Below are 52,932 nucleotides of genomic sequence, written 5' to 3'. Positions count from 1 at the left end.
GTTCTTTTTCGTCGTTAGGTGTTGCTCATATCTTCGTGTACCTAGCTTGTGAATTAGACTGTATCGCAGGTTTGTCCAGACATCCACGCACTAAGTCGCTAGTCAAAAACATGAAGTGTGGCTGCTGTTCGATACCCTCTGTGGTTGCAGGCATCCGGTCGGGGTCTTGGAACCGTCCCCCTCGTGGATAAGGGGGACGAGTGTGCCCATCATTGTACACACACTGTGTGACGGTCCACTTTAAACTAGTTCACAGCTTGGGCAACACGGGATCAGGATATGTTTGGAGGGCAATGGTGATTCCCCCGTCATTCCAGATTTGCGTCTGGAGGATGGAACTATCGGGAGTCTGTGTTGTCTTGGAGGTCACTGTGTGTGCATTTGGGTTGGACAACAAGAGTTAGCTGTGCAGGGAAAGTTTAGATAAGAACTTAAAAAAAAAATGTTTTCTATTTATTTATCTTCAAGTAATCTCTGCACCCAACGTGGAGGCTGAGCTCACAATCCTGAGGTCGAGAGTCACACGCTTTTCCTGAAAGTGTTCGACATGTATTCATCTTTGAGAGAAACAGAACGTGAGTGGGGAGGGGCAGAGAGCGAGGGAGACGCAGAATCCGAAGCGGGCTCCCCGCTCTGAGCTGTCAGCACCGAGCCCGACGTGGGGCTCGAACTTGCGAACCGTGAGATCATGATCTGGGCTGAGACCAAGGGTTGGATGCTCAACTGACGGAGCCACCCAGCTGCCCCCGTCCTGCTATGCTTTGAATCAGGAACTAATAATGCCAAAACGCGGGGACTGGTTTCTCTGGGACACGTTCTATTTTCCTAAGATGCCTGCGACGGTATCTCTCGTTCCATATCTCGTTCCAGCCCCATCTTGACGCTCCACTGAGAGGGGGGGGTCTAGGTCCCTTCCTCTTACATCTGTGCCCTTTGGGGACTCACGTGTAAGGATGAGAACGGGGCAGGGGTGATGCTGCAGGACTCCCAAGATTAGGTAGCCTCTGCCTGGGTCACTAGAAACCTCTCCATCAAGCCTTCAGCCACCACGTAAGCAGCCAGACTGCCTCAGGGGACCACCTAAACTAGAAGCTAGGCCACCACCCAGAGAGGTGTGATTGCACCCTGCCCAGAACCACAGGGCCGAGCCCTTCCCCAAATCCTGGCCCAGGAGAGATTGTGTTCCCTTTCACGGCTCACTTTCCCATCCTGGTTCTCTAAAATCATTCCCCTCTGCACGGGGATACCTTCCCCACATCTTTTCAGTCCCAGCTCGGACGTCTCCTCCTGGAGGCCCTCCCTGACCTCCCAGGCGGGGTCAGCTGCCCGCTCTGAGCCCCTGTAGCGTCCCGGTTTCCCCCATCCCAGCCCTGCCCACTCTGGGTCGTCACTGTCTGTCCCCCACTGGACTGTGAGCCACCGGAGATGGGGGGGGGGAGGATAGTGATTACTGCTCCGTGCCAGCCTCATCCAGCCTGGGCTGGGCACAGGGCAGGGCAGGGCTCACGGTTTAAACCGAAGCGGAGGGAGGCTTGAACCTCCGAGATGAGTGAGGAGGTAGGGAGACACTTCTTCAGTTTGATTTGGACTGGAAATCACTGTTACTCTGGGAGAAGATCCCAGGGAGGGATGGAAGAAAGAGAAGGTTAGGAACGCTGGGCAAGACCAGGTGTGTAACTCTTAAAGAAACGAGAGATCTTTTGGAGTAGGGGCTCGGGACTTGGATATCTGGGCCTGGGTTCAGGAATTAGTATTATTTTTTCATTAATGGGGTGAGGGGGTTGGTTGCCTGATTCTGTGAAAACTTGGGACTCCGGGCTCCTGGGTCTGAGGGAGGAGGCTGGCGGCCTGGACTGTTGGGTCTGAGGGAGGAGGCTGGAGGACTGGACTCCTGAATCCAGAAGAGCTGGGCTCCCCACCATTGCCCCTCCAGACCCCTGGATTCAGCAGGTGGCGATCAGGCCTCAAGGACCACCTGTTCCCAATGTCAAGCTGCCCCCTGGTGGCTGCTATAGTTTTCTCCACACATCAGGCGACAGACCAGGCTTGGCAGTTTATTATTCACAAACCCCCTGCAGCCCCTGGGGCTCCCTTTAGCAGCACGTGTGGTGCCCTGCAAGGCAGAAAGAGAGGTGGGTCAGATAGTATCCCAGTCAGGTTGGGGGACAGGGCAGGGCCAGGCCGAGGGAACCTGGCCAGCGCTGGGGTGGGGTCGACTCACCAGCCCCCATGCCTGGGCAGCGATCACGGGCCCCACGGGGGCAGCCGGAGGGGTGACTTTTCCTTTAGGAGTTTCTGCAGTGGAGAGAGTTTGAAGAGGGGCTATTGATTTTCTGGAACCAGTGTTTTTCCCTTCTGCCCCCCATCCCATCTTCCTTCAGACCTGGGAGCCCTGGACCCCAGCTGCCTCTCCACTCACCCTGTGGCTCCCTCCCTGGCCTGAGGGTTGGAGGTGATTTCCCATGGGGCTAAGGCCACAGTCTTAATTCTTGGCAAGGGTAGAGGGCCCTGAAGTCTGGGGAGGGCCAGAGGTACCTGGAGGGGAGGAGATTAAGAAGTGTCACAGCTGAGCTGCAGTGAACTGTCATTTCATAGGCCCAGATGGTGGTAACACATGGGTGGCTGGGGCCAGGAGGAGGGAGGGACAGCCCAACAGTCTCGTCCTTGTCCATGCTGCTTTTTTCCCTAGCACCTCTGGCTCGAGTAGGAAGTTCTGTCCGTCCGTCCATTCATCCATCCTTCCATCCATCCATCCTCCCTCCCTCCCTCCATCCTTTCCACCCACCCGTCCATCCATTCATCTTTCCATCCATCCATCCATCCATCCATCCGTCCGTCCATCCATCCAACTCACAAGCATTCCCGGAGCATCTACAGTGTGGGGCCAGGCACCCTTCTAGGCTCTGAAGAGACAGCCATGAACCAGGCAGACAAAATCTCTGTCCTCATGCCGCTGATAAATTTACCGAGCAAAAGACCCACCATGAGTAATCAATGCGTGAACAAGGAACTATCCACAGAGTATTAAGTGACCTTCAGGGAACTGGAATAGGCCCGGGGAGAGTGGGGGGTGGCTGGGGAAAACCTCTTAGAAGGAGGGCGATGGAACACAAGGCTGACTGTGACAAGAATGTAGGCAGAGGTCCTGTGGTGGGTGGTGGGCTTATGGCCTGTTAGGACAGCAGTAGTCCCCTGTTGCTGAAAAGGAATTGGGGGGGATGGTAGGAGGTCAGAGAGGTGGAGACGGGTCAGGTCTCCAGGCCCTGTGAGCTGTGGAGGGTATGTTGGCTTTTTCTTGGAGCCCTGGCGGACTTAGTGGGGGCTTCTGAGAGGTCAGGGAGGGGTATGATCCAGGTTACGTAACCCAGGCTTGCTGACTTCATCGGGACCTGTGGGGCCCACGCCGGGCTGATTGCCACTCTCCACGTGGAGACAGCGAGGACGGGAGAGGTCCCCAGTGGCCAGCAAGGGGCCAGGGTCCCGCCGAATGACGATCTTGCTGCCTAGGGCTGGGTTTCTCAGACGGAGAACAGCACACGCAAACCGTACCCACATTGCCACTGGCCTCTGCCATGATGCCCATTTCACAGACAAGGGAAGAGAGGCCCACAGGAGTGGAGGACAGAGTCTGGAGTCTCGAGCCGCGGGCCTGGGATCCATTCCTGACCCTGTCATTTTGAGCCGATGGCCTCCACATCTCTGAGGCTCGGTGTCCCGTGCTTTACGGCAGGGATCACAACAGTACCCACCTCACGGGGCTGTCATGACCATCAAAATTAATACACGAAACACAGGGCCGGGTGCCCAGCAACTCAGACACACGTTAACACGTTAACTATGCTCATTACGGCCGTCACTTTGCTGGGAGGCAGGACCCCCGGGGGCCATCCCTCTTACAGCATGTTTTGAAGAACCAAGGGGGTAGGAGTTGACTGGAATTTGAATCGGGCAGGGTTGGGGGAGAAGAGGAGAGGGCACGCCAGGCGGAGGGCACAGCCCGGGCCAAGGTGTGCCCACGTGGCCGGAGGCGCCCCCCCTCCCCCACCCCCCAGCCTGCCATCCTGGCCGCGTTCCCCCTCATTGTCCTCTGGGAGCCAGCTGAGTGCCTCCTAATGTTTCCATTTGCCTTGGGCTGCAGGTCTGGATCTGTTTTTAGCTTCCCTGGCTGGTGTCACCGCCACCCCCCTTCCTGCTGGCTCACTTGTTTGCTGCGGTCGAAATAATGTTCCCGGACTTCCTGAGCTGTTTGTTTGAAGACGCCTCTGTATTGATTGAATCTTATGTGTACTCAGCCTAACACAGATGGGCCCCTCCCCAGCAGGCCAGGGTCTCGGAAAATCCTGGGGTAGGAAGTAGGGGGTGGGGAGGAGCAAGAAGGCTGGGGCTTGCTTCGAAGATCAGCAGATAATGGTAGGGTTTTCTAAGCACCACGCCCCCTCCCCCCCCACCCCCCCCACCCCCAACACCAGGTTCTCTTGTATCAGCCTGTGAAATTTTGACGGGTACAGTCACCTCTCTGAGCTTTTTCTCCTCTGGAAAATGAGGAGGGGAGCATTTCTTTCATTTTTTGTTTACTTCACAGGGCTGTTGGGAAGGCTCTGTTCCCTGGATTCCTTGAAAGCCTATTTACTGAGCACCTACTATGTGCCAGGCACTGTTCTAGACTCTGGAGATCCAATGGAGAAGACGAAGTCCTAACCTTCGGGAGGGTGGCAACCGGCTGACGGTGACAGAAAATTATACGCTTCTGCCAGGTGGTGGAAAGAACTACGAAAATCAGCAGGGGGTGGGGGTGCTTTTTTTCAATAAAATGGGGGTGATCGGGGAAGGCCGCCCTGGGGAGGAGATGAGAGAGAGCAAGCCTGGGGGACAGGAGGCCCGGGCAGAGGGGACAGCTGGTGCAAAGGCCCTGGGATGAGACATGCCTGGGATGCTGGAAGGAGAGCCAGAAAGCTGGCGAGGGGTGGCGTAAGGAAGTGAACGAGAGGGCACAGAGGTGGTGGGTGCCAGATCGCCCAGCACCTGGTCAGTGGGTGCCGAGGGGGAGCGCAGGACCTGGTGCCCCTGAGGGACCCCGGAGCTGAACCAGACCAGCACCTGACTCACCATTTTCAGCCGGCCTGTAGCTGGGGACACATTCAGCTGAGGGGGGGCTGAGGAAACCACCTGGGGGTGATGGAGGGTGGGGAGGGGACTGTAAGTTGCCGTTTGCTTCCTACCTACGTGTCCTTCTGCTTAGAGTCCCAGCATTCGGGCACTCTTCCAGGCTTTGGAGATACAACAGAGAATAAGGCAAGGGCCTAACGCTCAGGGGAGTTTCATCTGAAGAAAGCCAGAGCCCCAGACCCTTGGGAAAGCAAAAGTCCAGGCCCCTAGGACCCGACTCCTGTCGCTAGCCCCCTCCTCCCTCAGATCCAGAGGTTCCAGCTCCAGCTCCTGCCTGGCCCTGCTTACCTGCCCCAGCTCCTCCTCCCCATCTTCCTGGTCACTGCCGGACCTCAGGTACTCGGCAGCGGCCGTGGCATCCTCCGGCTTCTCTTGAAATTGATGGATACTCACGGCCTCTTGGCCCTTGATCTCGCCGCGGCAGAAGGGGCACGTCTGGCTTTCAAAGTTCTGGGGGTGGGATGGGAAGGGATATAGGGTCAGGGTCTCCCTGTCCCTAGGACCACAAGGGCCATCTTGTCCCTTAGGACCACAAGGGCCTTCCTCCCCACCAGAGGGTGTGCTGAGGACAGATGGAGGGAAACAGAGGGAGAGGAGTCAGGCAGAGAGGGGCCGGGACGTGCAGGACTGACGGGAAGGGGGGCGGGAGCCAAATGGGGTCCGGAGGGGCACAGAAGCAGATAGCCCAGGGGAGCCGGGTGTTGTTGGGGTCTCAGCTGTCCACGGTGATGATGCTGTTGCCTAGGAATGCCTGAGCACTGGCCTGGGCCCATGTTAATCGTGGGGAGCCCCACAGACATCCGCCCCACCACCACCGCTGGGGCCAAACTTGTTGTGGCTCCACCGGCCCCTGTGGGTCTTAGGATCATAGGACCCACCTCATCAACAACCACCAGTGAGCTCTGAAGACCAAGGTCGATTACCCATAGGTCCTGGGGGGTACGCAGCCTGCCTGGGGCCACACGGTGAGGTCCCAGGTAGAGACGGAGGGAAGACACACGCACCAGGGGGGCTCTGCCTTTATTAGGGGCTGAGTGGGGGGGGGTGCCTTGGAATTCATGGGTTCATTCTCTATTGGTGAATTTAAGGCATTGGGCTGTGGGAAGGGAAAAGCGGGGTCACTTAAGGGGTCAGCTGGCTAGGTTTTCCCGGGTTGTCTTTCTTTCTTTCTTTCAAAAAAAATTTTTCCCCAATGTTTATTTATTTATTTTGAGAGAGAGAGACAGACACCCAGAGCATGAGCCGGGGAGGGGCAGAGGGAGCGGGAGACACAGAATCCGAAGCAGGCTCCAGGCTCTGAGCTGTCAGCACGGAGCCCAACGCGGGGCTCCAACTCACGAACCGCGAGATCATGACCTGAGCCGAAGTCGGAGGCTTAACCAACTGAGCTACCCAGGCGCCCTTTCCCCCCACCCCCACTCCGGGTTTTCTTAAAGGGGAACTTCATGTGGGGTGGCCTGTTTCCTTATTCGGGTCATTTTGCTAGGACCTGCATCCTACAGCCCTACAGTGAGTGGGGCAATGTGTATTCAAGAATGTCCTTGAGACGCATGCCTCAGCCATCACAAGCTTGCAAACACTTCCATTACAATCACAAAGCTTCGCGTCAGGCACCTACCATACACAGGGGCCACTGCCCTCTTTCCCCAAGGGCTTGGATCCTCACCATGGCTCTTGGGAGGTGACTACTATCAGCCCGGTTCTCCCGAGGAAGAGGCTGAGGCTCAGAGAGGTGAAGCCACTGGCCCCAGGTCACCCAGCCAGGGAACAAGGAGCCCTTTCCGCTAATAAGGAAGCCAGAGAACGAAAAGCGGAGGCGAGAGATGTAGGGCAAGACAGAGACAGAGACACAGAGGCGGACAGATGGGCTCCTGTTCATTGTTCCCAAGTGACCCTGAGCCAATCTCTGCCTCTCCCCGGGCCTCAGTTTCTCCATCTGATCCCTGAGGCGTGATCCCTCATGCTAGGGACCTCTAGCATGAAGGTGGAGGCTGGGGGTGAGGGGTGGGGGGAGACTGGGCGGGAAGGCAGGGCGGTCGGACCCACCTGCCAGGTAGCCAGGCAGCTGCCACAGAGCAGGTGTCCACATGGCTTGATTTTCACGTCCTTGTCCCTCTCGGTACAGATCTTGCAGAGCTCAAACGTGGAGTCCATGGCCCAGTACAGCTTCAGCTGCTCCTAGGAGGCCAGAAGATGGGGAGGATGGAGAGGGGTGGTGTTAGCCATGGGGATCCAAGTCAGGCCACAGGACGAAAGTCCCGAACGTCTGTGCCAGCCCCGAACCCTCCTAAGTCCAAGGCCGTGTATCCGGCGGCCTCCTACCTGTACCTGCCTATGACACTTGTTCCCTGGGGTGGTCTCTATGCAGGGTTGCCAGACTGAGCAGCTAAAAATATAGGATGCCCTGTTATGTTTGATTTTTAGGTAAACAATGAACCTATTTTGGGGTTTAAGTATATCCCAAGGGTTCTGTGGGATATACTTATACCAAAAGATTTCCTTTGTCGTTTCTCCCTCGCCCGTGGGGTGGCTGTGAAGACTACACTGATACAGGGGCTATCGTCAGTGAAGGGTCAAGTGCATTAGCCGTTCTGACAACCTCAGCAGTATCATTTCCTGGTTGAATCCCCACAAAACCCCCCGGGGAGGGGGCAGGACGAGGTGTCTTTTCCAGAGAAGGAACAGAGGCCCAGAGAGGCCAAGTGATTTACCCCCAGGTCATGTGGCCACCGCACCAGCACGGAAACCCACGGCCTCTGGGATTCTAGGCCTGAGTCTCTAGGGAGAGAACTCCTGAGTTAAGGCCTTCGGGGGGCACAGTACGCAGGGACAGGGACAGGGCCGGTGGCAGGCCTGGGCCTCACCTCCGACACATGGATGCGCTGATGGGGCTCCATCTGGCAGAGTTCAGTCAGGTCTGGGTTGTGGTTCTTCCCATCTGGGTAGAGGAAGCTGGGCGAAGGAAAGACGGGGGTACCGAGGGCCATCTGATACTCCTCACCCCAGACATGGGCCCAGAGCCCCCCGGATGAGCATCGCTCCCAAACCCATCGTTGGCCTGGGGATCTTTTCCCTCCCCTCTCCTCAAATTGGGACTTTCCAGGGCAAGCTGTGACTCCTCAGGCCCCGGGGCAGGGCCGTGTCCCCTCAGACTCCCCAAAAAGGGCACACGAGACCTCAGTGGCTGAAGCTCTGGAAACACAAACTCAGATCAGCAAGAACCAGGAAACTGATTACATCCTAGGCTTTGACCTCCCAGAGTACCCCCCCCCCCCCGCCACGTCCCTGTCCTCGAGTGTTCGGGCTCAAGCAGAAGACATCTTTGGGGCGCCTGGGTGGCTCAGTTGGTTAAGCATCCGACTCTTGATTTCAGCTCAGGTCATGATCCCAGGGTCGTGGGTGCCTAAGTACAAGCCTGGGATGTGCCGTATAGAGAAAATATGGGTGTCAGATGAGCTTCGTTGAGACGTGAGCTCACTGTGAAAGTATCAGTTATATATATATATATATTAAAACATGTTTTTTAACGTTCATTTATTTTTGAGAGAGAGAAAGGGGGGGGGCGAGCAGGGGAGGGGGAGAGAGAGAAGGAGACACAGAATCCGAAGCAGGCTCGGGGCACGGAGGTGTGAGCACAGAGCCCGACACGGGGCTGAAACTCATGAACTGTGAGATCATGACCCGAGCCGAAGTCGGACGCTTAACCGACTGAGCCACCCAGGCGCCCCTCAACTGTATATTTAAAAAGGTGTCTTCAGGGGTGCCTGGGTGGCTCAGTCGGTTAAACGTCCGACTTCAGCTCAGGTCACGATCTCGCGGTCCGTGAGTTCGAGCCCCGCATCGGGCTCTGGGCTGACGGCTCAGAGCCTGGAGCCTGCTTCCGATTCTGTGTCTCCCTCTCTCTCTGCCCCTCCCCCGTTCATGCTCTGTCTCTCTCTGTCCCAAAAATAAATAAACGTTAAAAAAAAAAAAATGTAAAAGGTGTCTTCAGACACAGACACACAAAAAGGTTACTATTGGTTACCAATCAGGTAGCAATTGGTTGACAAAAATGTGACCAGATGGGGCGCCCTGCTGGCTCGGCAGGTACAGCATGTGAAGATCTCTGGGTCGTGAGTTCAAGCCTCACGTTGAGTGTGGAGCCTACTTAAAATTAAAAAAAGAAATGTGACCAGAATCTTGCAGGAAACCGAGCCGGTATTTCCCCTACGAGCAACAGCTCAGTATTCAATAATCTAGTGTTTACAGCGACTTTATAGAACAGAACTACCATAAACAATGAGAACGGACTGCATAGCTATCTCAGATCATATCATATCAACAGGACTAATAAGATAGCTCTGGCCAAAGGCTCAGGATGAGACTGGGGAACCTCACCTGCCTTTTTTCTCCTCCTTTCCTACCCAAGGCAGCTTCTGATCGAGGGGCTGTGGGGCAGCCAAGGTTACAGGTTGAAAACACCGGGTCTAGCTGCTTGCCCAGTGTTCTTTCTGCTTTAACCGTCTAGATTCTAGAATGGGATATGGATGTCTAGAAGCGAAAGCTGTTCAGCAGAATTCCAAGGAATAGGCCAGTGAAGCCAGTTCCCCACACACTTCTCAGAGCTGCCTGGAGCCCACGTAGCAGCTTTCTCTGAACTGGAAAAGGCGCCCCTTCCTCTGGGCCCTCGTCTGCCACCTACTGGAACACCACGGTATTGCAACTTTATAATGTGGGCCGTGTGAACCGCGCGCCCTCAGAGCGATCTGGGGCCGCGTGCAACGGGCACCGCCTTTCGAAGTGCATTCTGCCGCCACCCTCCACCTGCCAGGACGGCGACTCACAAGCCTTCCCTTTGTCCGTCCAGGAGTGTCTGGAACAGGGGCTTGTTGAGAGAAATGGTCTGCAGGATACTGCCGTCTGAGTTCACGAATCCAATGGCCCATTGTCCCAGGTGAGTGCAGCTGGGCCGGAAGATGTAGCTGGCGGGAGAGGTTGGTAAGGGGGTGAGGGTGCGATCACCGCTGCCCCATCCGGGAATTCCCATCCCCTCATTCTGCTGGGGATCCGGGTGTCCAAGTTCTCGTCCTTTATAACCTAGCTTCCTGGCCCTTTTACCTGCCTGGCTTGTCTCTGCAGGCCTGCAGACGCGCTTGAACCTCATCGTACGTGAGGAAGGCCACGTAGCCCGGGTGGTTGACCGCCAGGAGCTGCCAGTTCTTGAGGAGTGTCGGCCAAGGCTGGAGCGGGGCAGCGCTGGGGTCACGGAGGGGCCGAGCAAGGCACACCCAGTGCCTCCCGGGGTCTCGGAACCCAGCCACGTTGCTTACACCCGTCGTGGGCCTCAGGAATTCCGTACACAGAAGACCCCAGACGCTCCCTTCCCCGGGACCCGGGAATCTGAGATCCCAGCCCCCTCTTCCCTCAGACCCATGTTCCCAACCTCTCCTTCCCCCAGCCCTGGCCTTCCCTGACCTGGAAGAGCCTGGTAAAGATGTCAAACTCGAAGATGGACACGTGGCCGCTGCAAGTGAGGTTGATGGTGGAGCGCAAGGCCAGGCCCGTGGAGCCTGATTCCACCGGGTGGCAGGTGCACAAGATGGACTCAAACTCAGCCCAGGTCAGGACACAACTGGAAGGGGGGCGGGGAGCACACAGCTGAGGCCTCCAGGAACCTAGCATGGGAGGGCCTCTAGGGAGGAGGGGGCTGGGGGCTGGACCCCTGGGTCTGAGGGAGGAGGGGCTATGGGCTTGGACCTCTGGGTCTGAGGGAGGAAGGGGCTGGGGGCAGGACTCCTGGGTCCGAGGGAGGAGGGGCTGGGGGGCGGGGCTGCCTGGACTCCTGGGTCCCCAGGCAAAGACAGGATGAGGCTCCAGGAACTACGGGGCCCGGGGAACAGGTGCTCACTCACCGGGCGCCGCAGTGCCCCCTCCAGAAGCTGTGGGCTGGGGCCTTGGCGAGCTGGTACGTGTGTCCACAGTACTTTCCACCGGGGAAGAGTGCGCTCAGTTCCGCATGCATGTAGCGGAAGATGAGGGCCAGCTTGGCCAGCTGTCGCCTGCAAGGATGGGCTCTGAGGGCCTGGGCTGGACCTCGGGGCTCGCGCTGGCACCTGTGCCTGCTGTGGGGGACTCTACCCACAGGGACCAGGCCCCCAGGCTCTGGCAGGGTGGAGTCCATCCCGAGACAGCCTATCACAGTCCTGACGCCTCCCCTCTGCGAACCGCGGTTTCCTCCTCTGGGAAGGAAAGGGAGGCGCTGCCCACCAGCCCAGCCATCCCCCAGCCTCCGGTGGGGCTGCAGGAGAAGCCCGGCCTCATCCGGCCTTGAGCCAGCTCGGCGGGATTCCTGACATCTGTTGTAGCCCACCAGCGCTGAGGGCGTTGACCGTGGTCTTGGAGCAGGTCGTGCTCGGGGGGCCTTCTTGTTTTTAGCAACACGGGGGGGGGGGGGGGGGTGTTTCCTTCTGCCAGCTGCCTCCCCGGGGTACTGGTCAGGACGTGGGGAGCAGCAAAGGGGAGCTCTGACACTAAACTGTGTCATTTTGGGGAGGTTCCTTTTTCCCCCCCTTAAGTCTCAGTTTCCTCAACTGTGAAATGGGCATGAGTGCGGGATAAGTACAGCCCCTGTCTTAGAGGGGAAGCTAAGAGGGATTCTTCCTTATCTCATGAGCACATAAAATGCCCAGCGACACCTGGCATACAGTTGGCACTCAGTACGTGTTAATCATTATTAGTTTGTATTATTTTATTCTTTTTATTTATTTTTTAAATATATGAGATTTAATGTCAAATTGGTTTCCATACAGAGTTTGTATTATTTTAAATGTATATTTAATTTTGAGAAAGGGAGAGCATGAGCAGTGGGGGGGGAGGGGGGGCCGGAGAGAGCCGGGGACAGAGGATCCGAAGCGGGCTCTCAGCTGTCAGCACAGCGATGCGGGGCTTGAACTCAAGAACCATGAGATCATGACCTGGGCTGAAGTTGGCTGTTTAACCGACTGAGCCCCCCAGGCGCCCCCAGGCGTGAATGTCTTAAGAGCCAATTCTGCACGCCAGAATAATTGTAACTGTGCCTTGGCATTTTCATTTGAAACACAGATGATGTTGTTATGAAGGGCATTCTTTTTATCACTTCCTTATAACAGTTTGGGTATTATAGTGACCTTTAAAAAATGATGGGTAGGTAAGTAGCGTGGCCTACACATTTCATTTCAGGATGAATCTAAGGAGACATTACGAAGTTTTTACAGGACATGGTTGAGAGCTTCCTGGTCCACACCTTGTTTTGTTCTGGGCTCTAGACCCCAAGCCTCGGCTACTCCTGACACTCAGGAGCCCCTTCCCCAGAGTTTAGAGGAGGGGGCTACAGACAAGCCCTAAGTCCTGAGCTAGCTGTTCTCAAGAACCAAGACGGGGAGGGGTGGGCAGGAGGCGGGGCTGTGTGTGTCCCCCTAGGCAAGGGCGGTGATGGGAATGTCAGTCCACCCCCTCCTCCTGCAAGAAGCTCCCTGGGGGCCCCGCATTCTCAGGATGTGTGTCTAGGCCTCTGGGAGAGTCGGGCAATTTGAAGAGGGCTGCTGGGTGGCCAAGAAAGAGGGGACATGGGGGGGTGGGGTTAAAGGCATAGGTGCCCAAAGAAAGAAAAACCTGGCTGGCTCAGTTTTCCAGGTTCCCCCAGGGGAGGGGGTTCTGACCTGGACTTCTGGGTCTGAGGGAGGAGGGGCTGGGGCAGGAATCCTGGGACTAAGGGAGGAGGAGCTGGGCGTCTGGACCCCTGGGTCTGAAGGAGGCCGGCGCTGGGGGCCCGGACTCGCGACCCCACCTTTTTCCTGGGGCAGGAGCCGCGGCTCACCTGAGTCCGGAGCCCTCCCGGAAGAGCTCGTCATTGGCACTCCTCCGACCCTGGGGTGCCAGCAGTGCCGCCACCTGCCTGCTCTTGGCCTCCAGGTTGTTAAGGTAGACGACGAGGAAGTCCCGCGCACCGCCGGGACCCTCGGGGCCGCCTCCGTCGGCCGCCCGCCGGGCGTGGGCCACCTCGCGCAGCAGCTGCGCGGTGCGGGGCAGCAGGTCCCGCATCGAGGGGGGACTGGAGGCAAGCCGGGGGTCCCCGAAGTGCTCTTCCAGGCGTTCCAGCAGCCTCACCGCCCGGCCGAGCGCGCGGGCCTCTTCCCGCTGCCGCCCCCAGGGGGCTGCCACCGCGGCCATGGGTCCCACGGCGTCCTGGGAGGTAGGCGTGCGGCTGGGAGACGTGCGGCCGGGCCCAGCCCAGGGTGGGGGCGGGGCCGGGCGCCAAAGGTGAGGGGGCGGGCCCAGCCCAGGGTGGGGGCGGGGTCGGGCGCCAAAGGTGAGGGGGCGGGCCCAGCCCAGGGTGGGGGCGGGGTCGGGCGCCAAAGGTGAGGGGGCGGGCCCTGGAGAACCGGGGAGGGGACCGCAGATACCGGTGTCTCCCAAGGGGGCGGAGCCTGGGGGATCTGGCCCCTGGGTTCCTAGAGATGGGGTTCCAAGTCTGCTCCCCCCGGGGCGCCTGGGTGGCTTGGTCGGTTGGGCCTCCGACTTCCGCTCGGGTCATGATCTCACAGCTCGTGGGTTCGAGCCCCGAGTCGGGCCCTGTGCTGACAGCTCGGAGCCTGGAGCCTGCTTCGGATTCTGTGTCTCCCTGTCTCTCTGCTCCTCCCCTGCTCTCTCTCTCTCTCTCACACACACGCACACACTCTCTCTCTCAAAAATAGATAAACATTAGAAAAAAAAAAAAAAGAAAGAAAGGCTGTTCCCCTAAAGAGACCTGGATGGGGTGGCTTGGGGGGGAGGGCGGAAACGAGAAGAGACTCTTCGATGGGCAGGAAGTGCAGGTACGATGCCTGGCCCAATTCTGGGACCGGTTGGAGGCTGGAGTCTCCAGGTTGCTTTGGAGGAAGGGTTCGGAGAGACCCGAGACTTTTGTGGGGGTGGGGGTAGGGCTGGGGGCTTAGTTATCCAAACTCTGCGGGGAGGTGAGTCCGGGAGGGAGCCCTCCTGAGTCTCTTGGACCCAGGTTTGGATCTTTGGCTGTGGCATAGGATTAGGAGCACTGAACTTTCTGGGAGGAAAGGTCAGGGAGATAGTTCGATGCCTTTGTCCCCGACAGGGAAAGCATACATTACCAGGTCCCTTGGTCCCCTGGGAGCAGGAGCTGGGTGCCTGAGGGAGCAGGAATTGGGCAACATCATTCCTGCGGCCCCACGTGAGGGGCCAGCGGGAAATCAGGCTAGAGTTGAGACACCCAGACTTCCAGAGGAGGTAGGCCCCTGGGTCCTCCAGGGGATCAGGTGGGAGGGTGGAGTTCAAAGGTGCGGGGATCCAGGTGCGTCTGGCAGGCTCGTGGCTGGAGGAGCGTGGTTTTGTCCCCAACCTGCAGCATCAGCTCTCCTCTGACTGTGCGCTGGGACCGCCACCCCGGGGGCGCCCAGGTCCGGGCCATCCCTGAGTCCCAGGCATCCCTTTGAGGTGGGGGAAGGGAAAGGGGGTTTAGGATGAGAACGGACCCTCTCCTTCCAACACCCTTTCCTACTCAGCTCACATCCCCTCCTAGAACCCGAGAATTCTTCGCTTAACGGGATCCTCGATGGTGGTATCTCTCCACCCTGGCAGAGACCCAGTCTTTACAGCAAAGATGGTGGGGTCTGCCTTCCAGCTCCTTGCGTTTCTGCCCTCTGCGCCTGTTTCCTCTTCCAGCAATAGGATGAGAAGCCTCTGGCCTGGCAAGAATTCAGATTTTTGACGATGCTAAGTGTCGATGAGGAGCTGACGGAAGTGTAAGTGGACAAATTAGTTGCACTAATTAGTTGGAGGGAGCATTTGTGTAACACCCATCAGACCTTGGACAGGGCACGTCCATTGCCGTCTACACCTGCTAGGGCTGGGGCTCCTAAACACATTTGCTTATATCGGGACATTACATACACCTGCCAAAGGAAAAAAAAAAAAAAAACAAAACCCAGTTTCACACGGTAATCCTTACCCTGACTATGTGCATGCGTTACAATAGCTTCTGTTCTGTTTAATTCCATTTCATTAAGGGGAAAATTGTGTCTACAACCCACTAAATTGGTTTCGCAACCCACTAATGGATCTTGTTGGGCAGTTTGAAAAATCCTGCCCTGAGAAACTCCAAGAGACGTGTTCAGGGATGTTAATTGCAGCCTTGTCGGAAATGGAGAAAACTGGAAACAAGGTAAGTCCATCACCAGGAGGGATGAATAAATTGTGATGTACTCTCACAAAGGCCTCCCACACAGAAGTTCAAATGAATGAACTGAATGCACATGTCAATAGTGTGAGTCATAAAAACAGACTGATGAGAGTACTGGGTTGAAGAATGCGCCCCACCCCCAAATTCAAGTCCCTTCGAACCTTATTTAGAAATGGAATGTGACCTTATTTAGAAATGGAGTGTTTGTGGATGTCATCAAGTTAAGATGAGGTCACACGATTAGGGTGGGCCGTAAATCCAATGTGATTGGAAATTTGGACACAGACACAGGTACCTACACGGAAGAAAACCGCATGATGTCAGAGGCAGAGATTGGAGCCAAGGAATGTGAGGAATTGTTGGCAAACACCTGAAGGTAGGAAGAGGCAAGGAAAGATCTTCCTCTAGAGCCTTCAAAGAGAGTATAGCCCTGCCAACATCTTGGTTTGGAGTTTCTACTTTCCAGAATTGGGAGAAAATAAATTTCTGGTTTATTTTTAATTTTACGTTTACTTATTTTTGAGAGACACAGCATGAGCAGGGAGGGGCAGAGAGAGAGGGAGACACAGAATCCGAAGCAGGCTCCAGGTTCTGAGGTGTCAGCACAGAGCCCGACGCGGGACTCGAACCCGCGAACCGTGAGATCCTGCCCTGACGTTGGATGCTTAACAGACTGAGCCACCACCCAGGTGCCCTAAATTTCTGTTGCTTTAAGCCACTCCATTTGTGGTCCTTTGTTACAGCACCCCTAGGAAACCAATACAATGAGTAAAAACAAACAAATCCCAGAAAAACAAGCAAGCAAACAAACAAATAAACAAACGAGAAAACACAAGTACAGAAGGATTACAGCACAGTGTCATTTATACCAGGCTTGAAAACATGCAAAACCGGTGCTATATATTATTTGAGGATACATCTGTATCAATGTGATAATAGTACGAAAACATGAAATGCAGGGTGAGGCAAAGGGAAAGCGTGGACTCTGAGAAGGATGTCATGTCATTAACGCTTTAATTTGAAAAATCTGGATCCGCTACGGCAAAGTGGCTAAGAGTGCATCTAGCCACATAGTGGATACAAAAACAGTGAATGATAGGGAAAGATCCGCAAGGTCATTGTCAGTCAGATGAAAATCAAAACTACAGTGAGATACCACTTCACACCTACTAGGGTGGCTGTCCTGGAAAAGACAGGCAGTAAGTGTTGGAAAAGCTGTAGAGGCATTGGAACCCTCATACACTGCTGGTGGGAATGTAAAAACGGGGCAGCTGCTTTGGAAAACAATTCGGCGTGTCCTCAAAATAGAGGACACAAAGAGAGTTTCTCGACGGCAACATAGAGTTACCGTATGACCCAGCAATCCCACTCCTATGCATATATATTCCAGAGAACTGAAAACATGCATCCACGCAGATATTTGTGGAAACAACCTAAATGCCCATCAACTGGCAGGTGGGTCAATTAAAAAGCAGGGTACCTGTGCAGTGGAAGATTGTTTGGCCATTAAAGGAACAAAGTACCGGGGCTCCTGGGTGGCTCAGTTGGTTGAGTGTCTGACTCTTGATTTCTGCTGAGGTCATGATCTCACGGTTCATCAGATGGAGTCACATGTCAGGCTGAGGGCTGACAGAGCAGAGCCTGCTTGGGATTCTCTCTCTCTGTCCCGCCCCCTCTCATGCTTGCTTTTGCGCTCTCTCTGTCTCTCAAAATAAATAAACAACAACAACAAGGAATGAAATACTGATACATGCTACATTATGCCAAGTGAAAGAAGCCAGTCACAAAATGCCATATACTGAAGGATTAAATTTATATAAAATGTTCGGAAGAGGAAAACCTGTAGAGACAGAAAGTATATTAGGGGTTGCCTGGGGCTGAAGGGGGTTGGGAAGAAATAGGGAGTGACTAGTAGTGGGTATGGAGTTTCTTTTGGGGGTGAAGACAGGTTTTTTTTTTTTAAATTTTTTAACGTTTATTTATTTATTTTTTGAGACAGGGAGAGACAGCATGAACGGGGGAGGGTCAGAGAGAGAGGGAGACACAGAATCTGAAACAGGCTCCAGGCTCTGAGCTGTCACCACAGAGCCCGATGCGGGGCTTGAACTCACGGACCGCGAGATCATGACCTGAGCCGAAGTCGGATGCTTAACCGACTGAGCCACCCAGGCGCCCCAAGACAGGTTTTTAAATTGATTGTAATGATGATCGCACAGCTCTTTGAATTTACTAAAACCATTGAATTGTACCCTTTAAATAGCTGAGTTGCATGGTGTATACATTATACCTCAATAAAGCTGTTTTATTTTTTTTAATTAAAAAAAAATTTTTTTAACGTTTATTTATTTTTGAGACAGAGACAGAGCATGAACGGGGGAGGGGCAGAGAGAGAGAGGGAGACACAGAATCGGAAGCAGGCTTCAGGCTCTGAGCCATCAGCCCAGAGCCCGACGCGGGGCTCGAACTCACAGACCGCGAGATCGTGACCTGAGCTGAGGTTGGAGGCTTAACAGACTGAGCCACCCAGGTGCCCCTAAAGCTGTTTAATTTAAAAATTTTATTTATTTTGAGAGAGAGAGAGAGAGAGAGGGAGAGTGAGCAGGAGAGGGGCAAGAGGAGAGGAGAGAGAGATCTCAAGCAGGCTCCATGCTGTCAGAGCAGAGCCCAGCTCAGGGTTCAGTCCCACCAACTGGGAGATCATGACCTGAGCTGAAATCCAGAGTCAGTAGCCGCTAAACCAACAGAGCCACCCAGGTGCCCCTCAATAAAGCTTTTTAAAAAGTGGAGGCCAGGGGCGACTGGGTGGCTCAGTCGGTTAAGCGGCTGACTTCGGCTCAGGTCATGATCTCGCGGTCCGTGAGTTCGAGCCCCGCGTCGGGCTCTGTGCTGACAGCTCAGAGCCTGGAGCCTGTTTCAGATTCTGTGTCTCCCTCTCTCTGCCCCTCCCCCATTCATGCTCTGTCTCTCTCTGTCTCAAAAATAAATAAACGTTAAAAAAAAAAAAAAAAAAAAGTGGAGGCCAGAGGCGCCTGGGTGGCTCACCAGTCTGTTAAGGCGTCTGACTCTTGATCTCAGGTCTTGAGCTCACAGTTGTGAGTTGACACGCCCAGTGGGGGAGCCTACTTAGAAAATATATAATTATATAATAATAATATATAAGAAAAAATAAAAAGCGGAGGCCAGATCCTAGAGTAGCCACAAGAGGGCGCTCCAAGTACAGACGTAACGCCTCCCTAGGGAACAAGTGTCTCAGGCCACGCCCCAGACTCTGGCCACGCCTCCGACTCCCTGGCCACGCCCCAAGGCTCTGACCACACTTCAGGCTGCTGCCTGCCCCTCATCGCAGCCAGGCCTCTGAGGCTGGCCACGCCCCTTAGTCACACCCGAAGGCCCCGGTCACACCCCAAGGCCGCGTCTGAAGCAGCAAATTCACCGTCCCAACTCCCCAAACTCTGACCACAGATGCAGGCACAGACTTAGATACTCTAGAAACGCAGAGCCTGAAAACTTCAACTTTTAAACCATGACTTTTTATTGTGCAATCACTTTTTTTCTCTTTTGAAATCGTTTTAAACTGGCAGGAAAGTCGCAAGAATAGGACAGAGACTTCTTGCGTACCCCTCACCCAGAGTCACCAGTCGTTAACAGTGGCTAGTGGGCTCCATCATGGGCTGTCTCTGCTTTTCTCCCCTCGGAACTGTTGGAGAGTAGGTTTCAGGCGTTATGTCTTTGCCCTAAACGCTTGTGTTTCCACACATGAGGTTATTCCCCGACACAGTCACAGTGCAGTTATCAAAATCAGGACACTTGCCAGTGGAGTGCATCGTCTCAGAAGGCGCAGGATATGGGTCATTCCGTTCCTGATGATGGTGAGTCTCAGAACCCTGGACTCCTAGGCTCACCAAGTCAGCCCCCCCCGCCCCCTCCCGCTCTCTGGGCCTCAGTTTCCCTTTCTGTAAAATGGCAGTTTGGCTTCCACGAGGGTCTGCAAACACATCTAACCAGTAGATGTGTCCGGGTTTGTTTGCATGCTCCTAAAATTGTTTTTTGGGAACGGCACCAACATTTAGGATTTGGCAGATTTCATGCGTGTGTCTGGAAGAGATGTTCCATGACTGAGGGTCTGGATTTACCCAGGGTGGTGATAGCAAGTGAAACTTTGCAGCAGGGGTCGGGGTCTCCGAGAAATGCACTTGAAAATAGGACCTTTGGCTTCAGAATGTTAGGACTGTCACAGACGAGGCGAGCAGCCTTGGTGGTAGTGGTTGAGGGATGTGGGCTTAGTTCTGTGAGGTCTGGGGGGGCTGGAGACCCTATATATGGGCCTCCTCCCCCCTCCTGGGAGTCTGCCCTTCTCCAGGGGAAGGGGGATGGGGGTGTAAGGGGGATGGGGGTGTAAGGGCACGCGCCCAGTCCCAAGGTTAGGAGGCTGAGAGGGGATTTCCACGTGTGGAGAAGCCAGATCCTTTGCTTTAGAGAAGTAACTTACCAAGGTCAATGCCCGGTTCAGCTCTTGAACCTGGGGCGAGTTTCTCACACATGAAGAGGCACATCACCCACAGCCTGGACTCACAAGTTCAAGGAGATTCCCGACACGCACTCTAGGCTGATATTGGGCCAGGCCCTGTACTACACGTCTGGCGCCCACACTCTCATTAAGTCCTGATCAACTCCTCAACCCCGAGAGGCGCATGCTAATCCCATTTGGCCAACGAGGATACTGAGGCTCAGGACGGTAAACTCATTTCACCTACGGTCGCGTTAGCCACTTGGTAGCAGAGCCCTGGCGTGACAGATACACTTGCTGCCCCTTGATGACTGTTCTCCCGTCTTCCTTTTGTAACAGAACCTCAGAATTTTAGCTGGCCAGAAAAAAATGACATTTCCTGGTCTCCCTTGTGGGCCCATGACCAAATTCTAGGCAATAGAATGTGATATGTAAAACTTCTGGGTTGACTTTCTTTTTTTTTTCTTCTCAATGGTTGGAATGAGGATGTGATGGTGGGAGCTGGAGCAGCCATCTTGGGCCACGGGGTGGAAGTGCGAGGGGAAGGCAGCAAGCAGCAAGGTAGGAGTCTGGGTCTCTGACATTTTCAAGCTACTATTCTAGCCCTGGGTGTTCACTGGACCTTTACGTGAGAGAAACACAGACTTCCATCCTAGTTAAGCTGCTATGTATTTTTATTAAAAATATTTTTAAGTTTATTTATTTTGAGAGAGAGAGAGAGAGAGAGAGAGAGAGAAAGTGTGGGAGGGGCAGAGAGAGAGAGAGAGAGGGAGAGAGAGAATCCCAAGCAGGCTCCACATTGTCAGCCAAGCCCCCCACGAGGGGCTCGATGTCACAAACTGTGAGATCAGGACCTGAGCTGCAATCAATAGTCAGAGGCTTAAACGACTGGGCCACCCAGGTGCCCGTAGCCACTATCTATTTTTAGGTTTTGTTAGAAAAGCTGAGTAAAAAGTGTAGCTAATACACGCATCTAGGCTAGGACCTCGTTATCAAGATAAAGAATAGGCCTCTCCTCCTCTGCCTGGCCTCCCTCAAAACCAATTCCCAGATGCTGACCACACCAATTCCCGTTTATCAACTTCTCTCTCAGCACCACACGCAACTCATTCGTGTCTATGACCCTCATGACAAACTGGCAAGGCGGACGCTATTATTACGTCCCCTTTCTGCAGATGAGGAAACTGAGGCGCAGGGCCCTGAAGTCCCCTGATTGAGGTCGCACAGCGAGGAGGCGGGAGGGCACGACTCGAGCTCAGTTCTGACTCCGGGGCCTGTGCTGTCTCACTCGCACCCCTGCTTGTCATCCTTTCCGGCAGCACGCAACGTGTGCAGGGGCGCGCACGGTCCCACGTGCAGTTAAAAACAGACACGGGGCGCCTGGCGGACTCGGTTGAGCGTCTGATTTCAGCGTGGGTCGTGATGTCACGGCTGGGGAGTTCGCGCCCCGCATCGGGCTCTCCGCTGTCAACGCAGAGACCGCTTCGGATTCTCTGTCCCCCCACCCCCCTCTCTGCCCCTCCTCTGCTCTCTCTCTCAAAAGTAAACAAACCTTAAATTAAAAGAAAATAATAGATGCTACCGTGCACGACCTTCCTGCACGGCAAGGGGGCCCAGTGATTAGGAGCATGGGCTTTGGAGGCGGCAGACCGGGGCTTGGGCAGATTTGCTCTCTCTGAGTCTTAGTTTTCCCGTCTGGAGTATGGGTGCTGTCATGGCCAGTAAAGGGCTGCTGATATTTTCGTTTCTATTCATACCTTCCAACCGGTCCCACAGGGTGACACGGGGCCCGACGCAGGCACAAAGAATCGCGGGGAACCATAACGTAGGTGGGGGGGAGTGGGGTGGCAGAGGCTCATTCATTCTGCCCCCTCACTTCTCAAGGGTCTGCCCCCTGCCCCGCAGTGTGCTGGCTGCCCTGGGAAGGGCGGCCGCAGGGAAGGAGCCCCCTGCTGGAGAGACAGTCATTGTACAAGGCCTTACACGTGTGATGGGATTATCACATGAGAAGTTCTCACACACAGCTGCCGGCAGGGCTCAAGGTCACCCTCTGTAGTGGCTTGCATGGTGGCCAACCCCCCCCCCCCCCCCCAAGGCCCTCATAAAAATATGTCCCCATCCTAACCCCTGGAATTCATGAATATGATCTTACTTGGCAAACAGATCTTTGCAGATATAATTAAGGCAAGGTTCTTGAGATGAGACCATCTTGGATTACCTAGGGGGGCCCTAAACCCATCGTCAAGGATCCTTACAAGAGACAGAAGAAGAGGGGCGCCTGGGTGGCGCAGGGGGTTAAGAGACTGACTTCGGCTCAGGTCGTGATCTCATGACCTGTGGGTTCGAGCCCCGCGTCGGGCGCTATGTTGACAGCTTAGAGCCTGGAGCCTGCTTTGGATTCTGTGTCTCCCTCTCTCTGCTCCTCCCCCGTTCTTGTGCTCTGGCTCTCTCTCTCAGAAATAAATAAACATTTTAAAAAATTAATTAAAGAGACAGAAGAAGAGAAGACACAGACACACGGAGGGGAGGCCCCACGAAGATGAGACACAGACACACGGAGGGGAGGCCCCACGAAGATGGAGGCAGAGGGAGGGGAGGCCCCACGAAGACGGAGGCAGAGACCACAGGCTCAGGAGTGCGGGGGGCCTCCGGGAGCTGGGAGGGGCAAGGAGCCCTTGGAGGGGGTGTGGCCCTGCTGCCTACTTTATTCCAGACTTCTGGCCTCTAGAACCGCGAGAGAATACATTTCGGGAATAAATTTCGGTCGTTTTGTGCCACCTGGTTTGTGGCCATTTATCACAGCAACCCTAGGAAGCTAACGGGCCTTCCTCGGGGGTTCCAGCCTGTCTTTGCTGTCCCCACTGTACATCCATCCTTTCCCGATGGTCAAATCCCTGTGCCAGGTCTGTTATCCACATACCTACCTCCTAGTAACGTTGCTTCTCCAGCGGGCGCCTGGGGTCGGCTGAATAAAGGCTCTCAACGGTATCTATGTCCTAATCCCTACAATCTGTAGATGTCACTTTAAATTTTTAAAAATATATTTTATTTTGGGGGGGGGTGGAGAGAGGGAGAGAGAGAGAGAATCTTTTTTTTTTTTTAACGTTTATTTACTTTTGAGACAGAGAGAGACAGAGCATGAACGGGGGAGGGGCAGAGAGAGGGAGACACAGAATCCAAAGCAGGCTCCAGGCTCTGAGCTGCCGGCACAGAGCCCGACGCGGGGCTCGAACTCACCGACCGCGAGATCGTGACCTGAGCTGAAGTCTGATGCTCAACTGACTGAGCCACCAAGGCGCCCCAAGAGAAAGAGAATCTTAAGCAGTCTCCACACTTAGCATGGAACCTGATTTGAGGCTCGATCTCACAACCCTGGGATCATGGCCTGAGCTGAAATCAAGAGTTGGCCACTCAACAGACTGAGTCACCCAGACGCCCCTGTGGATGTTTATTAAAATGGTTTTTTTTTTTTTAATGTTTATTTATTTTGAGAGAGAGAGAGAGAGATACAGAGCTCGAAGGGGAGGAGAGGCAGAGAGAGAGGAAGACAGAATGTGAAGTGGGCTCCAGGCTCCGAGCTGTCAGCACAGAGCCCACCGCAGGGCTCGAACCCACGAACTGTGAGATCATGACCTGAGCCCAAGTTGGATGCTTAACTGACTGAGCCACGAAGGCGCCCCTGATCTTGGACTTCTGACCTGTGAAACTGTGAGTGAATAAATCTGGTGTTTTAAGCCACTAAATTTGTGGTGTTTTGTGACAGTGGTGACAGGAAATGAATGCAACCCCTGAGTGATACGTAAGTGACACATCCACAGAGTCAAAACACAAACACTGCATGGTGGCCGGGGCAGGGGGAGGGCTCTGGGATCACGGAGTAAAAAAAAAAGGGGCACGTGAGGCAAGGCAGCCACACGGAGTCACACGATGACCACAGGTTTCGACGTTACAAACACTCACCAGTGCCACACGCACACAGGCCCGGACACAATCAGTCCCGTGACAGTCAGCCGTGATACCACAGGGACACAGAAGCCTCAGAAGCCCGCCCATCTGCAGACCCCCAGGGTCACTACGGAATCCAAAAAGGTCCCCCGGAAAGACGTCACGCCCTGTGTCATGCCCAGAAAACAGTGGCGCGGTGACACGGCACAACGAACGCACCAGAAATCCCAGAGTCACCGCACCTGTCATCATCGGTCGGAGACGGATGCGGTCACCCATGGAGTCTGCGGCTTTGGCGGCCCCGCGTGCAAGAGGCCCAGCCAAGCCGGGTATGGTACAAAAATAGTTTATTACAAAAGAAATCTAACCAAAATGCCTAATAATTTACATTGTTATCAGTGCCTGGCTACAGCCCATCTGCCCCTCCTCAACCATCTGGGTAGAGGGGGCGAGGGGAGTGGCGATTCCCTGGTTCCACCAGCTCTGGGAGAGGAGAAGGAATTTGGGCGGAACTCAAGACAGGGGCCTGGTGCCAGAGGATAAAAGGTGTAAGAGTCCTGGGTGGGGGGCTCGGGGCGCGAAGATATCTTTGCTCGGAAGAGGGGGCTTATGGGTAGATGCTTGTGCCTCTGTGCAAATCCTGGTCCTGAAGATTGGGGGGGGGGGCAGAGTGAGGTTTTCACAGTTTCCAGGAGGCTTGACCCCAACAGGGCAGGGAGGTCGCTCCGCATGAGTCTGAGATCTGCCCCCCCATCCCTCTCAGCTGCCTCCTGGAGCTGAAGAGGGGGGCACCGGCCGGCCAGGGGCTCGGAGGACCCCAGCGAAGGTCAGGAAGGCAGGTGGAGATGAGGGAGGAAGGAAGAAATTGGGGGGAGCCATGGGGAATCCAGGTGGGTCCTTGGGGGGAGACTGGGAGGGCGAGGAGGAGGGTGATGTAGAAAGGAGACCTGGGGGAAGAAGAAGGGTGGGCGCAGTGAGAGACCAGCTCTAAAGAGAAGGGGTCCGGACCACCCTGGGTGTCTGGGGAGGGAGAGGGGTCTAGAAGGTTCTTCGAGGGTAGAGACAGGAGCCTGAAAGATTCTTAGAGGGCAGAGACAAGGGCCTGGATGGTTCTGGGGGAGGAGAGGCGAAGGGCTTGGGGTCCTGGATGGTTGTGGGGAGTGGGAGGAGGGGTCGGGGGCCTGGAGGTTGGTGGGGGGAGGAACTGGAGGCCTGGATGGCTGGTGGGGGGAGGGGCTGGGAGCCTGGATGGTTGGTGGGGGGAGGGGCTGGGGACCTGGATGGTTGGTGAGGGAGGAGCTGGGAGCCTGGAGGTCTGTGGGAGGAGGAGCTGGGAGCCTGGAGGTCTGTGGGAGGAGGAGCTGGGAGCCTGGATGGTTGGTGGGGGGAGAGGCTGGGGACCTGGATGGCTGGTGGGGGGAGGGGCTGGGAGCCTGGATGGTTGGTGGGGGGAGGGGCTGGGGACCTGGATGGTTGGTGAGGGAGGAGCTGGGAGCCTGGAGGTCTGTGGGAGGAGGGGCTGGGAGCCTGGATGGTTGGTGGGGGGAGAGGCTGGGGACCTGGATGGCTGGTGGGGGGAGGGGCTGGGAGCCTGGATGGTTGGTGGGGGGAGAGGCTGGGGACCTGGATGGCTGGTGGGGGGAGGGGCTGGGAGCCTGGATGGTTGGTGGGGGGAGGGGCTGGGGACCTGGATGGTTGGTGAGGGAGGAGCTGGGAGCCTGGAGGTCTGTGGGAGGAGGGGCTGGGAGCCTGGATGGTTGGTGGGGGGAGAGGCTGGGGACCTGGATGGCTGGTGGGGGGAGGGGCTGGGAGCCTGGATGGTTGGTGGGGGGAGAGGCTGGGGACCTGGATGGCTGGTGGGGGGAGGGGCTGGGAGCCTGGATGGTTGGTGGGGGGAGGGGCTGGGGACCCGGATGGCTGGTGGGGGGAGGGGCTGGGAGCCTGGATGGTTGTGGGTGTAGGGGCCGGGAGCCTGGATGGCTGTGCGAGGAGAGACTGGGAGGTTGGTGCTGCGGAGCTAGGTTCTCACCATTGGAGCTGAGGAGGCTACTGCTCTCAGGGGAGGTGGTGGCACTGCGGTCCGGCGAGGGCTCTGGCTGTGATGCAGGAGCGGGCCTGGTCGCCTTCCCCCTCAGGATGTCGATGACCTGTAGGAGGACAGGGGTCACCACCAGGCTCCTCCAGCCCACGCTGCTCTCCCTCTCTCCAGTCTCGGCGTGCGCGGTCGGCTCCGTGCCTCAGTGTCCCCTGTCCGAGCTCGCTCCCACGGACCCACAGGCTGTCCCGCTCCCCAGCGCGAACGGGCACAGACACGCGCGCGCACTCCAATGTCCCATCCGCGCGGACCGGCGCTCGGGCACAGGCCCTCCCAGCGCGGACACTCACCCGGCGGCTGCGCGCCACCATGAGCGGCGTGTCGTTGTGGCAGTTCTTGAGGCCACTGTCGGCGCCGCTGCGGACCAGCGTGCGCACGAGCGGGAGGAGCCCGCGGCCAGACGCGGAGTGCAGCGCCGAGCTGCCCGAGTACATCTGCGCGTTCACGTTGGCGCCGTGCTGTGGGGCGGGAGCCGAGAGTCAGGCCCGCCGCGGCCCCGCGGGACCGGGGCCCGGGCGGCGGGTGGGGCGGGGCCACAGGAGGGGCGGGGCCGGGATGGGGTCCGAGCGCGGGGCTGGGGACTGAGGCTGGGCTCCCCCCCCCCCCGCCCCGACACCCGGACCGAGGCCAGGACCCGGGCGGGACCAGATCCTGGGTGAGGTGACGGAAGGGTGGAAACCAGAACCCAGGGCGGGTCAGAGCGGGACTGGGCGGACGGGCTGAACCAGCCGGAGCAGGACTCCGCCGCCCGGCCGGAGTAGGGGCGGAGTCCGAGAAACGAAGGGTCCAGAATCCAGGCGGGGCGGAAGGACCGCACGGGGAAAGGGTCAAAACCGGCCAGCGGGGTGAGCAAGGCCGCCGCTGCACCGGGCCCGGCTCGGGTGGGGGCGGGGGAGGAAAGGGAGACGGTCCGGGACCAGAGGGCAGCCTGGAGGGGTGAGGTCATAGACAAATGGAGGCCTAGAAGGGCGAGACAGCGCTGGAAGCGGAGCACGAGAGGGAGCCGGACCTGGAAGGCAGGGTCGATGCCAGGGACGGGGGAGGCGGGTGGGGGCGACTGCTGGGCTGGTGCTGGAGGGTGGGCGAGCGGCCAAGGGCGAGGGCAGTACCCACCTGCAGCAGGAGCTGCACCATGCTCAGGCTGTTGTTTTCCACTGCGTGGATGAGTGGGGAGCGGCCGCTTTTAATGTCCTGCAGAAGGGAGGGAAGGTCTCGGAGTCGCTCCAAGCTCTGCCCAATCAGCCGGCGGCCAGCATCCCAGCCGCCGGGTCTGGCGTCTCCATCCCCTTAGATACTTCAAGCCCCACCCCCACCCCCCGCTCGCGCGGCGTCCCACGCAAGCCCCGCCCCCTCGGGGGTCCCGCCCCGGCTCCTCTTGGCCCCGCCTCCGGTCCGCGCCTGCTCACCACCGCATCGATGTCTGCGCCTCGCTCCAGCAAGAGCAGCACGGCTTCGGGGCACTCCATGTTCACGGCCACGTGTAAGGCGGTGAGCCCTGAGGTACAGGAAGACTCAGTGTAAACCTTGGTTTGGGGGCCCTTGGACTTCAGGTCTTGCCAGACAGTCCCACTCGGCGCCGGGGTAGGTGCTCACCGTCGTAATTGCGGGCCTCTAGGTCCACGGTGCCCGGGGCTGCGCTGTCCAGCAGGGCCCGGAGGCAGGTCGGGCTGCGGTGCTCACACGCCAGGTGGGCTGCTGTCTGGCCATGACGGTCCAGTGCCATGGGGCTGGCACCGGCCATCACGAGGAGCCGGACCACAGATGGCAGTGTGGTGATCACAGCCAGGTGTAGCGGTGTCTGGGGGAACAGAGACTGTGAGGCACCTGTGCCCTGCCCTGCGTCCCAGTCCTGTCTCTCAGAATTTCCGAGTCCTGAGCCCCAGCTCCAGTCTCACTCAGGAACCAGAAATCTGGAGTACATCCTCCCTCAGATTCAAGAGCCACGGCCCCCAGCTCCTCGCGTCCCAGGATTCAGGAGTCCGGACCCTCGGCCCGCTCTTCCATCAGATCCAGGCCCCCGGGCTCACCTGTCGTAGGTTGTTGTAGATATCCAGCTCCCGGCCCCCATGCTGGAAGAGGTTGACAAGCCGATGCACAGCAGGCAGATTGCCCTGCACCACCGCAATGTGGAGTGGCCTGGGGCGGGGGAGGGGATCACAAGCGTTAGGGGCTGGTTACCTCTCACCCCCATAAAATTAGTGGTGCGAACTCCCAACGTGTGCCGGGGACTTTGGAGGAACATCCAGAATCCAATCACTTCTGACCCTCACTCCCTCCATCCTGGTTCAGCCACCATCGCCTCCCTCCTGCACGGTTCCCTCCTCACTGGCCTCCCTGCTTCAACCCCAGCTCTACCATCTGTCCCCCCCCCACAGCATCCAGAGAGCCCTTTTTGCAACTTAAATCAGATCAAGCCCCTTCTCTGCTCAGGACCCTCAGATTAAAGGCCAAACAGGCCTTGTGGGGGCTTGTCTCCCCCTTCTTCAACACTTTTGGCTTCTCCGTCTGCCCTCTTAACTCTGCTTGCCTTTCTTGCTGTTCCTTGAACAAGACAAGCACGCTTGCCTCCCAGGGCCCTGACACTGGCTGTTCCCTGGAACAGTGGTCCCCCAGATACCTGCAAGACTTGCTCCCCTCATTTGGGCCTCTGCTAAAATGGTATGGCTACGACTCCCTCCCCTTCCCCCTGCCCCTGCTTACTTTTCCTCCACACCATCATCTGACATTGTACAGTTTACTTGTTTCCTGTCTGAATCTCCCCCGCTAGAATGTCAACTCCACCAGGGCAGGGCGTTCTGTCTGCTTTGGTCACGGCCCAGCGCCCAGGACAGCTGCCCGGTGCTGAGCCCAGCACACATGTACCCAATAAATGAACCCATCGCAGTGATCTTGCTCATGTGTGAAATGCGCAGGGATGAGGCAGGTGCCATCGAGTTCCCTCCACCAGTGGTGACTTGCACGCCACATGCAGAGCATTTATTTGGAGGAGTGTTTGTCCGAAGGGGAGGTGGGATGTAGGGGGATGGACGCTGGGCCGCACGCATAACCCAGATCCCCCCTTCCAGACTGAAGGACTCATTCCCTTAGCTTATGGGAAGGTCGTGAGCTATCAGCTGTCTCTGGGAATTACCCTCTGCTGAAAAGAAGTGCTTGCCCGGGTCATGAGTGGGGGCAGCCGCCATCCACTGGCATCCCGTGACTGGGCGCTGCTGGCACAGAGGGCCTAGCCTCCGGCGCCATGTCTAAAGGCCATTCCAGCTGCAGCATTCCCTGTGAGACAGCTCAGTCCCCCTGAGGCGACACAGCAGCCCAACTTCTGTCCAGTCCTGCTTCCTTCATCCCCGCAGGTGTTGATTTGGAGAGTATGTCCCAGTAAACTCCATGCGCCTTCCCACAGCCCCCAACCTGGAAGGGTCATTTAGAGTTGAGGGCAATCTGGGATGATGGTGTGTGTGTGTGTGTGTGTGTGCGTGTGTGTGTGTGTGTGTAGGGGGGACCATTAGCACTAAGGGTACAAGGTTAACTGTATATAGACAGGCCACACAGCCTTCTTAAAGTCCATTTACTAGAGCAACGAGTTTCTCACCCATCACTGCCTCTTCCTAACCCAAGCTGCCGGTGAGCATTGGCTCCCCCCATGGAAATGTGTTTCCAGAATCCATACTTTATTGTTTTTTTTTTTTTAATTAAAAAAAATTTTTAATGTTTATTTTTGACCGAGAGCGTGCCCAAGTCGGGGAGGGGCAGAGGGAGACTATGAGGCAGGCTCCAAGCTGTAAGCACCAAAGCCTGACGTGGGGGCTTGAACCCACCAACCCCGGGGAATCATGACCCGAGCCGAAGTCTGACGCTTAGCCCACTGAGCCACCCAGGCGCCCCTAATTTTTAAGTTTTTAAAATCAGAACCCGACGCGGGGCTTGAACTCACGACCTTGAGATCAAGACCTGAGATGAGATCAAGAGTTGGATGCTAAACCGTGGAACCAGGGATGGCGGCTTTGGGGGCTGAGCAGGCCAGGGGCAACCCTCCCTCACTCCAGGTGCTAGAGCCAAGTCACGTGGCCCTCCCATAAAGTATAGCCCCCATAAAGTATAGCCCATAAAGTTTTCTCCCCCATAAAGTATAGCCCACAATAGCGCCCACGTCCCAAGAGCAGCTCTGCAGGTGAAACGCTGAACCTGGATCCTGAACCTGGTGAAACGCCGAATTTAAAAGGAAAATGTTGGGGGAGGGGCCGGGCCTGGGCCGGGGTGAGGGTGGAAGGGCGGAGAAGGGCTCCCTTGGCTCCCTTCATCTCCCAGGAAGCCCTGCCTGCGTCCCCCTCGGGGCGGGCAGGGTTAAGTGAGGGCAGAGGGAGCGAATGATTTCAGAGAAACCGTCCAGGCCCGAGTTCCCATAAACGCGCGGGCTGCAGGGGGTGGGGCGGGGCTGGAGGAAGTGGGGACGGGAGGGGCGGCCCAGCCCTCGGACTTCCAGTAACAGGTCTGCTGGGCGGGGCTCCGCTTCCTGCTCCCGGGGGAGGGAAGCCTCCCGCCGGGGATCTACCCCGGCCACCCCCCCCTCCCCCGGCACCCCCCCTTCCATCCTCGCCTGGGGGGTGGGGCAGGAGGGAGGCCAACCAAAGAGACCGAGCTTCCCTGGAGGGAAGGACCCCAAGTCTTGCACCCTTCAGGGCTCAGACTCCAGCTGCCTCCCTGTCCCCCATATCCCGGCATCCACCCCTCAGCTCTCTTAGGACCCGGTAGGTAATACGGTGCCCTAACTCTTTGCGGATACCAGCTTCCCCAGTGCCTGGGAGTGATCGATCCCCAAGTTGCCCTCTACCCTGTTGCTTAACCCCTCAGAGGAATACAGTACTCCGACCTCCCCTCTCTCTTGGAGACCCAGAGTTCTAGTTCCCCGGCGCCTGACCTCTTGAGGGTCCAGATGCCCTGAGATCGTTGCTCTCTTGAGTCCCTAGAGGTCCAGCCTCCCAACCAAGCTTTGCTGCTCTGGGGAACCAGACTTAGCGTGTCCCCCTCCCCCGCTCCCAGGCTAGCCAGCTGTCCATTCCGGTAATGTCTTGGCCCCAGCGGAAGGGGTTAAGGTTAGCTTGAACGCCAGGAGGGGGAGGCTGCGAGTGAGTGACGGGTGCTGACGTGGGGGAGGCAGAGCAGCTGGGCTGCGGTCAAGTTCTGCGGGAAGGGATTTCCCCCAGCAGGCAGCTGAGGAAGAAGTGTTTGCTTTGGGGGGGGGGGGGAGAGCGGGGGAGGGAGGGAGGGGCGCGGGCCTTGAGACTGGGGTGCCAGGTCTTCTGTGTTCACAGGCTGCAAACAAATCACCCCCGGGGCAGATACAAATTAAATCTATTTCACAGATGACCCCAGAGGTACCCAGAGTGGGAGGGAACTAGTTTTGTTCAGCCTTTTAGGGATCAGGCACTTTCTCCTGCTTGGACTCACAGAGTGGCCCACAACCAGCTGGGAAGCTCTGTTAGAACATCCACTTCCAGGTGCTGAGGACCTACTGTGTGCCTGGCCTTGTTCTATGCTCTAGATGTAGGTACACCATTACGCCCAGTCTTAATCTGGATGGGTACTACAGGAGCCCTCCATTTTCCAGGAGGGGAAACTGAGGCTCGGGGATGTGCAGTCGCCTCCCTGGCCAGCATTGGCGGTCCCCCTTTTTCTGCAGAAGTAAGCCTGTCCGTTCTGTCCCTACCTCTCGTTTCCAGTCCCCAAACCAATGCCCAGATAAGCGCTTTATAAAAGTCATCTCACGCCTGCCTCGCAGACTCTCACACACTTAGAGTTCTTGTTTTTATAGGGGGAACTCAGGCAGAGGGTGGGGGGGGTAGAAAGTGGCCAGCGGAAGTTCCAACCTAGGTAGGTAAATAAGAATCGTGATGTTCAGGTGTGTGGTGAGCACAGAGCTAAACCATCCTGCGCAGGGGTTCTCAGCAGCCTCAAGGGCAAGTTCTCCAAGCTGGAGGCAATCAACTATCGGATTTGTGAAATCAGTTTAAGGAATCGGCAAATTAATTGAATGGCCTATGACCGTGAGATCAGGAAACACACTAGAATAGAAAACACAAAGTAGATCCCATCTAGTAAGGGTGACTTGTTTTGTTCTGCGCAATTTTGATTTCAAGCTTGTCTGTGTGTACATGTGCTGGGCTGAACATAAGGTAATAATATGAATTAATACTTACTGAGCATTTCTAACCGACCAGGCTCCGTGCTAAGAGCTTAACGTGCATAATTCATGCGACAAGTCAATCAATGAAATGTCTTTCTCGCGGTTGGATTTTTTTTAAAAAGAATTTTTGGGTGTATTTTATTTATTTAGGGACGCCTGGGTGGCTCAGTCTGTTAAGTGTCTGACTCTTGATTTTGGCTCTGGTCAGATCTCACGGTTAAGTGGGATAGAACCCCGAGTCAGGCTGCAAGATGACAGCAAGCACCCTGCTTGGGATTCTCTCTCTCCCTCTTTCTCTGCCCCTTCCCTGCTCATACTTGCGTGCTCATACTCTCTCTCTCAAAATAAACGATTAAAAAAAAAAAACCAATTATTTTATTTATTTAAAGTAATCTCAAACGTGGGGCTTGAACTCACAACCCCGAGATCAAGAGTTGCACGCTCTACCAGGCGCCCCTCTCGTGTTTGCATTTTGATAAATATGTTGATGCCCCCTGCTTCAAAAACAGTCCTAGGTTGTAAGTGCTGTCAGACTGCCCATTTTTCAGAAGAGGAGACTGAGGCACGGCGGGGGGGGGCGGGCAGGGGGGAAAGCCTTGCTCAAAGTCACAGCCAGCAGCGGAGACAGGATTCTAACTCAGGTAGAGGTAATTCAGAAGCCCATGTGTTGTGGTGGGTGAGGTGGGGGGTAGGGCTGACTCCCCCCATTAATGGGGGGCTTTACTCACGTGTCTCCGTCCTCATCTGCACGGGTGGCCACGGCGATGTCAGCCGATAGGGGATGTTCCATGGAGCACACCATGGGGTACAGGGGTGTAGGCACGTTCAGGAGAGGAAAGAGGGAGCCCATGGTCGGGGTCGGGTACAGGGGCAGTAGAGGTCCTGGACAGAGGAAAGGACATGGGTGGTGAGGCCAAGTCAGCAGACCCTCAACCCACCCCTACCTCCAGGCCTTCACCCCTCCTGTGTCACCTGTCCTTTTTTCCAGGTCCCTTTTGCATCTCATACTGGGGCTGAGAGGCCCAAGACAACCTGGCCTTGTACATCCATCTTCTGGGCTCTGGCAACTTCCTCCGCCTTCACCATTCCCCCTGAGCCCTGGTCACGGTCATTGTCACTTACCTCTTCGTGCTTCTGACCTCCATCTCTTACTAGGCAGAGTCCCTTAAGGACGGGACTGAACCCCATCATCACCCAGCAGGGGACCCCAGGGCCTGTTTGCTGGGTGAATTTGTGGCTGAGGGAGGTAAGAATGGGTGTAGGGTGTGGGGTGACTGTGTAGAGAGTTGGGGAGAAAGGGGGTCAGAAGGAGAGAGGAATGGCGTCAGAAGCCAAATACGGCAGCAAAGACATATCCACCCACCACACAGATGGGGAAAACTGAGGCCTGGGTTCTCGTCCAGGGAATGGGGAAAGGGGAGGAGGCAGTGGCAGGCCTCCTGGTGCACAAGCTGAGGCTCTCTAAGTGCTGTACTCCGATGGGGTGGAAGGTGCAGGAACGGGGCCAAAATCTGGAGGCCCTAGGCATGGGCTCTCTGCAGCTTTTGGGGTCACTCGGGGATGGTAAGGTGGTAGCAGATGCCCCTTCCTTGAGATCAGGGATGGAGAGAATGATGTTTGGCCTTCTTTATCATCTCCTGATCCTTGGGGGGCCCCATCCCTGCGCCCCCAAGTCCTAGTATCTCCGGGTTCAGCTCTTGGTGCCCTGAAGCCTTTTACCTGGAGACCCCTGAATTCTTCATCCTGGCCCTAAGTCCTCCAGTCCCAGAACTCCCCGGTCCTGGCCCGCATTCCTGGAACCCTAGAACCCTCAGTCCCCAGGCCTTGACTTTGTGGCCCCCTGACCCTGTGACTTCAGATGAGCCCCTGATCCGTCCTGTGTGACTGTACCTAACTGGGTGCCCAGAGCCCGGGATCTCTGTCCCGCTGGCTCCCCAGGACCCCCTTCCCTTCCATCCAGATATTGACTCGGATGCTTCAGACTCCCACTCTGTTCTCCTGATTCCCACTATTGTCTGGTATCTCCTGGGTTCCTGAGGTTCTGATGTCCTGACATCCCTAGTATCTGTCTTCTTAGAACCCCAGTCGCTGTTTCCCTGACTGCCTTTCACACCACGGATCTGGATGCCAGGAACCCCAGTTTCTTGGGCCCAAGTGCTGATTCTGCAAACCCTAGATATCTGGGTTCTAACGAGCTTGTAACTCTGTTCTTGGGACTGTAGGCTCTGTCCGCTTGATTCCCTGAGACCCCCTATCTATGCTGCTGGGCACTGTCCCCTGGGTCCCCATATCTATGGCTTTCGGATGCTGAGCTCTGTCCCCCAGAGCCCCCTGAACAGCCGGTGTTCTGGGACCCCCATATCTGTGTCCCAAGGCACTGCTCCCTGATGCTTCCACAGTGGTGTCCCTGGAACTTCAGGCTCTGCCCCCTCTCAGTTCCCCAGAAACCCCATATCGGTGTCCTTGGGACCTTGGATTCTGTCCCCCCTTCCCCCCCCCCCGTTTCTCAGCTCCCTGGGACCCCCTGTATGTGCGGCCTGAACTCAGTTCCCTGGCTCTGGTGACCGTCTGCCCCGTCAGACCCCGATCTGGCCAGGACCCGTGGGAGCCACTCACCCTGGTAGTAAAGCGCCTCTGGCCGGGCCAGTCCGTGGGGGGCCGCGGGGACCGCCGGGGAGTCGGAGCCGCCGCCTAGGGGATCCGGGGTGACAACGGGGCCCGCGGCGCCGCGGGGGGCGGCGGGTTCCGGGGAGGGCGCGCGCAGCGGGCGCTTGCGGAGTGGCAGCGCGGCGCCGGGGGGCCCGGCGGCCTTGGGCCGGGTGCGCAGGTCCACGGGCCCCTCGTCCATGGCCCCCGCGGGGCATCGGGGCATGGGGCCGCCGGGGACGGCGGCCGAGCGGGCGGCCGGAGCGCGGCTCGGCTCGGCTGCACGGGAGGGTGGCTGCGCCGGGCGCCGGGACTTCCCCTGCCGCCGGCTGAACTGAAGGGACTTTTGTCGGCCGGGGCGGTGCCGGTCGCCCGCCTCCCCGCCCCCGGCCCCCCCCCCCGCCCCCGGGGCCACCCGTCCGCCCCAGGGGTTTCCTGGACCCGCCGCCGCTCCCGCCACCCCGAGGTGCAGCCCGCCGAGCGTCCCGCCCGCGCCGCCGCGCCCCGCGCCCGCCCCTCTCCCGACCCCGCGGCGCCCCCGGCGGCTGGGCCTCGGTGGGGGGCGGGGAGGGGGGAGGGGGCGGGGTCAGGGCCTGGGGGTCCCCACCCCTACGGCTGCCTGCCTCTCTCAGTCGCTGTCTCAGTGCTTTGGTGTCTCTGGCTAATTGTCTCTATCTCTGCGTCTCTGAGTCTCTAACTCTGTCTCGTCCGACTCTCCGATCTGGAGAGTCTTTCTTTCTGGGTCTGGGTGTCTCTCTCTCTCCCCCCCCGTCCCTCTATCTCGACCTTTGCGTCTTTCTCTGTTCTCACTGTCTCTGTCTCTATCTCTATTTATTGTCTCTGTGTCTCTCACCATCTCTGTCTCTCGAGTGCTGTCTGCGCTCGGCCTCTTCCCTAGGGAGGCATTCCAAGCGGCCCTGGGCTCCCTAGGGCGCGGGTTCGAGTCCCGACTCCCACTTCCTCGCCCGGTGACCTTGACCAGGCACTTCCTTTCTCTGAGCCGTTTCCTCCTTTGCGGGAGCAGAAAGACGCACCCAGGTCAGGGGCTGCCCTCGGCGGGCGCCCGGGCGCTGTCCCTCTGCCAGCCCTGTCCCCATCCCTGCCTCCTCCATGTGTCCCAGCCGAGGGTCTGAACTTCGCTGGGGGTGGGGGGCGGTGGGGAAGGGCACAGGGAAACAGCGAGTGTCTCTCTCTCCGCGGGACCCCTGCACACTCAGCTCGAGCTTCTGGGCGAAGAGTTGGTGAGAGACCAAGGAAAAGAGACACAGAGAGATAGCAAGAGACGCGGAGACACAAGACCAGAGTCGGGGCGGCCACGGCCCGGGCCCGGGGGCGGCAGGGTGCTAGTCCGGCCACCCCTTCTCCCCCGCCTCCCCCTCCCGCCCGGGCGGGGTTGGTGGGTGGGGAACAGGCCGGGCGGGTTGGGGGGCATGACTCAGAGGCGGGCTGGAGCTAGTGGGCGGGGCGGGGCAGAGGCGGGCCTTTTCCGGGTCCCGCCCCTGCCTCCCTTCTCTCCGCCCCGGGGAGGGGCCCCAGCGGCGCGGGGCTTTCCCGGATTTCCCTTGAGGCGGGGCTGTCGCTGGGGTTGAGTCCGGGTCACTGAGTTACCGGAGGCCAAGGGGGAGGCTTTGGGGACCGGGGGCGGGGGGGGCAGAGGGATGGCGGCTGCACCCCGGATCCGTCCGGGAGGCACGCAGGTCCCCCTGGCTCTCTCGTGTCTCGCCCTGTCTCTGCAACTCTGTCCCTGCATCCCTGGCCCTCGGCTCCCTGTCTCCGGCCCCACCCCCTGTCTCTTTTTGTCTCCCGATCTCTGTCTGTGTCTCTGTCTCCCTGGCGGCGTCTCTCTGCGACCCTGAAAGTGGGTGTGGGGCCCCGTCCCCAGGAAGGGACTTTGCCCACGACTCTGGCCCCACCCCGGTGGATCGTTAACCAGGGATGTGAGGAGCAGCTGTGGAGAGAGAGAAGCCTCACCCCTTCCCCCTTCTCTCCTTTCTGCCTCTCTCTGGGTGGCCCCCAAGCCCCCTTAGCCCCTGTAATGGGGAAACATTTGGGGGCAAGGCCTGGGTCCAGTCCCACCTCCACCATTTGCTCCCTGCGGGACCTCAGGCGAATCATCTGTCTTGAGACTCAGTTTGGTCTTCTGACAAATGGGACTGATGTCAACCCCCTGCCTCCCCGTGTCGGGGGAGCTTCGCCCAGGGCAGGAAACGAAGGAATTAGGCTGGAGAGTCTAGGTGCTGCCGTTCCCATCCAGACAGCCCTCCCTCACCTGGGGAGGAGCACAGCCCTGCTGCACAAAAGGGGAAGTTGAGCCTCAGAGGGGGCGGGTTTTGTCAAGGTGGTGACCCTAGGAGGTTGAAATGGAAGGACACCCAAGTTCCTCCTCCTCCCAGTCTCCCTAGGGCAGATAGAGCGATGGCTTTGGGCCCAGACGGGCCTGGGGGGGGGGTGTGGTGGTGAGGGGGGTTATGCATTTGGCCCAGAAGGGGCTGAGAGAGAAAGAGTGCTGGGGGGTCTGAGTCTGAGGATGGACGACGGGTAAAAGTCTGAGGGAGGAGGACCTAAAGGAGGAAGACAGGTCTGAGAGAAGTAAATGGTCTAAGAGAGGGGGAGAAGGGAGAGAGAATCGGTCTGAGGGAGGAGGTGAGGGTCTGAGGGAGGGGAAGAAGGTCTGAAGGAGGAGGCACTGTCTGAGGAAGTCTGAGAAGGACCAAGTGAGGAAAGCAGCTCGGAGGGAGGAGGAGAGACTTGGCTGGCGCGGGGCGGGGGGTGGGGGGGGTTGTGATGGAGGAAGAGGTTTGAGGGTGAGGACATGAGGGTCTGAGGACGGAGAGCACGGTCTGAGGGAGGAGGAGCAGTTTGAGGAGGGCCTCCTTGGGACAGAGGGAAGAGAGGAGTGCTTGGGACCAAGCAGCGACTGAGGGAAGGGAAGAGAAGGGAGGCCTGGAGTCAGCCCCGCCCTGCAGCTGTCTAATTTCCCAGAATCTTCTACTGCTCAGGAAAGTCCCAGCTCCCACAGCCGCCTCCCTCCAGTGTCGGGAATGGAGGATGCGGAACCAGGACGGCTGCCCCCTCCTTTCCCCCCTGGCTCCCAGCACCCCAGGCTGGGAGGACTAGGGTCTCCCCTCTCGGCGCTTGAGCTCCGGAGGTCCCCTGCCGGCAGGGGGCAGCCCCTGGATGAGTCCCAGAAAGTTCCCAGAGAGAGCCCGGAAGTCCTGCATGGTGTCTAACCACTTTCCCTCACGCAGGCTGCCTTTTGTATCTGTGCAAATCTTTTCTTCCCTCCCACTGCTCCTTCCCTTCTACCCCTACCCCCAGGGAAGGAAGGGCTGAGCCCGTCCAAGGTCCCGAGAAGGAAACAAAGGCCTAGCTGGAAGGCTGTGGGCCTTGGGGCACTTTCTTGCTCTTGGGGGCCTTCCAAGAGGGGAGGATAGTGCTTGTTAGATACTAGGTTCCCATTGGCTTAATTCCTGGGCCTTTTTCTGTCCCAAGTTTTGCTCCCAACTGAGGCCCGAGCTTCTGTTTTCATCAGCTGTGTGGCTTCCAGGCCATTACTGAACTTCGTGGAGCCTCAACTTCCCCACCTATCAGACAGACTAAATCGAGACCCTAATGCTTCCGTCCTCTAGGGCCCGATGGATAGGAAGTGCTAAAGGCGGTGTGGCTGCAATTATTATGATCCCTATTATAACCACAGGAACAACGGTGATAATTATTCCTATCCAGGAACCTGAAGTTTCAACAGCTGGGCCCATTTCATTGAGGAAATTGGGACCCAACATGCTGGGCCTGGAAGATACGGGTTTGAGGCCGGGTTCTGCCATGTGTCAGCTGTGTGTGACTTTGGATAGGTGGCTTTCCCTCTCTGTGCCTTTGTTGGTGACTTTACTGTTGGGGATCATAACAGCTCCTGCCTCACAGGGTTGCAGAGCAGATTGAGACCACGTGTACAGAATGAATAACTGAATGAATGAATGAACGGTGTCCCTTCTTGCCTCCATATTGCCTGCCTTAACTCATCGGGCCAGGCCTTCCCTGTAACCCTCTCCGCCCAGAGATAAAGCAAGATGGGCCCATTCGCCGTGGGCTGAACTCCCATGAAGAATTGGCCCACGTAATCCTCTTGACATCTCGTGAGGAAATCCAGCTGAAACTCCCATTTTACGAGTAAAATCCCATTTTACAGAGACACAACAGAGGAGCGGAGTCCCTGCTCAGGGTCATCAAGATTTTATGCCAGGTCTCTGTGTCCCCTGCACCCCGGCTGCTGGGGCAATCGGTCCCCGAGACCACAGGCCTTCTGCCTCCTGTCTAACTCCAGACCCCTATCCCCTAAGAAGGGAATGGCTCAGGAGGGGAAAACTCAGGCACAAAGAGGCAAAGTCACGGCCAGAGATTAGCAGGTCTACAGTCTGTCTGCAGGCTCCAGGCACAGGGAGGGTCGAGCTGATGGAGGGAAGGTCGCGTCGCAGCAGGAAGGTATAGATTTAGATTGAAGAGAGGGTTCCGGGAAAGCGAGCAGAGTGCACAGACAGAGGAGAACAGACCTGAGCCTGGAGCTGGGGGGCCCTGCCCAAGGTCACACAGCTTTGGGCTGCGATTCCACCCTGGGTTTGCAGACTGCCCTGCTCCCAGAGGCTGCCCTTCCCCCCACCCCCCCAGGAGTGAATACAGGCCAGCTTCCTGCAGCATGGCCTGTACCTCCTGGTTCCTCCCCACCCTGGGGCCTTGGCAGCTTCTGGAACCCCTGGCACCAAGCAGGATCGGCCCTTCTGGGGCCTTGGCCAAGACTTGATCTTCCCCTTTCTCCCTCTTGCTGGGTCTGCACGCACGACGCTGAGTCAGAGGATTGCAACATCCTCTCCTCGGGCTTTGAGACCAGACATCCTCTGCCCCGTGCACTGCCTCTGTCGGGCCAAGGTGATGCGGTGGGAGACATCTACAGATATTGGCATCTGCCCTGGGTGGGGCTGGGCAACCTCAGAGGGATCCCAGTGAGGCAATGGTAGACAGACGGTAGGCGGCGTAATGCTGGGCCTCAATGTCCTCATCCGTAAATGGGGCTCCCTGTCCAATTGGCTTCGAATCCCAGCTCTGCCACTTACCAGCTGCGTGACCTTGGGCAAGTGACTTATCCCCTCTGAGCCTCAGTTTCCTCATCTATAAAATGGGGACGAAACCCAGCGAACGCCTCATGGGGCGGTTGTGAGGGCCAAAGGAGTTAGCAATGCGTCGACCCAAGCTGGCGAGGAGTCAGTTCTCGGGAAATGGAAGGTAGTATTTTTCAACGATTGCTATTATTAATACAGATATGGGAGCGGCAGAGGCTGCTTGGATGTCTCAAGAAAAGACATGCGGCGTGGCTGCCCCGCGTGCAGATGGCTGGCTGAGAGCCTCCCGCAGTTGGTTCCTTCAAGTTCTGCCTCAGCTTGCCAGTCGGGGACACCAGCTCCTGGCAGCGTCTGGCCATTGACTGAGCCAGGCAAGGTAGGGGATTCTGGCCATTTCTGCTACTCTGGGCTTCCTCTGTGTGCAATCTTTGCTGCAGGGGCTCCCCCTTGGGCTGACATGGTGACCTGATCGTTCCTCCCCCCCCCCCACCTCCCAATCCCGCTTCCCCCTTCCCTTTCTCACGGACCGCTCTCGGTAACTTTTTGCCCTCCTGACTCTAGGCACCTCCTTTCTGGAAGACCGGATCCGTGCCGATGGACTTTGGAGTCGGACAACCGGAGCACGAGTGTTGTCTCTGCCTGGGTGGCTTCGGAGCGGCATCTGATCTCTCCGAGCCTCAGTTTCCCCCTCTGAGTCATGGGAACGGTAACGTGATGGCTGAGAGGCTCCAGTGAGTCAGCAACGAAGCCCTTAGCACACTTACCTGGCACCCATACGTCACACTCATCCATCGGGAGGGAGACAGATCTGGGCCTATTTTCCACTCTGCCGGTTTCTGGCCTCTAAGCCTGGTCTGTAAGGTGGGGATGGACCCTGTCCTTCCCCGAGTAGGGCGCCCTGAGTCAGGTGCGGAAAGCCCCGGCCAAGCCTGGCACACCAGAAGCTCGATAGCCGGGTGGTGTCATTGCGGCCACTGCCTTGAGGGGCTGAGCCGGCCAAGTCATCTGAGGAACAGGTGAGCAGGGAGCTGTAGGGCAGGCATGTCTCACCCCCGTGGGGCCCTGGTCTTGGGCTGACCAACGAAGGGAAGTCCCAGGGCTGGGAAACCGTGGCGTCCTCCTGTAGAAGCTCCCTGATTCTGGGATACACCACAGAGGTGGGGAGGAGGGAGGAGGAAGCCCCCTGCCTTGCTCATTCAGTGGGCAAGAAGGGAGGGAGAATGTACGAGAAAAAAAAAAAAAAAGTCGGTCTCCCTCGTCAGACTAGAGCAGACCTCCTCCATCAGACTGGGAGGTCCCTGGGGTGGGGACAGGTTCCCCGTCAGTGTAGGAGTTCCTTGTGCCTTTGAGTTGCGTTCTCCCTCCTCCGTCAGATCAGGATCTCCCTCAGAAGGGGGCGTGTGTCACTTGTCCACGGATTAGATTATCTCTAAGAGTGAGTGATGCCTCCCCTATCAGACTGGGAATTTTCCCCGGGGGTCGGGGTGGGGGGTGTCTGGGGCATGCCTCTCTGGGGACTGGGAGGTCGCTCGAGATGAGGCGACATGTTCCCCTCGTCTGTCTAAGGACATCGGTTCTCAATTGAGGGGGGCAATTTTGCCCCCTTCGGGGGACATCCGGATGAGTATTAGACTAGAGCTTCCTGAAGATGGTGGGCATGCCTCCGCCATCGTTCTAAAGTTCCCTGAGAGTGAGTCTGGGTCCTGCCTCCTCCATCAGACTGTCGCGCTGAGTTGTGGAGCTTGAATTGGCCGTTGTATGGGGAGCCCTGTGAGGGTGAGATTAATCTTATCCCCAGCATTAAATGGGAAGTTTGGATTACTCAGGAGGGAGCTGTTGCCTGTCTCCTCCATCAGATTAGTGCTTGCTTCCAGAGCCCTGAGTCGAGGAAGTCTCTCTCTCCCGTCAACCCAGCCACTCCCTGAGACGGGACAAGCCTCCCCCAGTTGGAGTCCCCACCACTTTGCAAACGCACTCCCCAGGGCACAGCCCAGAACCCATCCCGGAGGAAGGGACAACACCTTCCCTGGAGAGCCAGCCTTTTTTCCTGGAAGTTGGCATGTCCCCAGCCCGAGGCCACAACCACTGCTGCGGCCACCAGGGCCTAAAAATACAGATGTAAAAGTTCCCTGGGCTCCTGGGAACGCCGAGGTCACACCAGGCTCTTCCTCATTTGAGCCAGAGCCACAGCGAACTGTCCTCTCCTGTGCCCCAACTATCGTCCCAGCGGGAGCCACCACCCCTGCCCTCCAGCCCCCTTCCCAACAGAGTGAGGACCAGGGCGGGGGTCTCCACCACCAGACTTGTGGAGTCGGGTCGCCAGCCGGAAGCAACGCCTGGCACCGCTTCTCAGCTCTGCAACTCTGGGCAGGCATCTGGAAGGCGTGAGGCCGCACCCGTGGATTGCCTGGCCCTGGGCTGGCTGGTGACAGATGGGGTAAACCGGGGCGGGCGGGGGGCGCTCCTCCAGTCATGCCCTGCAGGAGCTGCGGGTGGGGGTGGCTGTCGGCTTGTGGCGGCTCCTTTGGCCATTACCCATCTCTGAACTTGTCACTTTGGCCTCCTGTGGTTACGTGGCGTCACAGTGCGTTGGCTCACTTCTGGGAAAATCAAATCGTATTGTGTGTTTCAGATCCCAATTCTCCTCCTGCGGGTTCCCTCTGCCGCCCTCCTGCCTTCGGGCCCAGGAATGTTACCCCCCTGGAGACCCAAGTCATCTGAGGAGCAGAACGGGGCCGAACGGTGGGATTCAAAAAATACGTATTTTCACATTATGAAACATAATGTGGAGAATTACATACAAGACAATGTTCCATTTTACGACCTGTTGTAAAGAGAACAGTAATAGTTTTGCCAGTTCATCAGAAGCCCCTTTGTGCCTCTTCCAAATCACAACACTTTTCCTCCCTTCAGGTAACCCGTGTTTCTTTTATGTGTTTTTTGCCCTCTTTTATACATTTTTTTTATTTTGTAAATTGTATTTATTAAACAATTTTTTAATGTTTGTTTATTTTTGAGAGACAGAGAGACAGAGACAGAGCACGAGCAGGGGAGGGGCAGAGAGAGAGGGAGACACAGACTCCGAAGCAGGCTCCAGGCTCTGAGCTGTCAGCCCTACGCGGGGCTCGAACCCACGAACCCTGAGATCGTGACCTGAGCCGAAGTCGGACGCTTAACCGACTGAGCCACCCAGGCGCCCCCATACTTTTTTTTTTAATAAAAAAATTTTTTTGACATTTATTTATTTTTGGGAGACAGAGAGACAGAGCAGAGTTTGTGGGCTAGAACTCACAAACCGAGAGATCATGACCTGAGCCGAGGTCAGATGTGTAACCTCCTGAGCCACCCAGGCGCCCCATACTATTTTTTGAAAAGATTTTATTTCTAAGTGATCTCTACACCCAACATGGAGCTCGAACTCACAACCCTAAGACCAAGAGTCACACGCTCCACCGACTGAGCCAGCCAGATGCCCCTACAGTTCTGAGTTTTTAAATAAAGGGATCTTACAGTGCAAACTCTCGGATCTGGCTTTTTGCACTCGCTTTTATACCTGTGAAGTGTGTCCACATTCTCGTGTCTATTGGCCTTCATTTTCATTGCCGCGTACGACTTTCTTGCCTGATACACCACAATCTGTTAATCCATTCTCCTGTTGATGAGCGTGTGTGTGGTTTTGACTTTTTGGACAATGCTGTATGTATCTCCTGGTGCCAACGAGCACCCGTTTTTCTGCATCACCCAAGAGTGGGATTGTCGTAGGATGGGGTAGATGATGTGTATACGTCCAGCTGGGTGAGATATGGCCAGACGGTTTTCCCGTGTGATTGCCCCAATTTTCACTCCCATCTCCAATGGCTGCTGCGGGTTCCACTCACCCTACATCCTTGCCAGCACTGGTTTTGGCCAGACTTGTAAAATATGAGTCATACTGCACGCATGCGTGCGTGTGCGTGTGTGTGTGAAAATCTCATGGTGGTTCTAATTTGCAATTCCTGGTTCAGTAACAAGGTTGAGTACTTTTCCCTGTGTCCATTGTCTACTTGGGTCCAAGCACAACAGAATCTTTAGGACAAAAAATTCTAGAACCCTACAATCTTTTTTTTTTTTTTTTTTATTTTAAGTAGGCTCCATGCCCAGCGTGGAGCCCGATGCAGGGCTTGAACTCATGACCCTGAGATCAAGATCTGAGCTGAGATCAAGAGTCGGACACTTAACTGGCCAAGCCACGCAGGTGCCCCTAGGACCCTAAAACCTTAAGGGTAAAGAAATCTAGAGTCCCGGACTTTCTGGAACAAGGGCATTCCGGAATCCTGGGCCTCAGTTTCCCCATTCGTGAAATGGGGATGATGGGGGGGGGTCTGTAACTCCCAGGGTTGGTTGAAGGATGGGATGAGTTATATGTGTGCACCTAGAATGGAACCTGGCGCCTGGTGATGGCTCAGTAATTGTGGTTTCCCCTGAGGCTGGAATTTTATATGTTTTGTTCTTTTCTGTATCCTCAGCCCCCGACACGCAGAGAGGCTCAATAAATAGTCACTGAATGAGTGAGCAACTCCTAGAATCAAAGGTTCAAAGGAGCAAGAAACTTCAGGAGCCAAGACCAACAGAATCTAGGAAGGGGGAACGCTCGGATCAGAGAGTCTTGGGAAGTAAAGAATGATAGAAATGCATTCTCTGCAAACCTAACACGCACCTGCGCAAAGCCCCCCCCCCCACTCTGGCTGGGGAGGGCCTCTCTCTGGCAGGCCTGAGGACCAGGTCTTACTGGCTGCGGGCTCTTCCCGCCTCTTCATTCCCATTGCCTCCCTTCGCCTTCCCTGCAGGTGTGGACGGACCCAGGGGAAGCCGCTAGGCTCCTCACTGTTAGCACAGAGGAGCCCTATGCGGGGCTCGCACTCCCCAACCGTAAGATCATGACCTGAGCTGAAATCAAGAGTCGGGTGCTTAAGGGACTCAGCCGTCCAGGCGCCCCTCCCTGCTTTCAATAGCAACCTCTTCCCACCCCCCCCACCCCCCCATCCCCGCAACAGGCCCTTTTCACTTCAGCCTCAAAAATAATGCCTCTTCCTCCGACAGCCAACCCAGAGCATGAGGTAGGTGTTCCAAAAACGCAGTGGGGGACGAGCTCCGGCAGCTTCTCCTCCAGGAAGCTCTCCCTGATTTCTCTCGGTAGGCTGGGCCGGGTTCCCCCCTCCCCCACCTCTTGCCTGGGTTGCCCCCCCCCCCCCAGAGCCCCAATGGTTCTGGGGTGTCATGCCCCTGTCTCCCCTGTGTGTGAGGCTGAGGGCAGGCCCCACGCTGTATACACCCAACAAATACCGCCCCGAACAGCTGGGACCTCAGGGGATGGGTGTGTCGGGGCCCATCTGTTGAAAAAGGCTTTCTTACAATGCTCTGAATTGTGCGGCCTCGTACTGTCCCTCTGGGGCCCAGGGATGGCTCCACTGGCTTTTCTAGGTCAACCAAGGAGTGCGCAGGGACCCAGGTAAGACCTGACGGAGCTCGGTCCAGGACGGGCCCTCCCAAAACACTGGAGCCATTGTGAGCAGCTCATGGATGTGTCGCCAGTTCCTCCCCAAAGGTTCACAAAGACCTTCTGTTTTGTTTATAATGTTTCTTGCGTGTACCTGTGTACCTATGGGTGAGACCTGAGTCCTCACCCTGGATGTGATCGCTTCCTCCCCCATCTCCCTCCTCCTTCACTTGATGCACAGAGAGGTGAGGGGGCTTTGCCTGAGGTCACACAGCCAGGGAAGGTAAAGAGGAGGTAAGATTTTAAAAATCGACTTTGTTAAAGAAATCAACTTTATTGAGGTGTAATTTGCATATAGTAAAATGCACGCATTTTAAGTGTCTACGTTGGACGGGTCCTGATAAAAATTTATAGTCGTGGAATCATGTGCAAGCTGGATACAGGACATTTCCATCATCCCAAAACCCCCTGTTCTCCTTCACAGTCAAACTCTCCCTGCGTCCTCAGTCTCTGGCGGCCACTGATCTGTTTTTTATTGCTATAGTTTTGTTTTTTTAAATTAATTAAATTTTTTAAACTAAAAAAAATTTAAATGTTTATTTCTGAAGGAGAGAGACAGAGTGTGAGTGGGGGAGGGGCAGAGAAAGAGAGAGGCACAGAATCCAAAGCAGGCTCCAGGCTCTGAGCTGTCAGTACAGAGCCCCATGTGGGGCTCGAACCCACAAGCTGTGACATCATGACCTGAGCTGAAGTTGGACGCTTAACCGACAGTCACTCAGGTACCCCTAATTAAATTAAAAAAATTTTTTTTAAATGTTTATTTATTTTTGAAGGAGACAGACACAGAGTGTGAGTGCAGGGGTGAGGCAGAGAGAGAGAGGGAGACACAGAATCTGAAACAGGCTCCAGGCTCTGAGCTGTCAGCACAGAGCTCAATGCAGGGCTCGAACCCACAAACCATAAGATCACGACCTGAGCCGAAGTTGGACGTTCAACCAATTGAGCCACCCAGGTGCCCCCCTAATTAAAAATTTTTAAGTTTATTTATTTATTTTGAGAGAGAATGAGAGAGAGAGAAAGAGAGAGAGAGACCACAGCAGGGGAAGGGCAGAGAGAAGGAGTGAGAGAATCCCAAGCAGGATCCGAGCTGTCAGCAAGGAGCCCAATGCAGGACTCGAACCCATGTACTGTGAGACCACACGACCGGAGTGGAAACCAAGAGTCAGACGCTCACCCGACTGAACCGCCCAGGCGCCCTCGCCATAGTTTTGCTTTTCCAGAATGTTACAGGAATGGGATCACACAGTATTAAAATTATTGAAAAATGTGCATGCAGAAAAATTCACTCTTTGATGTGCGGTTCTATAAACGTCCCCCCCCCCCCCCCCGCTTGCGTTTGTAGAGCCACCACCAGAATCAAAATGCAAATGATTTCCATCGCCTCCCCCAAATCCCCTCCTCCTGGTCTTTTGTAGTCACATTGTAGTCACATCTTTCCCCAGCCCGCCTCTGGCAACCACCCACCAATCTGTTTTCTGTCCCTATCGTTTGGCCCTTTTCGGAATGTCTAACAAACGGAGTAATGTAGCCTTTTGAGTTTGGCTTCTTTCCCGCAGTTTGATGCATCTGAGATTCACACATGCGGTGGTGTGTATTGTCAGTGGCTTGCTGATTTTCACTGCTGCCTGGTATCCCACTTCTGGGGGCGTGGCTGGGGGCGCCACAGTTGGCTTATTTATGTACCAGTTGGAGGGCATTTGGGTTGTTTCCAGCTACTGGTGATTATGAATAGGGCTGCTATAAACATGTGCGTACAGGTTTTTGTGTGACCCTAGGTTTTTATTTCTCTTGTGTAAATTACCCAGGAATGAAATTGCTGGGTCATATGGGAAGTGTGTATTTAACCTCAGGGGAAATTGGCAAACCGTTTTCCAAGGTGGCTGCACTAGTTTGCGCTCCGGCTAGCAGCGTGCAAGGGTGCTGGTGACAGAACTACGATCTGTTTCTGGGTCTATGAGGTGGATATGAGCTCCTGGCCGCCAAGCCACAACCACTTTTTTTTTTTTTTAAGTATAATATATTGTCAAGGTAGCTAACACACATTGTATACAGTGTGCTCTTGGTTTCGGGGGGGGGGTAGATTCCCGTGATTCATCGCTTACATACAACACCCAGTGCTCATCCCAACAAGTGCCCTTCTCAATGCCCATCACCCATCCCCCCCGCTCCCCTGCCTCCCCAACAACCACTCTTGGTAAATAATAATTGTGACCAAAGTGGTCTCCACTATGGTCACCATACATGCAGCTGCTTGCAAAAAAAAAAAAAGAAAGAAAAAAAGAAAAAGAAATCAGTTCCTGGCATGATGCAATCGGATCTTCCAGATGTGCTTCTAGAGGAAAAAAAATGCAGGGCAGGGTCAAGGTGTGTGCCACTGGCATAAACGGCGGGGGAGAGGGGGGAAGAAACATTTGCTGCGTGCATTTTCTTGTCGGTAAACAATCTCTGGAATGAACCACAAGAAACTGGAAAAAGCAGAGGCTGGGAGGGACAGGGTCAGGGGTCATGGTGGATAGGTGGCTTCTCTCTTCCATTTTGTACTTTTTGAAACTAGTGGACGTCTTACTTCTTCCATTCACTCTGCCGACGGGTATTTTAGGCCTTGCTCTGGTAGTGAACAAATAACTTTCCGGCCCTCGGGGAGTCAGAGTCCAGTCCCTGAGACAGATTGTCAATAAGACAAGGAAAATACACACAACGTCAGGTATTTGCCATGGAGAAAAACAAAGCTGGCGAGGGACGGGGGTGGGGAGTGGTTGAAAGTGTTTCTTAAGTTGAGTGGCTAAGGGAGGCCCCTATAAGGAGTGATAGTTGGGGAAAAAACTGAAGGAGGTGAGAGAAAAAGCCATGCGTGAGTCTGGGGGAAAGGGTGTTTAGACCAAGGGAACAAAAAGTGCAGAGGCCCTGAGGCTGAGGCGGGTCCCAGTGGCTGTTAGAGGGCAGTGTGGCCAGAGCAGAATGAGCAGGGGGGCAGTGAGCGGAAGTGAGGTGGGGGCGGTGTTGAGCGGGTCAGGGGGGCCACCACAAGGACTTTAGCTTTTACTCAGAGGGAGATGGGAGCCGTGGAGGGTTCCGAGCAGGGGAGGGATGTGATCTGACTTAGGCTTTAACGGGGTGCCTCTGGCTGCATATGGGGGGCAAGGAGGGAGGCAGGGAGCCTGGTGGGGAGACAGTGATGGTCCAGGCTACAGGTGATGTGATGGTGGCTGGGCCGGGATGGGGCCAGCCGAGATGGGAAGAACTGGCAGGATTCAGAGGCTATTTTGACTGTGGCACCCCAACACTTGTTCCTTCTACCGTGGTGGGGGCTATGAGCGGCAACAGAGAGCCGGGAAAGGGAGGGAAAGCCGGCCATGATCAGGGTGATCAGGGAAAACATTCCTGGAGCGGCGATGTTTTAGCACCTGAACCCCATGGGGGAGTGTTTGAAAGAGGAGAGCACAAGGATGTGTCTGAAGGACAGAAAGGAGGGCAGAGACAACAGTGGTCACTTCGCACAGGCCCTAGTAGGCCCGTGGCCTTGGTGAAGTGCCAGCATTCTTCCCGAGGGCACTGGGAAGCCATAGCAGGTCCGGAGCTGGGGATCAGGTTGAGTTTTGGGAAGACCTCTCTGGCTCCGCAGGGAGATCAGCTGTGCAGGGAGAGAGCAGGTGGCTTGGGTTAGGAAGGTAGGGGAGGGTAGAGTGAAGAGGGTCAGTGCCGAGAAGGGGGAGGGAGGGGTCCATGTTGAAACCCCCGGCCACTATCAGCCACCGCCCCTGGGATTTCTTTTGCGTGAACTCAGGGAGACTTCACAACCATCCAGAGAAGTATCATTCCCTTTTCACAACTGGGGAAACCGAGGCTTGGAGAGGCTGCAAATTCCCGATCCAAGGCCACGCAGGTGGGACCCGGAGTGGGGAGATTTGAACCCCACCTCACCTCCATTTGCAGGGACATGGTGCCTCCTTGCCCATCCTTAGCCCTACCGGCCCATCCCCTGTCCTCCACAGCTGGGAAGGCTTGTCCTTCTGGGGAGTCCCTCGCGGCTTAGGCCACTGCCCCTCCCTCCCTCCCTGCCCTGAACCCCAAGCCCAGCTCAGGACTTTAACCCCGGGCCTCCAGGCGCCACCCCTATGGGCAAGCAAGCTCAGAGGCCAGCGGGCAAAATTCCCCTATTCCCTGTGCCAGGGGAGTTACCCAGGGTGCGGGGAGGGCGGAGGGCAGGTGTGGGGAATGGGTGAAGGGGGAACCGAAGCATGTGCAGCTCGATGAAGCAGGGTCATGCTGCATCACTGCTTTGTGCCTCAGTTTCCCATTCCATAAATCGGGCGTGCTTCCTTCCACAAAGAGAGGAAGGACCAGCAAAGCTTTGCAAGGTTGGAAGGTTCTTCCCCTTTGGTCTGAGCAGGAGACAAAGGTCTCCTCAATCCGATGGGGGAAACAAAGAGACTCAGCTGGTTGGGGGCATGTGGAGCCCTCGGCAAGTCTGACGAGGGAGGCAGAATTTCCCGGATAGAGAATCGGAAAGAGAGGATGAATCCCAGGTCCCTGGATGAAGACGTAGCTAGTCTGGGTTTCTAGTCTGCTGGGGGAGGTAAGGAGGGTCCATGCTGACATGTAGGATGATGTTTTTCTAATCAGGTAGGGGAGACAGGGAAGCGCCAGTCTTATAGGGGAGGTAAAAGTCCTCCCGTCTGGGAGGGGTGACAAGGTGATCCAGTCTGAGCTTCCAGTGTGATGACAGAGGCGAACCTGTCTGCGGCTCTTTTCCTGGAGCCCCGGGGCCCGAGCAGCCTCTGGAAATCTCACTGTTAGCAAGTTCCAGCTCCGGAGGGAGCTGGGACAGGCACAGGGAGAGGCAAAGGGCAAGTGAGATTTGCTCCCCTGACCCAGGGGCCGGGAAGTTCTGCAGGGCTTTGGACTTGACCGCCCGGTGTGGGCTCAGCCCCGGCTAGTGGTTTACTGGCACCACCTAGTGGTTGCTGTGGGCCAGGCTTCCCACCCGGAGCACCCAGAAATGGTGGATCCCCTCCCTCAGACCTGGGCACAAGTCTCCCGGACCTTGCAAAGCCCCGCCTGTGATTCTGTGGCTTCCCTACGTTCATCCTCTGTGGATGCTGGGGAGGTCTTTCTGACTCACGAGCCTACCTTGTTGCCAGTCCGCTCATAACTCTTCCATGGCTCCCCAGTGCCCTGGAAGGAAGCCCGCAAGGCTGGCCTCTCTAGCCTCTCCCAGACCACCCTGTTTCATCCGAGCCATGAGCAGCTTGTTTGACTCAGAACTTACCTTCAGGCCTTTGCACAGGCTGTTCCCTCTGCCTGGGACACCCTTCCCTGCCTCTTTCCCAGCATCCCTCCTACCGCCCTTTCGGGTCTTGGAGTAGATGCCTCCTCCTCCAGGACGCCCTCCCTGCCACCTGGGTCGGGGTCATGGTCCCAAGGGGCTGCTGTAGTCACTGCTACGTCCCCACAGGGGGCTGGCACTAACGACATACCCCAGGGAAGGTTTGAATGAATGAATGCATGTCAGGCTGAAGGGTTTGCCAGGGTTTGCCATCGGAGAGTTTCATCAGTGGAGGGACATGGTCACTGAGGAGCCCTAAGGTTTCCTCTCAATCCTGGGCCTTTGTGCTGTTCCCTGCCTTGGAACATTGGCACCTGTTAACTCCCGCTTACCTTCTGGGTCTCCTCCTCCTGGAAGCCCTCTGTGGCCCCTGGCTGGGTCAGGTGTTCCCCCACCCAGTCTCCCGGGCTCCCCCATCCCAGCCCCGACCAGGGGGCTGGGCTGTCATTGTCCGCGACTGGTCTGTACCCCCACTGCGCCCTGGCAGGACGGGGCTGGGTCCCCCACCGTCTTCTCCTCACAGCTCACAACGGAGCCGCCCCGTCCGTCAGGAGCTGGGTTCACATCCCAACGCTCCCGGTCCGTGCGGCGTCTTGGGTGAGCTCGGGCCTCCCTCGGAGCTCCAGTTTTCTCGTGTGAAACGTGGAGACAAACCTCTGCTTCCTCCCCACCCCGCCTCCCAGGGCTGTGGTGGGGCACCGAGGAGACAGGACCCTGAAGGCCTGAGTTGACCACATGCCGGGTGACTCTGGGCCACCCGCTTCCCCTTTCGGGGCCCATCTGGCCAGATGAACGGGTGGCAGGGGTCTCGTCCCGCAGGGACATTTTCGGAGGCCGGCGCGGGGCTTCCCAAGGCGGGAGGGTCAGGGACAGGCAGAGGGAAGAGGCGTCTGCTGGGTTAGGGGAAAACCAGGCTTCCCCATCATAAAACGGATGACGAGAGGGAAACAAACAAAAGGCCGGCTCCACCCGGCGTGAGGGGAAGTTGGGGGAGAGGATAAGGGGCCCCTCGAGGTGGGTGAAAACCACAGTCCGCCGCTTGTGCCAACTTCCTTCATGGAACCGCCTCTGCGCCTCGGGGTCTGGGCCCGGCTCCCGCGTCGCCGGCCTCTCCAACGCCCAGGCCTCCATTCCGGCCCCCGCCCTGCGTCAGCTCAGGCCCTGAGCTCGGAGACCCCTTGCTTCCTCTCTTCCCTCCGCCGCGTCCTGTCCATCAGCAAATGTCGTCAGCTTCACGTTCAGAATCTATTCTCCCCGCCGTGTCCACAGCCTCCCCCGGCCCGGCTGCCATCGCCTCCTGTCTACCTGTTACCTGATCTTTTTCTTATATTTCTTCCAGCCGGAGGGATCCTGTTAGAACCCGAGACGGAGGCTGTCCAGCTCCGCCCACCCCCCCACACTGTGGCTCCCACTCAAGGCGACGGCCAAGGCCAAATTCTTCCCGGTGGCCCGCTACCGCGCCAGCCATATTGGCCGTGAACCTGGTTTCCTGCCTCCTGGACTTTGCGCATTCTGTGCCCTCTGTTTGAAACGCTCTTCCCTGCCAGCTTTCTACCTAGATCTTCTGTGCTTTCGGGTCTTAGCTTGCGGTAGGCTGGGTAATGCCCTGGAGAATCAGGAAGGAACCGGGCCGATTGATACTGACTTAGGTGATAGACACACGCTGTAGTGAACCAAAGAGAGAAAATCCCTGCCTCGTGGGGCTCACAGTCTGGTGGAGAGGGCAGATAATGAATAGGTGAAGAAAGAAATATATCCTATAAAGTTGGGCGTGGGTGTGTCATAAATGCTCGGAAGGACAAAGCTAGACAACACGGGGTATTCGGGGGGGCCCCTGTGAGGAGGTGACATTTGAGCAGAGACCTGAATGGATTGATTCAGGGTAAGACCTGAATCGATTGATTGAGGGTAAGACCATTTTTGGCAGGAAGAAAGGCCGGCGCAAAGGTCCTGGGGCAGGAGTTGTGTGGTTTGTTGGAACAATAGTCAGGGGGCCGTTGTTTCCCCTTCTGAGGACTTCAAGGGCTGACAGCTGTTTCTGAAGGTCACTGTGGGAACTCAGGGAGCTCTTGACTGTGGTTGGCGGCTAAGGCGAGACCCTTTGGCTGCCCTGGTCCTGTGCAACCTTAGAGGGCTGGGACATCCTCTCTGGGCTCTGCACTGTGTGTCGGGCCTGGCTGGAGCTGAGCAGACTCCCTGCTTGGTTCCCAAA

At 56.6% G+C, this 52,932-nt stretch overlaps 2 protein-coding genes and 1 long non-coding RNA gene across 8 annotated transcripts; 1 reads left to right on the top strand and 2 right to left on the bottom strand.

The window, feature by feature from the left end:
- Positions 1–1,785: 1,785 nt before the first annotated feature.
- CBLC (Cbl proto-oncogene C) lies at positions 1,786–13,353 on the bottom strand. 6 transcript variants are annotated; one of them, XM_030299255.1, is made up of 12 exons: positions 13,001–13,353; positions 11,058–11,204; positions 10,621–10,777; positions 10,264–10,385; positions 9,990–10,127; positions 8,031–8,118; positions 7,213–7,344; positions 5,455–5,616; positions 5,107–5,166; positions 2,420–2,535; positions 2,222–2,295; positions 1,786–2,113 (listed from the first exon to the last, which is right to left on the bottom strand). In XM_030299255.1, exons 1-11 carry the CDS (start codon positions 13,351–13,353, stop codon positions 2,286–2,288), a joined length of 1,485 nt encoding a protein of 494 aa, XP_030155115.1. In that variant the 3' UTR covers positions 1,786–2,113; positions 2,222–2,285. The 6 variants fall into 6 exon arrangements, with proteins under 6 accessions (XP_030155115.1, XP_030155112.1, XP_030155113.1 ...); XM_030299252.1 differs by lacking the exon at positions 13,001–13,353 and having other exon boundaries at positions 11,058–11,867; XM_030299253.1 differs by lacking the exons at positions 5,107–5,166; positions 13,001–13,353 and having other exon boundaries at positions 11,058–11,867.
- A 10,805-nt stretch (positions 13,354–24,158) lies between these two features.
- BCL3 (BCL3 transcription coactivator) lies at positions 24,159–35,863 on the bottom strand. Its single transcript, XM_030297607.1, has 10 exons — positions 35,601–35,863; positions 34,718–35,081; positions 32,830–32,983; positions 27,951–28,059; positions 27,517–27,721; positions 27,330–27,418; positions 27,037–27,114; positions 26,214–26,381; positions 25,858–25,975; positions 24,159–24,775 (listed from the first exon to the last, which is right to left on the bottom strand). Exons 1-10 carry the CDS (start codon positions 35,601–35,603, stop codon positions 24,588–24,590), a joined length of 1,476 nt encoding a protein of 491 aa, XP_030153467.1. The 5' UTR covers positions 35,604–35,863; the 3' UTR covers positions 24,159–24,587.
- A 1,664-nt stretch (positions 35,864–37,527) lies between these two features.
- On the top strand, positions 37,528–42,823 carry LOC115502336. Its single transcript, XR_003965060.1, has 3 exons — positions 37,528–39,667; positions 40,057–40,234; positions 40,420–42,823. It is a non-coding gene; the product is annotated as an uncharacterized LOC115502336 (long non-coding RNA).
- Positions 42,824–52,932: the final 10,109 nt, after the last annotated feature.

Source organism: Lynx canadensis, chromosome E2, assembly GCF_007474595.2.
Source record: "Lynx canadensis isolate LIC74 chromosome E2, mLynCan4.pri.v2, whole genome shotgun sequence".
Taxonomy (NCBI): Eukaryota; Metazoa; Chordata; class Mammalia; order Carnivora; family Felidae; genus Lynx; species Lynx canadensis.
Note: the sequence above shows the minus strand (reverse complement) of the source record. Positions and strands in the feature narration are given on the sequence as shown.

Coding starts and splice junctions, on each gene's coding strand:
- CBLC (XM_030299250.1), bottom strand. CDS start 11,689: ATGACACAGTTTAGTGTCAGAGCTCCCCTTTGCTGCTCCCCACGTCCT. Junction 10,386..10,620: donor TCTTTACCAGGCTCTTCCAG/GTCAGGGAAGGC, acceptor GCCCCGCTCCAG/CCTTGGCCGACACTCCTCAA. Junction 10,128..10,263: donor TGCAGAGACAAGCCAGGCAG/GTAAAAGGGCCA, acceptor CTCTCCCGCCAG/CTACATCTTCCGGCCCAGCT.
- BCL3 (XM_030297607.1), bottom strand. Junction 32,984..34,717: donor AGAGGCGCTTTACTACCAGG/GTGAGTGGCTCC, acceptor TCCTCTGTCCAG/GACCTCTACTGCCCCTGTAC. Junction 27,115..27,329: donor GCGCAGACATCGATGCGGTG/GTGAGCAGGCGC, acceptor TCCCTTCTGCAG/GACATTAAAAGCGGCCGCTC.